The sequence below is a fragment of the Melospiza georgiana genome, chromosome 1, assembly GCF_028018845.1.
Source record: "Melospiza georgiana isolate bMelGeo1 chromosome 1, bMelGeo1.pri, whole genome shotgun sequence".
In the NCBI taxonomy this organism is placed as follows: Eukaryota; Metazoa; Chordata; class Aves; order Passeriformes; family Passerellidae; genus Melospiza; species Melospiza georgiana.
In genome coordinates this window covers 31,366,442-31,438,530 of record NC_080430.1, presented here as the reverse complement: position 1 = coordinate 31,438,530, position 72,089 = coordinate 31,366,442, and the positions used below count along the sequence as shown (strand labels likewise).

Below are 72,089 nucleotides of genomic sequence, written 5' to 3'. Positions count from 1 at the left end.
TTTGAATTCTGCTTTGAAATGTTTCAGCTTGTTTTAAAGAGTTTATAATTGGGTTTTGTATTGAGTGAAAATTTGCTTGCATCTGTGGAAATGTAAAACAATAATAGGCAACTTTTCACTGAATATAGTTGAAAAATGCTGTCATTTTCTTAATCCAATTTCCAAACAAACTAAGCCCAAAACTACTATATTAAAATGCTAGTTTGAAGTGTATTTTTAGCTACCCTACTCCCATGGAAATTAATGTAGAAGTCTTAAATACAAAGATATTATGCTTTCTACCTTATATAGTTCAACATTCTAATAGATTCTGTTGGCCAGAATCAATTATTGCAGGAACAAAGGAAGGCTTGACAAGAGAAGGAAAATATTAATTGCTTGGCACACATGCAGGAGGTCAGCATTTATCTCTGGGTTGGTCCCTAAACATCATGCCACAAACAGTCTGTTTAAAATTTAGAATATCTTTGTTTGTCTTCTTTTCTCTTTCATATCCTCTCCCATCACTCAGCACTGCAATACATTTACTTGATCTTTGCCTCTCTTGAAAAAACATTTTTATCCCACTTCTCACTTAACTTAAATCTTTTCCTAGATTTAAATTTGAAATTTGCAAAGTCCTCCTCAATGTGGCTGAATGAGGCATTTATGGGAAAAAATTAAATTCAGAAAGAAAAAGTGCTTTCAAAATTTTCAAGGTCCAATGCCAGCTTGTGTTGCTTCAGAAGTGTTTTCTGAATGGCTCTACAGGGATTCTCCAGGAATTATGGAATAACTTTTGATCTATGACATCAACTTTATAACTTATATTCTTTTCTTATTTCTACTTCTGCTTTCCTGTAGTTTTTGGGGTTTTTTTGCCACCTTTTTGAAATCCTAGCCATATCTTTCAGTAACTAGTGGCATTACAATTATAACATCTGATGAATATTAAAACCCATCCTGCACATTACATATTGTCCTAGGTCTGTGAAGCAAAAGGTCTTGGGGGAAATAATACAGGTATTGGTAAAACATTTTCCATCCTTTTATGTATATAGAGAACAAAATTGCACTGGAGTTCATTAATGAACCATTAATGTAAATGCTTATGCAATGTAACAGAAGAAGAACTTGCTTCTCATCGAACAGGAAGACTAACATCCTAGATAGGACAGACAAATATTCAACTATCTACCACCCATATGTAGATATGGGCAGTAGATATTTGTGCATTTATGCATTTTTGAAAAAAAAGAGTTGTACATTTTTGAAGAAAGCAACAGTACATGCAACTATATGTTATACACTTTTGAAGAAAACAAAAGTATGGAATTGCTCTTTATCTGCAAGCTGAAGGCCTGGGTTACTCACAAATCCTTGCTTAGCAGAAGGCCCTCTCTAGAGGCTCTCATCTATCTGCAAGCTGGCTGCCTCCAACATCCTGCTAGTCTCAGGTGAAAGCATTTACAGGAACTGTACACTTTGCTGTACAGATCCAGGCAGATCTCTCGCGATGGAGGTATTAGATGACCAGAGAAATAATGCATGTCTCCATGGCATTGTAAACTGATTAGCAGAAGTTTTTGGCAGTTGTCTAACCACAGAGCAAGCCATATTGACAAACGTGACAGTAAGAGGATATTAGTTCTAGAGTATAATTTAATGCAAAAGTTCAGTAATTTTCCAGAAAATTTGCAAAAATCAGGAGCTGTATGGGATAGTTGTTTTGATTAATTAGAAGAGAGATACATTTATTTAAAAGTTACTTTTTTTGTCTAAGGAAGAATGAAATTTGGGCAGAGCTGAGAGCTACTTTTCTTTAATGTTGCAATGCACTGAGAAAGCAAATATTTTCAATATTAGACTGAAAAAATATTTCCCACAAGTCAAAAATAAACAATGAGAGGATAAGGTAGTTAGACAATGAGGAAGGTGCAGTGAGGGAATGAAGCTTCCTGCAATCTACATGCCTGATTCTACTGTAGGGCTAAAAGATGCAATATAAGATGCCATATAAGATTTTAAACACAAAATGTAATTAATTATTCTGCCTAAAATTCTGCTTTTCCACTAGCAGACTTCCACTTGCTCCTCTCTCCAGTTATTCATTCTGATGACACAGGACAGCAGATATAATAACATTTCATATATACTGTGCATAAGAAGCACATATTTACTGGGAATTAAGAGAAGTTGATCTCAAGATTTCCGTCCAAAACTCGAGACATTATGATGACACTCATTCTTGTTTCTTTTCAGGATTTTGTTTCCCTAGTAAAGACTGTAGTCTGGCTTTTTATTCTGCTTTAAGAGTGGACAAGAGATTAGGACTCAAATTTTGTCTTAAAATGATTCACTGCCTTCTTTAGAAGAAGCCAAAACAGTCAGGCTCTTTGGAACTGCTGTTCTTATTGATTCCATTATCACTTCCTGGCCATGCTGTAGGCTGAGCAAAGGAGCTATGCAGCTGTGGTTTTCACCCACTTGTTGGTTAACTGTGATTTTTGTACTGTGATGAACAAGTCCCCAAGTAAATTTAAGCGTTGTTCTAGCTCTCCTAGGAATGTTCTTCTGCACAAAACTATTGCAGTATGTTGTACAAAAGTTTTGTCCTTTCTTATGCCATCTGGGGAATTCTCAAATGCTGACTAAACTGGCAGCTGCCTGCGTACAGCAGATGTAAAATCTTTCAATAAGAGTCCAAGAGAAAAGTGGAATTTACTGGGACCAAGAATATCATGGCTTTTTTTTGTTTACTCTTATGAATATTGGACCATTGTACTGGATGGTTCAGGTCACGGTTTCAGAAAACAAACCAAAATTCCTAGGTTATATTCAAGCCATGTTTGTACTTCAGATATTCAGTGTTTTTCTATCCCTTGGGTCAGATTATTTGACTAGTTTCAGAGAAAATAGCCAATTTGGGTTGGCCCTGTTGGTATGAAGATTAGCCCAAAGAAGTTGCTTGTTTTCTTTCCTGTGGCTGAGCAAAACTGTCTATATTCTATTTATACCTGATCAAGATGAGAAGCAGAAAGAAGCTCTAATTCACTATGTTCGAGTCTTAAGAAATTGTACTAAATTAGAGCAGTCCTGAGGTAGCCCTAGGCTATGTTTTAAGCAGCAAACTAAAATACCTGGAGTATATAAAGTTCACTTTCAGTGACAATTAATGTCTTCTGCACCAACTGGATGTAGGTTGAGCAGAGGATCTGGCTCAGTGTACTGCAAATTACTGGAGACAGCCATGGAATGAATTCTGCTTGGCAGCCACAGCACTTCAACCCTTTACCTTTTCTGTCTTTAATGCCTGACTATAATATTGAATTCCTGCAAAGCCAGTGGGTTGAATTTCCTCACTCTGATAGATCTGATTTTACAGCCAAATGCTTTGCCTTCATCTTGTTACTTTGAAAAATGAAAAACTCGATTGCTTTCCATTTGTGGTCAGTAATTAACTTCTAGATAGCCCACCACACTACATTCATCTGCAGAGGAATTGGCATCTGGGTCAAGTGTTAATAAGACATAAAATCATCATATGAAAATCCTGTTAGTAACCATGTCCCTAACCAGTTTGTCCCTTTGATCCTTTCCAATTTTTAAATACACTAGATAAACATTTAATACCATTTTTACCATCTTTTAACTCACTCTTTTTTTTCTCTTCACGCCTCTTCTTATGTTTTCTATCTATAACATCTGTTTTCATGTATCCTGTCTTTTTAGATTGTCTTTTGTAGCTTGAGTGTAATGGCAAACAGGATACTGGAAAGAGGAAGACTCCCAAATCCTGAAACTTTCATGGCTGTGCACTGCATTTAGGAAAGAGGGACGCTTGCAGTTTAGGCTAACTGAAGCTTTATAAATGTTATGTGACTCTTTTACAACTGTAGCCTTAAATTTCCATTTCGAAATATTCATTGCAATGGATTACTCTGCTCCATGTGAAATTCTCTAGAGTAGCCCTTCATCTTTTCAAGTTGTACTTGAATTATTCTACTTTGAAATTAACAATACTTTTATTTCCCCATGGTAACAGTTTCTAGATATTCAATAACCTTAACATGAAATTATTATAGGAAAATTACATAAACTTATACCCTTGATGACTTAAAATCATTGGGATTATCAGAATGAGGAGGAAGGCCCTATAAGTAAACAGGAAAGATTAGTTGATACAGAGAAGGGTTTTTTTATATAATTTAATCTTATCCAGAGATTTCTTTAACAGTTGATATATTTAAAAGACTAAGCCATTCATAATCAGATTTTTCATTTCTTTTCTTCAAGTGATATACCTTATATATAATATATTAAATTAATATATATAATTTATAAAAATGATAATAAGGCCAGTAAAACCAGACTGCTAAAATATTTGTCTGTATAGTTTATAAAATATTTGTTCTGTATAGTTCCTGCCTTGCCTGTCTCATGACTTTCTAAACCAGAGGAGGAAGGAGCCTTGATCTTCCTGCCATGTGCACAAGAGAACAATCATTGAACACCAGCTAAAACTTCTGAAATCAGAAAATCTGGCTTCTTAAATGTGAATAGTCTGAGGGACTTTAGGAAATTTTTCATCTGTTTCATTTTTCAAGTTTACATTTGTGTCACTTCTTTGCAAGTGTTATGTTAAATTAATCCAGTTTCAGAAGAATTTACCAGAACAGCGACTTCTAAGAGAGAATTACAAAATATTTTAAAAATTAAAGTTTTTGTTTTGCAACTGTAAATATTCATGCCTGACTAAAATTAATGTACACATCCAGGAATAGGGCAGAATCACACTAAGTGATCTATGTGCTGAATCATCTCAGATTCAACCCTTTCATGGTGAATATTTGTATAATTCTATAAAATACTGACTGAAGTCTGTTTCAACTAATGAATTAATCATTTCTAATGCAGTTTGAGAAGCCCATGCTTGAATTTGTCAGTTTTATTACTAAGGTTTTCTTCCTGAATGGCAGAACTTTCCTCAGAGGGAAAAATCCCAAAAAATAAACCACACAACAGGACAGATCAGCACCTTTAGTGTTGATAAACAATAATCTGCAGTAGGAAATATTTCCTTACTCATATTCTCATGAATGCATATTGAAAGCTATCCTAAAATCGCAGCGCAATGCAAATCAGGAAGAGACTTCAGGAAGCCTCTTAACCAAACTCCTGCTCAGAGCTGGTCCAGCTCAGAGATCAGACCATGCTGTTTCAGGTCTCTGCCCAGCCTGATACTGAAAACTTCCAGAGATATCAGCAGTACAAACTTTCTAGGCACTTTGTTCCACTGCTCAACCCTTTGCATGATCAGTCTTTTTTTGCCTGTGTCATATCCAGTCTGAAGAGCTCTCTGAAGCCTCCCATCCTGCGCCCTTTGCCTCCCAGCCTCCCACCATTCACAAGTGTACACACAGCTGTTAAGAACCTGATTTCTCCATAACTTCCCCCCAGGCCCAGCTGGGAGCTTCCAGGTACTGTCTTTTCTCCAACTTGGATGAGGCCAGTTCTGTCAGTCTCTCCTCACAAGGCAAAATCCTGCAGCCTGCAAATATCTTGGTGGCCCTCCACTGATTTCATTCCAATTTATCAGAATCATTCTTGTCGTGAGGATCCCAACACTTAATGCAATATCTACATCAAATGATTTGTGGTCTAAGTGAAAAAGAATATTTACTTCCCTCCATCCACTGATTCTACTGCTGTTTGTACACTTTTAGATATTTCTGACCTCCTTTGCTGCCAAGGGAGCACTCCTGTCTCATGTTCACAGACTGCCAATACCCCCAAAATTACTCTGCAGCCTGGAAGTCCCCAGCCACTGCTCTTCCTTCATCCACAAATCCAGCCATACCTACTCATAGCTGTATATTTAACTTCTGTTCTCTGACATGCCTTAATAAAGACCAGGGCAGAAGTAAGCTTATACACTTAAATTGGAAATAAATGGCCTAAAATGTTGCTGGGAATCATGATAAAGAAAACCACAGGTCCCTATGTGATGTAAATTGATACTTATGGCAGCCATGCATGGGTTCAAAACCTTTAGCATTCCACTGTTAGCTATAAACATTAATGAGATACTGGTTGCATCTTCATTTCTTTCTCCACTAATCTGTTTTAATCAGATATATGCAGGTTTAACATGCCTGGACACTTGGTTCTTAAGCTCTCAGTGAGTTAGACCTTGTGTTATATTAATTTCTGCTGTAATTGAATTCAGGTAAATATCAGAAAGTGGTATGACTTCATAGACAATATTGCAGTTATATTAACTTTGAATTTGATGTTTTCCCCTCACTTCATTTTAATGTTAGATATAATTATTTGTCAACATTTTTATGTGTGCTACATAGAAAATACTTACTATGCACAAACATATGTATGTGCACATATATAGGAGGAACACCTGTCAAGAGTCAAGCTATATTCTACAACTCCATCTGGAGCTTTGCATTATCTCAGATGAAGCTATTTCATATGCAAGATTGCATAAAAATATGTCATGGTTTTGCATTGTGACCTTTTGGACAGACGACACCAGAAATGTTTTTTGAAGTGTGCTCTGCTATTTTTCAGGATTGGTGCATTCAGATATGACTTTATTAGACATTATTTTGTTCTGATACTTAATCTCCTGTCCAGACTTCTGCATTTCTCTGTACATGATGCTACCTGAAATTCTCCTGCTAGATACTACAACCTCCTGCTTTTCTCCCACCTGCTTAAAATTAGAAGCCCTCTATTTTATTTTTCTCCTCCAAAATGTAAAATCCCATAGTTTGTAGCTTTGTTGACAGATTTACTGAGCTGAAGGATGACCTTGGTGATTGAAGTAATGCTGCAAGTTTTCCATTTTAACAATATTTTTGTAGTTTAGGAAAGTATAGAACAGTTCATACAGTATATCCAGTATCCTAGTCCCAGGATTCTATTGATTCTTTTGTGGTACAAAATGAAATAAAAATGAAAGGAGGATGTTGATTGCTCTAGGCTGAAGATTTTTTTTTATTCTTTGTGTGGAGAGAATTCTTTAGGATTTTTTCTTCTTTTATATAGTCTTCCTTATCTTTGGGAGATTATTTGATTAACAAATACGTTTTCCCCACTTTTTGAACTTGATTAGGACTTCGCAAGACAGGAACTTTAAAAACTGATGCTGGTGTGTTGCATAAAAAGGTCAGCATGGCCTTGTACACACCATGTGCAGAATCTTTCTACACAGGACACATTTGATTCTCTCTTCATGAGATCCAAAATATGTTGGTTTAATCACTCAAAATCCATCCTTTTGAAAGTCTGTTGTGATGGTTAAAGTTGCCCAGGTGCATTGGATTTTCAGGATACAAAGAAAGTTCAGATATGTTCTTAAGGATTTTATTTTAGCAGAAATCTAAACCTAATGTTTAGAAGCTGGTGTGACAATTAGAGCTATTTCTTCTGTAGAGTCAATGATTAATTTGCAGTGTTACTTGGGTCCATAATGCAGTTTTGAGCATCATTTATTATGACCTCACTGAGACTTGTGGCAGATCTCACAGCTGATTCTCATCGTGTTTTGCCTAAGCTGCACTGCTGCTTTACATAGTGCATCTCAGAAAATGAAAAATAAACTGATGATTCATAAAGGAAGAAGGAGCTAGTAGGAAAGTTATAACAAATATGTCTATTTTTGGAGCATTCAAGAGAGTTACCTGCTTCAGAACTAGAATTTGTTAAAGGAAAACATTTTGTTAGCTTGCTGTGAGCCGTCAGAGAGAACTGATTGTTTATCAGGCCAGACTACAATCACTGATCCCTCTGGATTATCTGCAGTACTATTTAGAAAGACTTCTTCTTCAGGCAAGAAGACTTCCCAATGTAATTTACAGTCCAATCTGGATATCCAGACAGATCTTTGATCTCCTGAGTAATGCAGAGAAAAGACTCCCTTATTCAGTCTAACTTTTTTGCAGAGACAACTTTTCTTGGGAGTACTGTTGGAGTCTGCCAAAAAATTTTTATGTCTTGTCCAGCTGGATTACTAAAATGCTCACCATTGATCAAACAGTCCTCCCACCAAGGCCAGCCTACCAGAACTACAGTGAGCCTGTAAAGCAGAGGTCCTGTAAAACCACATATCCTGTTAGCCATCTGAGTGCTCTCAGCTATAACAGCAGGTACTGTAGGCAGCTATCAGTGTTTATGATTTTCACTCTAAAAGCATCCAAAACACGTCCTACTGTGTGTCCACACCCCCATAAAGTCAGGCCTGAAGGACTTCTTTCCCATTTAGGCATTGCTTTAGCACTATCGGAATTTCCACTGAGTCCTTGACTCAAAGCATTTACTTATGCTATAAAAGCAGAAGATTTGTCTGTGCTCAAGATGTATAAATAGCTTATCTTGGGTTGATGTATTGTATTTAGAATTCCACTTGATTAATTTTTTTTAATAATTGTTTTATTTTCTGAAAACATTGTCAAAGCTCTATTGCTTGTGCTTTGCAATGCATGATGGACTGGAAGGGTGGCAGTAAGCCTCCATCAACATTTTAATGTGGAGAAAACATTTACCCCAACAACCACATAGGACTAATACTGTGAATGTTTTACCTCTTGCATTTAAGTAAACAGAAGAAAAGCCTACAAAATTATGTGGCTAGGCAAATAAAATTATTTATTTTGTTTGTTCACGCGGATTTCATTAATTTTTAATGTGCATTTTGTAGAAAATACTCCATTAACTCTACCAAACTAGAAACCTACTGTCCAAGAACACAAATAAATGTGATTAGTTAAGTGGACATGTATTTAAATTAAAAATTGATTATGAGCAAATACAGTTTCTTTCTGTTCTTTCAGTTCTCTTGCCTGGTAGAAAAATGAATTGCACCATTGATGGTTCACTAACCTGGGGAAAAAAGCAGGCAATGGGAGCTTGTTGTTTAGCAATTTCACTAAAATTGAGCACAGAGACAAATGATTTGTGAGGCCAAGCAAATATCCAGAGACTAACAGAGGATGAGCTTTACTGAAGAGCAGAGAATGAAATTTTTGTATTTCAGCACAATATCAAGCAATCATTCTATTATTTGGCAAGATCAAGACTGAGCATGTTGCACCCTGTCTGAATCAGTAACAAATATTCCACAACTTCTTCCTGTTGCACATCCAGCACATACTGGATGCTCTGAGGTGAACACCTTGCCTGAAGACACTGAGAAAAACTACTGGAGTACTCAGTGTGCTTAAATTTCTTTTAACCTGATATAGCATCTAATTTGTCTGGATTTATTTAAGGTTTTCTAGAAATAACATTGCAAAATACCGGTGTAGGATGTTCCATTGCACACATAGAAAATATCATTATCATTACCACCATCATCATCATCAGGTGCCTGAAGCCCATGAGACAGATTTAATTATGGAAAGGAATAGCTACTTATTAACAGAAAAAAAAAATAAACCCAAACAATTAAACCCTTTCAATACTTCTCCCTTTTTTACAAAGCTAAGGCAAAGTCCTTACTGTCCCCAAACCTTCTTCTTTTTGTCATGTTCTTTGTAACTTTACCACTCTTTTCAAAAGAGATTTTTATAGTAGCTGCTTCTTCCCTCTTTCTTTAGATTTCTAACCTACTAGTTCAACTGTATGAGATCTTGGTGACGTGGAATGTTCTCTGAAATGTAGGGCCTTTTTTAAAAAAGTTATTTCTTTGTATTTCAAAGTAACTGCACAGCAATGTCCCCAGCTGGACAATCCCTGATCTAGACTCAGTCCTAAAAAGCAAACTTTAAAAAAAATTAAAAACTGAGTATTCTTAAACAAATTGTGCAGATCATGACTTTTACAAAGTTGCCATTATTATTTTTAGAGCACCTCTCCTTGAAGATGCCATGAGAAGACGATCCTCAGAATAAACAAAGTGCAATTACAGAGTGAAATAACTAAAAGGCAAGGATAAAAAGAGGCGAAGGGCACATCAGAGAGAAAGGAAAGCTTTTCTAATTATATATGGAAAGGAACAAAGATTTAGACAAAGTTATTCTGGATCATTGAACAGACTTGCTGCAGCATTTTTGTTTATACTGATTTTTTTTCTGAGCATAAAAAGAGACTACTATACTGCAAAATCCTGGGCATGTGTGGTGTTGAAATAAAAAAATGAGCAGGATCTCACAACTTGTCATTGGAGGAATTCAACTGTTATTGTACAGAGAAGAGAAAGGGCTGGCCAAATTCTGGCATGGATTGAAACATGAATATCTTACCATGATGTTGATAGTTGCCTTCTTGCATTTTACTATGTCACCTTCTTCCAAACATTAATATCTGTACACTTAGAAGAAAACAACCCCCATAGGCAACTTTGAATTTAAATTAAAATTATATAAATGGAACTGAAAACAGAAGAAGAAACATTTGAAAATTGTTATTAGGGAAATAATACTTATTTGTCTGTCAGTAAGTCTCACCCATATAGATGCATCTTGAAGTGGTTACATTTTCTCTCAGAGTTTAAGGAACCCAAATAGATGTTCATACCTTGCATGATGTCTGTCATTAAATCTGGAACTATGTAGAACTAACAAACTATCTAATCTTCCCCTGGTTCCGTCATGAATTACTGTGAAATCTACTTTCTTGCACTTAGAAAGGAGTTGAAATATACAAGGAGCACAAAAAATAGCCAGGAAAAAAATAATCCTTAGAAAAAAGAGCATTACATGGTGGGTTGGCCCTGAGTAGCAGCCAAACACACAGAGCCACTCACTCACTCACTGCCCACCTTCCAGCAAAACTGGGGAGAAAACAGGAAGAACAGGAGAAAGATTGTGATTTAAAAAGCCCAAACACTCAGCAGTTACGATCATAAGCAAAGCAGACTTGGCTTGGGGAATTTAACTTAATTTTTAATATGTAATTACCATTTCACATATTGGGAAACAAAAATGATAAGCATTTAAGTGCCAAGGGCTGCCATGAGCGCATTGTTCTGGTGCAGGCTAGTCCATGGCTTCAGTTGCATTGGAGGTGTCCCTGCTCCAGCACAAAGCACCTCCTGCTCCTCTGGCCTTTCTGTAATTTCTGAAATATGATTTCACTGTGTCACTGCAAACTTCTCTGATTGGTTCAGAGGCAACATCAAATCCACTGTTGAACTGAGCTGTGTCCTGCCAAGGAGCCGTTTAGGTATCTGGAACTGGCTGTGTCTGCACCAGGGCAGTCCCTGATTTCCTCCCCCAGAGCTCAGTCACTAGGATCCCCACACAAACATGTGATTTAGCAATATGATTGCAGAGCATCAGGTTCTGTGAAGCCATGCTTTTGGATACCAATTCATTTGCTTGTAAAAAGGGCATGGCATCTCTTATGAGACCAATGTTCTTCTCAAGAACAGAGTTGGACCACAGGGTACAGACTGCCAGAACATGAGTACCAGCTCATTTGGCCTTGAACAAAGCCTCATGCAGGCAACTGCTCTTCAGCAGCAGTCCTGCAGTCCATGAGGACCTGAACACAAGCAGCAGTTGAGCGTTAATGGAAGTGGAGACACAATGTACTCTGCAGAGCTCAAGAGCTGGCCCGGCTGCCAGACAGCCCTGGCTGGCCTGGCTGGCACCAGCGGTGAGCTGGCCTTTGCTCCCCTTTGTTCCCCTCTACTATTAAGACAACCTACAGCGGTGTTCAGTCTGCCATTGACCTGAAGGTTATGAAGGTCAATGCAAAGCTGTTGGTAGAGACTGAAGTCTGTTACTGACAGGAAAAACTGGCACAGCCAGTGTCATTAGGGTAAGTAGATGCATAGTTACACAAATGAATGGTATTGTTGTATCAGTTATGCTATCAGATTGCTCTGTGCCAAACCGTGAGCAGGTATCCATTCACGCTCTGCAGACACGAAGCACATTCCATTGGCCAAAATGAGTTGCAGCGCAGAAGTAGATGCGGGACCCATTTTTCCAAGAAGCTGAGAGATCAAAAATTATTGGCAGCTGCAATAACTAACAGTGTTAGCTCTTTAGGACCACAATCAAATGTTCACTCAAGCCTTGAGGATCCTCTGAGTTGGTGCAGTTAGGGCAGAACAGACTGTGCAATGAGTGCTGCATAGGGAGCTGGATCGGCCCTCTGTTTCTTACTCCTGGGCTCCAAAGGATCAGGAGGAGCAATGGTACTCAGTCTTTTGGTATGGGTTCAGGTCAGTATGTGCCATTGACAGGCATGTTTGGTTTTTTTTTTGTCCTACAGGTTAGTGGAAAAAAGGCTAAGAGGAAATGCCTTAGAAAATCAGCTGCAAAGTAGCTAATTTTAGAGTAATTAGTTTCACAAAAGTGATGAGAAGCAAACTTCTTTTTTAAAGATTCTTCCTTACAAAGGATTATTAAAGCCAAGAATTTAAAAACTGAATTATATCAAAATACATACTTTAGGCAGTTGTTACTGAAACTATGTATAGGAACTTTATTATCTTTCTGTGAAGCTTTAGCTGAAGTTATCCTCTACCTAAATCTTTGTTCTCAAAATAAATAAAAAGTCTCCTGTATTTTGAAGAATCAATATAAAACGTTTTTAAAAGAAAGTGGCATGTTGATAAATGCATGTGATTTGAATTCTTTAAATATTTAACTGATGTTCCTCTTAATTAGTAGTTTTCCATAGAATGAAAATGTTTAGACAAAGACTAACCAGAAAGACCATGGAATAAAAATTACCGGCATTGATCTAAATAATTTATTACAAGGAGGGAAAACCTAGCTTAAGATTTAGAAGATTGAATATACCTTTACTGTGACAATGAAAAAAATAAGAATGTCAATACTATGGCTCAGAAAGCAGAATTTGGTCCCCAGCTCCACTGCCTGTTAGCTTTTTTTGTCCATGACACACATTCTTGAGGTGAGATGACTTTATTCCAATTCTGGGACATTTTAGAATCACTTCTTACTTTCTATAAGCACGAACTTGGCAGGTGCAAAACAGAAAAGTATGAGCTCAAAGACCTATTCTCTGCTACTAGGCATGAGACTTTACAAAGACACCAGACTTAGGAATGTCAGATGCCTGTCTAAATAATTGACAACTACAATGAAGTGAGGGCAAAAGTCATTCTCAACCAGACTATATTTAAAACTGCCAACCTGAGAAGGATGCATAGTCTAGGGAAAGTGTCTGAGATTCATCTTAAAACCCTGCTGTGTGTTTCCAAGTTCAGTCATCCATCGGCTGTGGAACAACTTTAAATGAGAGATTTACTCAGCCAGTTACTGCACAAAACTGGCTATTTGGAAAGTTACATTGTACTGATGAAAACACAGTATATAAATCCTATATCACATTATGGCAAAGCTGATTTACAAACCATCTGCAGCCACACTAAGCTTCTAGCCAGACTTGGGCATTGAAAGGAATTGGTGTCATTTTGATTTGAGGTTATGATTTGCTCAGAAATCAATCAAGAACGAGATTAGCTGACGATGTAATGGTAAATTATAGTCAATACATAGACAGATGGAACAAGACCACAAGATCCAAAGGGTCTGGGGGATGTGGGCCAAACCACTAAACAGGCACCAAGTTCAGGGGTGAAATTCTTCCCATTGTGAGTATGCCCTGCTCCTGCCAAAGTTGGTGGGAGCAGCATGTCTACACTGCAAGGCAGTGTGTTTGACAGTGATGTATTTCTACAAATAAACCTTTCTTGCGTTATTTTATAATATTGTTTGGTACTGTGGTTTTTGTATTGTTTTGGTGTTTGTTGTTGTTTGTTTGTTTCTAGGGTATTTTTTAATAAGCCTGCAAAACTGCAGAATGTTGAGAAAAGAAATATTGAATGAAATCCTGGTTTCACTGAAGTCGTTGGGAAAATTCCTATTGACTTCCCCAGGGTCAGCTTCACTCTTCAGTACTGTCCCTTGTATATTTTTGCTTGGTGACACCCAAATAAAATGTGCTTTGCTTACAAATCAAAACATTTTTTTATAAGCTGCTAGCACTTTCAGGGCAGCATGGTAGATGAAATACAAGCTGTGCTCTTCTCTGCATCTCCTATTATTACCTGTCATAAAGAATCCACAATTAGGGTTTAGCTAGCAATTTTGCTGCTGATACACAAAGCAGATAAAAATCCAGATTGTTCTTCCAAATCTGTTTTAGCTCTATGTCACTGATACAAATAGCTTGTAGTGGTGAAACAGTAAGCAAATATTTACTTTCATCTATGTTGCCAGATAAGATGCCCAATGAAAGAGGAGGGATGGATTCCCACACAGCAGAAAATTAATATATTCCACAATGTTGCTGTCATTGAATTTTTAAAATCTTCCATTTGGGTTTACTGCAGCAGCTATTCCAGTGTACCTGATCTTGGCAGACATTTTAGAATTACTTCAGGGACAGCAGGATCAAATCTTTGAGAGCTGACACCAGTTCCTGCAGACACACACAGGAAGAAACACATAAATTATTTTTTCAAACAAATGTGACTTTAAAGAACACAAATGGAAGAACAGTAGTCAAGATCACAGCATTGGTATTTCGAAAATACCATAGTAATCTCTTGAAAATTTTTTACCAGCCTTGGAGATAGAAATGGAAGATGAGAGAGAATGAGTAGGAATGAGTAGGGAACAAGATGTGATGTTCTGAGTATGAAGAAGGACTATTTTCTCTTTTGCAGATTGACCAGTGGAGCAGGAAATATCTTGTACCTGGCTTGGGATTGTAAGTAAGACAATATCTTTTTGTGTGGAAAACTAATTTTTCAAGTTGTATGAAGAATAGGCAAACTAGTTGGCCTAAACTTAATCTCTCTAGCTGTGGAATAAAACCAGTATGATAAATTGTAGAAGGTGTAAAAAACCCCTTCTTCTTTGAAAGATGCTTCTTTTCTGGGAAGAAATTCTTCTAATTTGATTTCTGTCCTGTTGGAATAAAGTAAAGTTAAAATATTTTCTTCTGTCACAGCAACATCAAGTTGTTATCATTAGAGAGAGAGTAATTTCACATTGATCCACAAAAAACTGGAAAACAAAAGGACTAATAGGAAATAATGCAAATATATAAATTATTTTAATTTTAAAAATTACCAAAATAAAATGCTTTTAATTTTGTTTCTATTTTTTCAAAGGAATAGTTCTCTTAAAATTATTTGACCCTATTTATAGACATTGCTTTTTCTCCTCTTGTTTCTTTTTGCATTACTGTTCAAATAATTTCAAATTGTGATTTATGCTTGCATGGCATAAAAGGGTTGAAGCCAGCGACATCTATTAAAATAGCCTGTGTCATAGATCATGCTATATTTCCCTCATCTGGAGGCATTTTCCTGTGATCTCTTTGAGATAATTTAATTTGAAAAATGTTGTTCTGGAGTTAGAGTACAATGAATTATAGTAATTTGTTTTGGAAACTCAAAAACAAGAAATAACCAGTGCTTTTTTTAATATACTAATTGTTTTGTTTATTTAAATTAAGAAAACTGTATGCCTATGGACCTGTTACTAATTCTCAGGACTATACAGCATTTTCTCTGCCCAGCAGCAAAGATTAATAAAATACAATTTGTAATTAGTTTCTTTTCACACACTTTTGTAAATGGAGAGCAAAGAAATCTAAACCAGAAGGCACTAATGTATTTCCAAATAAGGAAAACCTAATTTAGTGTTTCTCCAGTTAGTTGAAGACCTTTATCATCTTGAAACAAGAAGGAAGTCAGGGACATGGCCCGTTCTCAAGGGCCCAGGTGAGTACCACGAAGCATCTCACAAGGAAACAAAGCCTGAACAGTTGAGGAGCTTCCTTTTAATGAGGATCCTCTCCTGCTGGCAGGCTCTGGGCTGGAGCATCACCATGTCTGTCCAGAACCTCACAATGTTGTGCCCTAGGCGGGTGAGACAGCCAAGCCCTACTGATTCAGAGCTGGAGTGACAACATTGCTGCTTTCTTCTTCCTGACAACAAACGGCGCTGGAGTGAGGCACAGCGCTGACACGAAACAAGAGCCAGCCCCTGAGAAAGGGCCTGCTCTAAATCAATTCAGACAAAGAGAAAAGCACAAGGATTTTTTTTTTCTGTCTTACAAATGGGAAATGTTATTTTCAGGGAATGGCAGATTCTTATTTAATAGACTCAAAACTTAATGGGAAGCAAATATTCTGATTATACTATATACTTAAATCTCCTTATGCTCTGGAAACATAGGTACTATACATGAGCATGTGGTGTAGAAATTACTTACCTCATCACTTCCCCTCATTTTTACATCTGCTAATGACCCACTAGCTTCAGCTAGTCCTGATTCATAGTGACATAAGGGAATAGGAAGCATATATGGATGAGACTTTTTTCATATTTAACTTTAAATATGACTCTGATTGTTGCTCGGTATATTACTAGCCTTGCAGATTTTAATCTGGTGAATTATTTCTGGTTTGGGGATTTCTTTCCAAATTGTGATGCCCTGGGTTTAGTTGGGTTTTTTTGTTTGTTTTTAAATTAACATTAAATAGATTGCGCAACATAGAAATAATTTACCTGTGTTGGTATGCTAAGGAAGATTTCAGTAAAGTGTTTGCTTAGATTGTTAACAAGTCATATCATTTGGTTTATATATTTACATTACTTGAATGCTTAACCAGGGCAATCATATTCTTCTCTGTGAAAATTTTCCCTCTAAATCAGTAACCAGAAAGAGGAACATTCAATAATTTGAGGCAATGATAAAACAAGTATAATATTAAAAAGGACATTGCCTGTAAAAACCTGAATATTTCCCTATATCCTCCAACTTCCCTGTCTTGGTTAGTAATCTGTATCTATAGTGTGTGGAACCTTAAATAAATTATGAATGACAGGACAATCTTCCAGGGGTGAAAATTTTCCCCAAGGCATTATAGCTCTGAGAAATAGCTGACAAAGATGAAGTTGTATCTGGTGTGGTAGGAATTGGTAAATTTAGAAACCTTAATTACTCTGGTGTTAAATATGGGTGAGGATGTTTTTATTAATGTCTATTCCTGCAGGGTAGATTTTTGGGTGATAACTCACTGGTTCAGCTTCACCAGATTTAAAATAGAATAATGCATTCCATGATTAATTTGAAGGCTATTTAAGTCTGTAAATGACAGAAATTTATCTTTTTAATATATGTTGAGTTGCATTTGACCACAATAGCTAGGAACCAAATAAAGCATGCTTATTTCAACAATATTTTATCTTTTCCTCCAATTCCTAAATACCATGTAGCAGGCAGAAACCTATGCTGTTATTTCTAGAGTGCTATAGGAAAGAGATGAGGTAGCATGGCTGGAGGAAACACATCTCTTTATTATATTGAAGTGGCTTCTCTTTCTTTCTTCAAAATATTATTTTCATAAAAGCATCTATTTCTGAACTGTCACCATTTTTATGCAGGCATCTTACAGGCATAATAAAATTTACATTATTTTTTAACTTTAATCTCAAAAATAACTTCAAGATATTTTTATTAATTGTACATACGTTTAACATTTCACTTTCAGAAGGAAAATATTGTTTAAGAGGCATTTCATTTAGATCAAGATAATTTTTGAGAAAAATATACAGTTCAAACATGTAAAAAATTATTCTTGATATGCTTGGGAGAAAAGTCTCATATTGAATGTACTAAAAGGGAAACATCCTCAAATGGTTGGTAGATCATAAAAATGGGTTCCACTTATTTTTTATGGTAGTTAAACCAGTCAAAATAATGTAAAGCATGATCAGTGACATCTATGAGTATGGTTTAAACTGAGAAAATCTGGAACAAAGCTGAGCGAAATCATGCTTTCACAAGAGGAAATCTGTTCAGTCCCAATGCAACAAGAAATACAAAAATCAAATGGGAGTGGTCTCCTAGAGATGGCTGAGATGACCTCAGACCTTCTGAAGGTCTGGTGGGCTCTCTCTCTCTCTCTCAGGAGCACAGTCCCAGCCCTGAATGGAAATGTTAATCCCATGAAAATAACCTGCTCCCTTCCAGCAGAGACATGAGACAATTGGTGAAGGTCTTTTAAATACACATTTTTTAGGTTATCATTGTCTTATTTTAAGGTGTTTTGATTTTTTCCACACACACACACAAACCAACCCTCAAAAATTATTGCGCAGTAATCAGCAATTTTTAAAGTAGAATAAAGTAATCATCATATATAATAGACAATGCCAAAAAATGTATTGGAAACACATATTGGGGAATGAGCTTTGAATAAGATACCAAAACAGCTCTGTGCTCACTTTTCCAAGCTAGAAAGCACCAAGCAGAAGTGAAAATACTACTGTAATATGACAGTTAGAAATTATTACAAAATCGCTATTAGCTAGAACTCATTGTTCTGCTGGTTGGGAAGGTATGAGATCTTTTTGATTGCTCAACTACAGTAATTGCTGCCAGATGGATGCAATTTTAAGATCATTATTTGTAATCCTTCCTGTGCCCTGAGTACTTTATCTTGAAACAATTGCAATTAATATGTTCCTCAGCAGTTTTTTGCTGAGATAAATTCTTTTCTTGCTCACCCAGGTTAAAACAGTACTAAATTAATCATTGAACAATTTAGCTAAGGAACACAGCTTTGTTGGTGGGCTGTTGTTTTTCACATTTAATTAGAAGGAGTCTGAGAGCTGATTAGCTGATACTGTATTCAGTATGATGGTGCAGATCATTAAGAGTCAGATGCAAACCAAAGCACAGTGTCTTGCCTCACCATGTGCAGAGTACTTACCTGAGTAAGCAGACCTCTCCTGGTGTGAAGTATGTCAGTTCTTAGGTGAAAGGAGATTTTGTCTAAGAGACCTGGTATTGTCAGGTATGTGTCTGATCTGACCAAAACATCTGGGAACCAAATGCACCAAGGGCAACCAACATCCCAGAAATATGTCTCTAAGGATGTTTGCTTAAGATATGCTTGCTTTTCAGAGCTGTAAGGCCAGAATTCTAACTTATAATACCTCATCTGTAGCATATATTCTTACAAAGCCCAGATGTGAACTTTACCATGTCTTTCACTTGAGCCAGGGTAACTATGGCTTCTTCCTGCTGTTAGCACTGGTCATTTCTGCACAAGCCCCTAATTCCCTGACACTGATGTGACTGGACAACTTCCCCAGCCAGACTGGGTCTGCTGCTGCTAAACTATCAGCAACCTACAGATAGTACTGGAGAAAAATAATCTGATCTTTATAGACTGACGTAACAGGACTTTAGTCTAGCAATATACCCTGTGTTTTTTCAGGTAAAAAATTGTTTGTAAATGTTGACCAGCAAATACCCATAACACACTGATACCTGATTCAACTTGCATTTCATTCAGCTGTAATTTTTTTATTAACTAGACAAGGAATTGGGTCAGACTACAGATCTTCCATCATTTGTTACAGTAACTAACAATTTGCTGGGTATAGTCCAAGAAAAAACATGAATTCCAGGCATGTTGTTGACAAATCACTCTTTCAACTCTGTGCCCTCTGAGCTTACTATTTTGGACTCTTTCTTCACTTTCCTCATAAAGTGTGGTTTTAATAAAAATTATCATTACAGTTTGGCAGAGAAAATGGGATGATAGAGGCATACGCATTTCAAGGAAACTCTTTTTGTTAACCATTAATTCCTACTTTTGCCTAACTTTGAAAGAATGTGAATAATTAAATTTTAGTCCCTAAATACTTTATTTTTTATTTTAGACTGCTAATGATTTTTTTTGTACTCTACCTAGGACTTAAGAATTTTAACAATTGTTTTTCAAAGAACAATGCCACAAAAGAAAACCTCATTTCAAATCTTCTCAAGTAACAGCTCAGATGCCCCGTGGTCAAGGACTATTTTCAACATAATATATCTCATCACTAGAAAAAAATTACTCTGTGGGAAATAAACTCTGATCTAATTAAAAGAGCTGGTGAAGGAAAAAAATAACCACTCTCCTTATTCAAAAGAAAAACCATCCTGTGAGGCTTCAGATTAGGGCTCTTAACAGGGTTCCCACCAGGTGTTATCTCTTTCATGACTCATCCAAAAAGTATGAGCAGGCAACAGCTGGAGTTTGGACACTGCCTTTTTCTACAGGGTATTGGATGCCAAAAATGGGAGCAGATACTGGTCCTGAGGTTCTTGAGTGCTAGTTTCTGAGTTGGCACCATTCCTGGTCACTGTAGCAGCACAAACTCCTTTCATGCATGGGTTATGTAGTCTGTCAGGACACTTAACATGTGCAGGTCTGTTCTAGACACCTAGGCTGTGCTCACACTAAGGCAAATGTAAGCTTTGGGAATCTACATCATGGAAGCTGTAATGACAATGATTCACAAAGCATATCCAGTGCACATTTGGCTGTACATGTGTTAGATTCACCCTCATTCAAAAAAGTGTTACTCTTAAGGTGAAATCTGAACTCATTTGACAGCTGTACTGTACAAAGGCTCATATTCCTAAGACACCTTCTAACCTTACTGCTTCAAAGTGCTGCAGGATTCTAAAATTCAGTGGGAAATATACAACATACTGAGGTTTTAGTTAGACACCCATTTAACAGCCTTTTAGGTTTAAGAATGCTTTATTACAGTCTTCATTGTCAGAAAATATTTTGACTCCATTTAGATCAGAGGAGTTTAATCAAATCTTGATTTAATGGACTTCTCTGGAATACAAAACTTACTCCAAAAAGGGAAGGGCAGAGACTGAAACATGGCAGGATGTCAGACAGGCTGTGTAAGACATGCAATTCAAAGCACATGTTAATTTACTGTCCTGAATAGACTGTTTTACACATTTTGTTTATATAGCAAGACAATAATGTTATCTCACTTTTTTTTAGTTTTGAACATCACAAATTTGCAGAATAGTCTGAGTTGGTGGAGATGCACAAGTCCAACGGAGATGCACAAGTCCAACTCTTAAGTGAATGGCCCATACAGGGATTTAACCTGCAACCTTGGTGTTATTAGCACCATGCAGTAACCAAACAAAAAGAAGGAAACCAAGTCAGGATTCTTCTTGGTCATTGCACCAAATAAATTATTTGGATTAAAGATTTATGTTCCTTTTTTTTTATTTCGGATCAGTATTCCCAAACAGCAGAGTAAATTGGAGGAGACTCTTGCCAGCACTGACAACAAGAATGTCACTTGAAAACACTCAGTTTGTTGCAGAGGACAAGATGAAAATGGGATGTGCTCAGAAGATGTCAGTGAGATTCTCGTGGCACAGCTAGGGAACTGTATCTGGAACTTCTGTATGCTCACACCTGCTGTGTGAAAAGTGCAGTTTCTTCATGGCTGTAGGCAAGTTTCAGAATGGTCTGAACAAAATGCTCACAGTCTTGGTAGATTTAATAATTATTGAGCACAGTACAAGAAAGCAGCCCATGGCAATGGTTTTTCTCTTTGCTGAGCTGCTATACGCTGATCGGCTCCAAGTGATCACGCTCATCCTCTCTAACACCTCTCCATGGCTCCACAACTTCAGGAGTGGAGCTATGTGATGTACTATAGAGCTGTAGAATAACTTTCTGAAACTATACAAAGTGAAAATGAAACTACGTGCCAAGTACTTTTAGATTAAGTCATCAGATTCTTTTGTGTGTGTTACAAGCCAATGCCTTAATGCTTGATCGAAGAAAAACAGTCGTGACCTAACAAGCTGAACAGTCACTAGAGTGACACAGATCCCAGCTTTACTGGGCCTGAACTACTCATTCAGCAGAAATTGCCTGTGTATTGAACTTTGAACAGACAAAATCAACGACACTCCCTTATTCTTCTCCTGTACAAGTTTTACATGGGGTTTTCTTCCCATTTTAGAACACCAGCACATACTAATTTAGAGTATGAGCAGACTAAGGAATAAAATTTACTGAGTTGATTCTGCACAAAAAAAAAAAAAAAAAAAAAGGAATGCTCTAAGGGCTGTTTCACACACATTTCTATATATAGGATGCAATTGATACAGCTGATTTTAGAATAAAATCAATGGGCAACCCTTCGTAGAACCCAAGGCAGTGTGTCACCCCAAACACTTAAAAGATGTTTGTCAGAGTACTGGTTTTCCTTGGTTTTTCTTCAGTCAAACTGAATTGAAGGGATTCAGGTGACAAAGAAGTGTAAAGAAATGGAATCTGCAAAGTAAGTTGAAAGCATAAAGTACTTGTGAAGAGAAGAGGATTTGCAAGCTGCCCCTGAAGCTGAATTTTTCTACCTCCCAGAGAACATCCTGGTAGAAGTCATTTAGTCTGTGGCAAATATTCAAAGATAGCACAACCGATAAGGCTTGGTACTGACTAGAAAATAAATCCATAAGGTAAAAGAGTAATCCAGCTTCCAAGATCACTCAAAGTTATGTCTATTTGTCCAAAATTGCTATCTTATACCTGCCTATTAATAACACCAAAACTTAGGGAGTATTTCCCCTCTAGGACTGCACCAACTTGTTTCTCATCCTCTAAGCAGCCACAGGATGGTGTACAGTTTCAATTTTATTCACATTTTCCTAGGCCAAATTGGATTCAATGGCCTATGTTCTGATTTAATGCCATAGTACCAGTTCTTATTCATAATAAAAATCTTTACAGTATTGTTTTAGAGACTCATGGAATTAGGAAATCAATAAACTGAACCACTTGAACAGAGTGTACTCAGCTATGAATACATGCTCAGAAGTGTTACACAAAGCTGGTAATTTCCAACAGAGAGGCTATAACCTTGTTGGGGTCTCTTGGTCATGAGAGACATGTAAAAGGGACTAAGTATAAATGAATCTTTTTGCTCTGATTTCTACTTCTTCATTGCCAGTACTATGTCATCCAATCACCCTTCATACTGCTGTATGACTAGATTTTTTTTTGTCATGAACCCTTTTTAAAGTCTCCAATGACAAAAAAAAAAAAAAGAGAGGAAAAAAAAAGTTTTCTTTCAAAGTCAAGAAGAATAAGATTGATGTCTTTTGTTCATGAATCCAACAGTTTAAATTAAAAGATCCAAAGCCCTCATGACTCCAATTAATTTTACTTTGGAGATGGGATTTTAGTATTTGACTTTCTGCTGTTATAATGAAAACTTGCCTGCATATTGAATGATTTTTCCCTTTTCTCCCCCCTTTTTTTTCCCTTTCATCATAGTATTTCTGTTATTGTAGTCACAAATACAGGAAACATTTCAAAAGCAACAAGCTGAGACAGCAAGCAGATAACTTAATATTGCAAGGATGTAAGCATATGCTGAAATGTATGCATGAAGAGTCCCATGTGTAAAGTTAATTGCCTAGATTAGCACATAATGATGATGCAGCACCATAGTACACAAGTTACATGGACAAAGACTGTACTTTTCATTTTAAAAAGGTAGTGATTAAAACTTTATGCTTCCTTCCTGTCTTTATTTAAAAGGGTGCTCCTCCTGAGCAGTCATTAACTCTGGCTATGGTCTTGCTCAACTCTTCACCTCTCTGTAGCCTGCTGATTAGAAAGCAGGCACCCAGGGCACTTCCTCTCCTGCTGTTGGACTCCAGTTTTATGTCTCTGTTTTATTAACTGTTGCATGAAGTGATCTCCATCTAGGGCACACTTTTCACAAGGTCCCTTTCCCTCCATCTTTCTGACAGCTTATTATGACTGAAGTGGAAATGTTACATAAAACAAGCTGTTTATGGAAATCTTATTTCTGTCACATGAGCTCTATTCTGATGTGACAGGCTCTCTATCTGGCTGCAGGCATTAAATATATTAATTATGTCTGTCATTATGCAATTCCCCTCTTATCACCACTGGATTTTAAAGACCTAGTAAAATGTACTCTGAGAAGTAAAATCATTGCACCTTAGCACACTTCAGCGTTTATAACAATCTGACATAATAAGGATACTGTCATTGCAGAAACACCTTCCTACACCCATGTGGGTACTTGAAAATCTGTGCTTTCTCCATCCTCCTACATAAATATAGTAGCTTAGGAACTTTTATGCTGTGCCTTGATTTTAAATGATAAGAGATGTCAGGTAACATTTAAAACATGAGAGATGAAAAGGGGCAATTCAGCTTTAACTATAACAGAGCTTTCCTTTAGATGTAGCCAACTGTTCTGCTTCTGTGAAGTGGGAAAAGTGTGAGAAAATATGAAACAGATTAAGTATTAAACTAGAAAGCATTAAGATCCTGTCTCAGGACCTCTTACTCTTGTTCTTGGATACCTAAAAAGCATAAACACCGTATGGTGACAGACTTGGATGCCAATCTATCTCCACTAACCGCAATTAAGTATTGAAGATTTCTACAAATGAGAACTAAACTCTGACCTGCAATGGTGGATCCAACCTTCCCAAATGTATATAATATCTATTCTCAAAACACAAGATAGGTTGTGAAGTCCAAAGGAAAATATTCAATCAGGACCTTGCTAATCCTATGCTCTTGCTAACAAATTGCACCATGAAATACTGGACAAATCTAGACTGCCATTCTGGATTCTGACATCTGAGTGTTGGATTTACATGCAGGTTAAGAATTGCAGATTTTTTGATAAAAGTAAAGATTCCATATAATTTTTTTGTTGGAGTAGAAAACAGCATGTATATAGAGGAAATAATTAAATCCTGCAGGATGCCAATATTTTTTGAATCCTGGTACAAACTTGGGAGATATAATTGTCTATTATTTTGCCCTCTTCTTAAGGTAAATATCCAAATGTTGGTGATCCATATTTAGGAAAGCCAAGGTGCTAGATTGAGTGTCTGTGTGTTACCATGTTGTGCAGCACATCTGGATTGTAAAACTGTAGTCAGAGTGGCAAAATATCCTCAGTATCTAAGCACAGTAATAAAGACTGGTACCAAGCAATCCAGCAAGGCTCAAGTTAGCAGCCCTGAATCTCTTGTTCTATTTTCCTTTATTGCTTATTTGCTTTGGGACTGACACAGTTCTGGCCATTGTGAGTGACAGGAATGGCTACAGAAATCGCCTATTTTGGCAGTAGGGTTCTGCAGAAGACCAGAGTCTTGCAGTGGTGAGACACAGCATACCCTTTAACTGATACAAGAGGAAGACGAGCTTCCTCCTGAATTTTGACAGCAGCACCTGGGAGCGGGGAGGCCTGCGGACCCCCACTCCGAGCAGGGTCAGCTCTCAAGCGTCCGCCTGCGGCTGGCATCGGCTCCCGCGTCCCGCCGCCAGCCCGAGCGCCGCGGGACGGCGGAGGTGTGCGAGCGAGCGAGCGAGCGAGCGAGAGCCGTGCCGGGCGGGGGAGGACCGGCAAGGTGCCGAGCCCTTGGCCCGGGGCGGGGCTGCCGTGCGCCTTGCCCGTGCATTGGGTCTGCATTCATACATAAGTATAGCCGGGCTGGGCTCGCCACACTCCTCTACCCCCCGCCCCCCAGCCCTGGAAGGGAAGGGGGAGAGAAACAAGAAGGGAGGGAGAAAAATCCCGGTGAGGTCATTCCAATGAGAGCGCAGGAGGAGAGCGGACAAGGTCGACTTTCCCGGCGGAGGCGCAGCCCTTAGGAGCGCGGAGCCGCGCACCCACCGCCGGCCCGGCACCTTGGAGAGCTCCGCCGCGCCGGGGCCGCGCTCGGGGCCGCGCCCGGGGCCGCGCTCGGGGCCGCGCTCGGGGCCGCGCTCGGGGCCGCGCCCGGGGCCGCGCTCGGGGCCGCGCTCGGGGCCGCGCTCGGGGCCGCGCTCGGGGCCGGCGCGGCGCTGCCTGCGCGGGGCCCGGCGGCGCCGGGGCCGCCCCGCCGAGCCTCGGTAGCGCCCCCGGCCGCGGATGCGCCGCTCCGCCCCGGCTGCCTGCGAAGGAAGAAAAGTTTGGGGGCGACTTAGGGCCGCGGGAGCGCCCGAGGAGCAGGAGGAGGATGCGCGGTTTCCCCGGCTGATCGGGAAGGAAGGATGACCGAGGGAGGATGTGCACCAGCAGCCAGATCATCGGGAGCCTCCTGGTGCTCTCCGTGCTGGAGATAGGGTTAGGGGTGTCCAGCGTGGCCGTGGGGGCGGTCAGTTTCAGCCTGGTCCTCACAGAGCATAAACCGCAGCTGGGAGACTCTTCTCCGGTATGGAGCGGGGTGTGTGTACGTTAGCCATTTCACTCTCTCTTTAACTCTTTATGGTGATGATCAGACCGTGCGAAGGCATCCCCTTTTCCCTTCCCTTCCCTTCCTTTCCCTCCCGCGAGTGCATGCTGCGCCGGCCGCGCCGGGTCCATTTCCGATGTGCTTGGGGTACGCTCTGCGGGGCGAGGGGCAGGCGCGGCGGGGACAGATGTGCGTGTGTGCTGGGCGGCGGGAGACCTCTTCTTTCTCGCTCCTTTGCGTTTTTCAGTCTTGCTGTGAGCAATTGAACTTTCTCTGAACCCCTCCTCACACCTGGGGAAGCCCGATGCTTGGCGTGAAACCCGGGCCGTAGCTTACGGTCTTTAAATTGACGGCGCGTTTTGCTTTTTCAAAAGAACAGCCCTGTCCATGATGAAGAGACTGTCAAAAGGTGCTTTAAATTAATGTCAAGGGTATGTCAGCTGAGTCCTGAGTTTTTGGAGGAAAAATAGAAAGAAGCGTTGGGAAAGAAAAGGAGAAGGATGTTCTCATGTACTGGATGCCCTGAGCTTCTTGTAAAATGAACAAAAAAAATGAAAACCCAGTAATGGGTTAATAGAAGCAGCATGTTCTTATCAACAGATCATTTCTCACTTCTCAAAAATAATTCTTATTTTTCCAGTTTGAGATATGCATGTTTCTAGGAAGAATTTTCCTCCAAATGGTTATTTATATTTATGAAAGAATAGGAAATGTTGAATATTCAGTCTAAACATGAGTGGGCATTTTTGAAGTCCAAAGCTGGTTTTGGCCAGCTTGTATTGTACAGCAGTATTTCTAAAAGGATTGTTTGCTTAGCTTCAGATAACATGATAAATGTAAAACACTCTTGATTATTCACCAGCATTACCTCCTCTAATTTATAGATTAATTCAGACAAAGTGCTTCATGTAATATTCTCCCTGTCAATAATTATTAATTATTGACAGCAGTGATAAATATTTTTGGCAGTATATAAGCACACATATAATTCTGCACTGCAGAACAGGTAGGTGAGAAATGAAAATGAAGACTAGCTCAGACAGGTAATGACATTACCAGGCCAACAGGTAATGATATTATCAAAATCACTTCAAAAAGGGAGGTTTCTGATCATTGTAAATGAAGAAAAAATTACTTAAAACCACATGTCTATCTGAAGATTTAATGGCAAAGATCAATTTCCTGGGTTTCACTGAGGTCAAAGAGCTTTGATCAGTCAGTGAGATCAGTATTTTATGCAGTGGTTGCATTTTGTGACAATGCTATCACAGCTGATATCATTTCATGACGATGCACATTTCCTGCATAACTGCCTCATTCATGTTTATGCTGTTACCCCAGAGTTTGTACTAGGCATAGAGTAAGAATCTGTTATGTTAGATGTTGGCTTTCAAGGACATTATAATCATAGTAAGAGACAGATACAGTGTAAAAGGGTGTAAGCGAGTATGGAGAAAAAACAAACCAAAACTGAGTGGTATAACAGGTGGTTGTCTTAACACACCAGCAGTCTGGCTGATTTAGAGCTGTTCATAGGTAGAGTTTTAGAGAGCAATAAGACAGAGAACAGTGAAAAGGTTTTGCAGATATTTATAGGAAATTATTCCCATATGTGAGTGCAGAAGCAGGTGAGGTAACCCAAAGGGACTTGTTAGCAAATGTAACAAGTGCGCAAAGGATGCCCACAACCAGAGCCTGCAGAGGCAGACATCGGGTTCTGGGAACTGAGCAAAAACTGCAGGTTGAATAGGCAGAGAGAGGCCTCAAAGAAAAAGCAGAGTGGAAGAAGGAACCTCATGCTTCATGTAGCAGAGGAAATTACAAAATCAAAGTGATGTGTAGAGTTGGGTGACATGTTTCTAGAGGCTGACTTACTTTTCATTGAGCTAAAGATCTGTGGTGTAAATTGTCATCATTATACCACTCTTGTTGTACTACTCTAGCAGTTCAAACTGTGAGGTTGCATTCTTCTGACTAGGGGACTAGCAGGTGAGGCAGGCAGGCCAAGAAAGGGGCCAGAGATTTGCTGTTCTCCAGGGATACTTAGGGCCATGGGTAACTACTTTCAAATTTAAACAAGTGGACAAAGGTTTGTTTGGACAATCCTGAGGATTGTCCTGATGCAGAAGTGGCATAAGCCTCCTTTCTGCTCACTGTGGCTTACACTGGGCTCGTGTTGCTGGTATTAAAGGATATGTCTTGCATAAAATATGTTATTTTTTTTCCAATTCACACCCTTGAATCAGGGTTTTCCTTTGAGAAGTGAACATTAAGGAACAGAAAAGGACATTAAAGAAAAACTAATTCTTTGACATGTTAGATACAAAACACTTAAGTTGAACAGTGTCATTCCTCCTGTTGCAATTTACTTGGAAATGCACAGAAAACCTTTGACCCTGTTCTATCCTTTTATGTGAGTGGAACTCAGCAGAGACCCAAGTTCATAAGGAAGTAGATGAAGATAGCATCACCATGGAAACCTTAACCTGAATTTCTAAAATTTGGGCATCTTAAAAATCATGCACATTCTATCTTCTATACTTGTTTCCCTATGATGGTTTGCACTTGACAAATGTTAGCTTTTCTATTAAAAGAGTTGTTCTTATTGTTCACTGCTTCCATTCAGACAGATTATTTACTAACATACCTAATTTTAACCGTATGAATTCCATCCATAGCATTATGGACACAAGTGAAGTTAAGCATGGGCTGAAATACCCTGATCATTGCATGCCCTGCGTTATGTATAAGCAAGCCAGGGAAAGTAGAGTGTACCAGAATGAAGAAATTGAAAGCCTAGGCAATATCTGTATCCAAAAATACATAAAAATGGTAAAAAGAAGTTTCAAATCTGTTGTTCTCATTGGAGCTGAATTGGATTGAGATAGTACAAGTTGTTTAAAAAGTAGCCATAAGAAAACAACTGAAGGTGTGACTGTCTTCTCAAATTATCTGGAGCATGTGAAGACAACTAACCAGTTTACATCATCACCAATCTGTTCTTTTTAAAATAGGCCATGGCTGTTAAATTGAAAAAAATGCTAAAAACTAAAACAAGCCCACAATAAAAACAGTCCCGAATATCCTGAAGTGCACATGTTGGTGATCTCGAAATTTTCTTTCTGTTTGTTGTTTGTATTGGGATAAACTATTCTACAGGCTGTAACCAGTGTCTCCCAGATTTCTTTGTTTCCCAGAAACTGAGGGATATTTCTGAAATCCACCATTTCCAATTCAGTTATATGACGTACTATAGAATAATTCAACCAATGAGAATGCTGAACCACTAACAATAACATAGCAAGAATGACAGCATCCATAGCAAAGGCTTTTGCACAAACAACAAAAGTCAGAAGATAATAAACCAAAAGGTATTCACAGCTATTTTTTTTAATGGTCACATGCTTCTCCATCTATATTTAGAACACAGTGGTTTCATCACTCTCACTATCAGTAGTGAATAGATATTCACGTACACACACATACATTTGTGTAATTTATCCTCATTTATTCTGCAGTGGTGAATAAATCCTTGCTGTAAATGAGTCTCCCTCACAGAGAGAGAGAGAATGAGAGACAAAAGCCACATCTTTAGACAAATATGCCATCTATCTTCATATGCAAGAGAAATACTCGATGATTCACTTATGGCTATGCCCCTCAAGAGTAATAATTTCTTCCCTTATAAAGGCAAATATCTGAATGTACTTGAGAGATATGCACTTTCTGTATGTTGGTCTGTTTGCCTGTCTGTAGATAGAGGCAGAATTACTGTTTCCATGATTTGTGATTTTATCACAGGGGAAGTCTGCCTGCCCATTAAAAATCTGCATTTGGCTACAGAAATTTGTTCCAAGTTGGCACTTGAAATATTTGATTTAAATTACTTTAATTTTTTTGATCAAGATTTGAAGGAAAAGGAAAAGTGTCAGTCCGTATGGACTTTCCCAGAGCAACAAAACCTTTTTAGACTGTTAAATCAATGTTGGTGGCCTGAAATTTTAAACCACTAGATTTTACATATAGATTTTACTGTTGCCAAGTTTCCTTTGGAAAGAACAGTCAAATTTTTTTTTTTTTCAAAAACAGCACTAAAAAAAATCACATTATTGTTTAGCATGCAGACAAAATGCAGATGTGATCCTACTTTATTTTAACATATGCATTGCATTTTCATCAAACTGACCATATTTCTGTCTGGCTCCCACTCGTGATGAAATTAATCACAGGACTTTCAGTGAGCTCAGTAGAAGCTGGAAAGAGTTCTGTACCTATAGATAGGGAAGGGCATATCAAGGGTGGAAGCTTCTTGCCTTGCATGGAGCCAGGACAATTCACTGAATTCAGCTGAGGTCTTCCAGTAGGGTTTTTTGTGATTTGCAGACTCCAGAGGCACATACAAACCTGGAAGAAGTTCCATGCAACTCCTGAGTTGTATTTAGTGGATCTGTTGTATATAGACTGACTTAAGCATATGCTTAAATGTTTTACTACCATAAGACTGTAGTTCACCTGCAGGGAAGAATCTGTCATTTATTACTTTTTTGAGATGTAAGCAGTCACACTGTAAACCAAATGCTTGATACAGAACAAAAAACCAAAAAGTATTATTTGTATTTGTTATTCTGATAGGCTCTAAACAAACAAAAAGTAAACATTATTATTTTGTGCTGATAATTTAAGGGTTTTTAGAGATGGATGGAGGTTTTTTGAATCACCAATGTCAGATTCAGAAACACACTTCTTAATTTCCTTGATTGTTTCTAAAAGCCATTCCCCATTTTTAAAGCATGTCTGTAGGTCTATAATCAGATGAGTGGAAACACTAATCACAGGGACTGGGATAGAATTTAAACTGCTTGAATATGTCTTGAATCAGTGGGAAGGGCAGCAGCACCTGATCTGATAAGACCCAACAGCACACTGCCAGACAAGGTATTGGCTCAGATTGGACATGATTTAACACTGTGCCTCAGTTATAACTAAGCCTCCCCTCTCAGCATGACAGATTTGGTGAGACACAAGGTTGGGTTTTGGCAATGCTGCTGCTTCTAGTTCTGAGTCTGGATGCCTTTCAGACAGCTAGACACTGCTGTCCCCACCATCACTTGCATGGGACAACAACCTCATTAGAAGTTTCCATCCTTCTTTTGCAAAAGATTATTGGCATACCTGATACCTAGGCATACCTGGTAATAGGTATACCTGGTACCTAGGCTTGATCTTCTTGCCTGCTGTAATTTTTATTTAGTTTGATGTCTTTGTTTTCATTAGTAGATTCTGTGCCCTTTATGTCTGTGCTGAGAACATTTAATCCTTGTTCTGAAATACTGCTTTGAATAAGAGTTACAGTTAGAGATATCTGCTTAGTTCATCCATTAGGGATTTCAGCTTTTTTCTCGTTTGGATGGAGTTGAAACAACATTATTAAATAGAATCTTTCTTTCTTTACATTACTAATTTCAAATTCCTGGTTATTGTCCTGAAAGTCACATGCTTATGCATCTTTAGTGTAAAAACACAGAATTTTCTAGTTTACTACCTGACAACGGTAGATAAGAGTGAAGTTGTTAATTCTGTCTCGATGGTTTAGTCTTCCAAGTAGAGTGTCATTTGACTAGGTATGATACACTTGCTTTTTCACTATGCTACATTCCATTTTGGAATAATTTCCCTTCATCTGTTTCATCAGATGCATATGGACGACCTACAGAGGACTTCCCATACAGTCTATACAGTTTAGCTGTCTTTTTTGTCATCAACAATGACTAGGGATCAAGCTGTCCTTACATTCAACAGGTTTTCTCTACTATTTTGTTCAGCCTGTGTCCAGGAAATTTTTCTATGAGCAGTTTTCATTTTTTTCAAGGGAATTACACTCACCATTGCTTTTGCCTTTTCAAAACATAAGACAGAAAGGTTTCTTAGCTTCAAGATATAAAATAAAAATAGTTCCTTTTCTTCTGCCTGATGGAACAAACCAAATCTTTGGCTTCCTGCAGATTAACTAAAACTGAATCTTTTTCAGACTACCAGGGACAAAGTACCCGTTTTCCAGAAGGAAGTGAAAGAAGCCAAGCCTTTTGTTCCAGAAAATATGAAATAGGGATAGATCCAAACCACAGAACTTGAATATAAATTGAGATTTTAGCCTTCTTACCAAAATTTATGAGGTTTTGGATCTGAGGTTTTGTTTCAAGGCAATATTCAATATAAAGTAAATTAAAGCAGTCTCAAAATAAACATTCTTCTTTTCTGGGAGGTCTTCAGGGTTCTTTTCCAAAGTTGAACAGACAAAAAGAGAAATTTTCCAATATGCATATGGGACATCAGCAGGTACAGCTGCAGCGTGAATGACAAAAACGCCACAGAGAGACAGACACTACTGCATCACCTTGCAATGACACTGGTGATATCAGAGCCACTCTGACTTTGGTGGGTCCATGGTAAATCATCACTGAAAGTGGGATTGAGGCACTCAGTCTCTAAGTACCTTTTGTGCTTTGTAGTATCTTTGGATTTTTACCATTCGCCCAAGAGGAATTATGCCCTTGTCTATTACTGGATGATACATTTGCATAAACTCATAGAATCACAGAATCATACAATAAGGATTGGAAGGGACCTTAAAGATCATCTAGTCCAAACTGTCCCTGCCACGGGCAGGAATACCTCCTACTAGACCAGGTTGCTTAAGGCCTTGTATAACCTGGCCTTGAACATTGCCAGGGTTTGGTCTACCACAGCCTCTCTGGGCAACCTGTTCCAGTGCCTCATCACCCTCACAGTAATGAATCTCTTCCTAATATCTAGCCTAAATTTTTCCTCTTCCAGTTATCTCTTTACTCCTTGTCCTGTAACTACAGTTCCTGATGCAGAGTCCCTCTCCAGCTTCCCAGATATTGGAAGGTTGCTATGAGGTCTCCATGCAAACCCAGTGATACTTGTGGGTCCCTTCCAGCTCAGAATAATATGTGAATCTCTGAACCTTCTCTTCTTTCAGGCTGAACAGCCCAAACTTTCTCCACCTAACTCCTTAGGGGAGGTGCTCCTGTCCTCTTACCAACTTCCTGGCCCTTCTCTGGACTTACACCAGCAGTTTCAACACAAGGCTCCTCTGCTAGTCTTGATGGAAAACATACTTCATGTACATGTGTGTATAGGAGGCATGAATAAGTCTGCAACCAAAAGTAACCCTGTAGTCAATAGGGTCTGTGTGAAATTGGTGATCTGTGCAGGTTTTTAAGCAAGCCTTTCAGTCTTTTAGCATTTTACTCTTTTTAAATTATGAATAATAATTTAAATGGAAGTCCAACAATGAGACATCTATTTTAAAAAGTTCCAGCTGAAGTTCCCTCTCGGGCTTCCAGGGAATTTTGTAGGGCTTATTAGCTTAGCTTATCTTTAATGAAATGCTTTAGCCTTATTCTCTGCATAAGTTGTGAACACTTCAACAACAGAGTATTCTTTACAAGAAGCTTATCTTCAGTGATTTATTCCTTTTACACTCCTGATTTACTGTATTTTTAGTATAAGTCTGTTTGCCTAACTTACCTCAGGTAAGTTTTGTTACATGGTTAGAAAATACATAGTTAGAAAATATAACTACATTTAAAAGTCCATGAGATTGGCTGGTAAAAATTTATTAAGGATGATCAATGATCAAGTAGAAAGGAGCAAGTCCTCACCATGACAGTATTAGTTAGCCAAGGGTAAACTGTAGTCCAGAGTAGCTCAACAGTTACAAACCAAGTTTTACTGTTACAAAAAATTGACATGAAGTCTTTCAAAATAGCCAAGAACAGATAGAGAGAGTGTCAAGACAACAGAGCCCCTGATGGCTGCATTCCAGTTGGCAGTATTATGAAATAGAAGATTCTAAGTAAAAGACACTTTCAATCTGATTTTTACTTCATCCTTTTTCTGGTACAAAGGGCCAGTGTAGTTTCTCCCATCCACTTTTCACTACTGCTGATCACAACACTGACACATCAAAAATTTTGTAGGAAATTCCTACAGCAGCACAAAAAAAAAGAACCCCCCCCCCAAAAAAAAACCAACAACCACAAAAACCACCAAAATTTAAAAAAAAATTAAGTCGCTATGCTCTCAAAAAGCAGAGAATAGAGTCAATCACATAATATCTCACTGAAATCCTAACTGTTCTAGATGTCTCCACATTGGAAAGCTTGGCCAAAGAAATTCTGCATGAGCAGTGTTCCTGAGCCATGGGTGTTACTCATACTGTCTTCATAGAGCAGGTTTCCACTGTTTCCAGTGAATCAGCCTTAGAAGAGAGTCATGAACTTGGCTCAGAAAGTTCAAAGTTCTGCATGAGGTATAATAGCCTGACCTTGTGGCACAAAGCCTGACCTTGTGGCACAAAGCCATCCGTTGGTTTTAATTGCAAAATGCATGCTGGCATAAGTAAATATCCATACTAGGTTTTGGGCAACCCTTTTCTCCATGAATGTAATACACTGTCATCTTAAAAAAAACCCCAACCTAAATAACATTAATCCTTTGCTACTGCCCGAATACTTTTCTTCCAAGGTTTTTTAAAATATTCAGGCACTTGAGTGCATTCGGTTTCACAACTTGTTTATCTCATAGCCATACGGATTATAAAACGGGCTCCCCAGGATCTTCAGCATGACCTCAACATTAAACAGAAGAATTTGGAGGAAGCATGAATATGCAATTCATCTGAGTTAGAATACAAAGAACTCTTTTAGATCTTTAACTGTGGAACATGTTATTCCTTGCCTATATCTACAAACACTGTAGATGCAGAGAGAGAAAATACATACAGAGTATACATGACATAATACAATAATATCATAAAATTGTAGAATTTCTCAACTTGTAACGGACCCAAAAAGATCAGCAACTCCATGCTCCTTGCAGGACTACCTAATACTAAATCATAAGACTAATAGCAGCATCCAGAGTGCTCCTTGACCTCTGACAGTCTTGGTGCCATGATCCCTTTCCTGAGGAGCCTGTTCCATTGGCTGACCACCCTCGCAGTGAAGAACCTTCCTCTGATGAAACTTCACTCCCTTTCCTTGGGATCACTGAGCATCCAACAGAGATCAGCACTTCTCCCTCCGCTGCCTGCCTTGAGAAAGGTCTAGACTGTGCAGAGGTAACCCCTCAGCCTTCTCTTCTTCAATCTGATCAAACCAAGTGACCTCAGCTGCTCCTCGTAAGTCTTGCCCTTAAGGCCTTTCACCATCTTGGTCATCCTTCTCTGGACACACTTTAAAAGTCTGATGCTTTTCTCATACTGATGCATCCATCTCAGCACAGAATTCTCAAGAAGGAGCTGCACCAGAGCAGAATAGAGCAGGACAATCACTTCCCTCCACCAGCTGGTGATGCTGTTCTTGATGTACCCCAGGGCATGGTTGGCCTTTTTTGCTGCCAGGGCACTGCTGACTCACATTCCATTTGTCATCAAGCCAGACACCCAGATCTCTTTTCCTGTGCCTGCTTTCCAATCTCTTGACCCCCAGTATTTATGTATAACCAGGATTACACTGTCCTAGGTGGAGAATCCAGCACTTGGCTCTTGTTAAATTTCACATGATTGGTAATCACCCAGATCTCAGGTCTATTCATATCTCTCTGTAAGGCTTCTCTACACTTAACAGTCCATGGTGTCTCTTAGTCTAGTATCATTAGAAAACTCAATGTACATTTAGCTACTGCATCCAGATCTTTACTGCAGGTAGTCAAGTGCTTTAAATGGAATAGTCATCCCTTGTTTTGAAAAGCTGGTACATTAGGGCTCATAGATTAACTTCATTGACTCCAAGTGGAGCAGAATTAAAGCATTCCTGAAAAAATGGGTGACCTTCTCTTTCATGCTCTTTCACTTTTAAAGGTAAATTATCAAACACAGAGGTTTTAAAACTAGTTAACAAGTTAAAACTATCTATGATGATATCTTCCAACACTAATTATTTTTTCTATATGCAAAAATTTCCTTTCAATCCTATTCAATCACTACAGAGAGAAAATGTATTATTAATCCACTTTATCAAATCTGACTGAATAGAACTTAATTACAAAGATGTCTTCAACAAATTTCATTTGAGCTTTCTGCATTTTGAGAAATACAAAACATGATGTGTGGAAATCTGAAGCGTGCCTTCAGCTGAAGGCAATCTGCAATGGCAGGACTGGGAGTAAAACCCCAAAATTTCACAGAAAGCCTGAACGAACGCTTACAAAGCAGATGTGATGAGCTGAAATCTTCTTTGCCTGTGGGAATGTGCAGAAGGGACACTGCCCTTTGGTGATTTCCTTTGTTTTATTGTTATTCCAGGAAGTGGGTTCTAGCAGCAATTACCAGTTGTGCCTTCTGGTATGTCCTGAGCCATTCAGCACCCTGGTCCACGTGACCCAGCCCTCCGTATAATCTGATTGGTATTACATTCACATCCCATGCTTAGTATAAAAGTAAATAATATACATAATTTATCCACATTCATTATGAGGAGCTATCTAACTCAGAGTAAAAAGATACCTCAAGGCTTATACTTAGCTATGCACATAAACTACTTTAGTTAGAGGGAGATTAACTATGAGTTAAAGCAACTCCTCAACTGAAATAGTGAAGTGGCAAAATTTTAGAGTGTAAATAAGAAGTACCTGCAATATATTACACAGACCCTGAATGATTTACAGAACCTCTTAGGGGTTTGGTTTTTTGGGTTTTTGGTTTGTTTGTTTTTTTAATTTCTTATGTAACAGGCAGGTCTTTTCTGTGATTTAATTCTAAATCAGGGTCAAGCAGAGCCTTTTGCTAGAATTACCATCTCAATGCAAAAAATAGTGTAGAAGAATACAGCTTTAAAACTATAAAATTACTTCCCAATGGGGGAGTAGGGTTAGCTTTATTGAAAATAGGTAGCATAGATTTCTTAATAAAAGACTTTATGAGGTATCAAGGAAATCTTTTGACAGTATTACTAACACCTGGAGAAGGCCTTATGGCTTTCATACAACTGCTGTAGTTCCTACCCTGACTGCTTCCCTGGGGACTATTCATTGTTTTTATCATTAAACTTTTCTGTAGGAGGAAAAAGACATCAGAGGACATCACTGGTCTTTGACAGAGGTCACTATTAAGCATTATCATTAATTTTTATCAGCTGGTAGGCATTTTTCTGGTTTTGGTAATTAATTTTTGCCTAATGCTTGGTGCTGCAATTAGCAAATCAGTTTATGTGAGGGAATGACATTTTTAAAAAGTACAGATACCTTCATGCTCTCTCTTGCAAATTGGGCCATCAAGACTCTGAACCATCCTTCTGCATGCCCAGAGTAGTCACACCAACAGACGTACTGATATTTACACCTGCACCCACAGACATGACTGAATTATATTCTTGCCCAGAGTTCCACTGTCTTGAAGAGAACGATCCATATGTGATCCTTCAGTGGTTCAGATGGTAGGATCAGGGCATTAAGTCCCAACGCTATGCTTAGAAGTAGATGATTTGGATCACTGACTAGTACCTGGCTAAACTCTTCTGAGAGAAAAATAAAACAGTAAAAAGGCGTTTTTGTGCTCGCAACACTGGGGATTTTTTTCCAACTTGTTTACCTAAGCAGATTAAAATTTATATTTCTTTATTTTCTCGTGACTTATGGTCACTAGGACTTCTCATTCCAGTTTATTTCTGGTAAGAGTGTTTATGGTTGAGTTACAACCTCCTGAAACATAAGGTTTGTGACAAAAATGCTGACATTGCCTGAACTGTGGCCACCACCACAGCAACACAGTGGGATTTGAACTAGGTACCTTAAATGATGAAATAATTGTGTGGTTTCTTGTTTTTTTGCAGTTCCTGCTTTGCGGCGTATGCGGAATATTGTGCGCCAAAAAAAAATCTGGACTTGTTGTAAGTTTTTCCACTGCATCCATAACACATAAGTATTTGAAAGGCTTACTTATCTAATTTGAACTCTTTACTGGGGGCTTTCTGCATGCGAGGGTATTTGATAAGCAATTAGAAAAAATACAAGTTGGCAATCTAATAAAAGCAATCAGCACTTTGGAACTGTCACAAAAAACAAGGCAGTTTTGAAATGGCCTATGTAGGTCATGCTATTTAAGCCATACATTTAAGCCCTATTTATCTGTATCTGGATAAACTTTGATCAGAAATCACTTGACATAGATTTATGTCAAGTCAATAAATGCTTCTCAATAATGTCACTGGACTGTATCTTCTCTCCTTCAAAAAACAGCACTGGGTTGCCATCTCAATAAGGCTGCTGACCAAGTTTGTTTCTACATATCATAGCTGTTAAGGGTTTAGCAAGTTTGTTTAGCAATCTGAAACACATGTATGTAAGTTTTAAAGTGGTGGAAGATGTCTCTTCAGGTACAGTAATTTTCTGACTGCAGCAAAATGGTGTTGCTACTCAACAAGTCACAGAAGAACTCTGTGTTAAAGACATGATCTTATTTTAAGTGATAATGCCAGTCCTAATTTTCTGTCAGCTTTATTATTCTGCCACATACAGATGGAAGTCACATAAAACAAGCATAAGTGTGATGGGAATCAAAAGCTCTTTCCAATTTTTTTTAATATCAATCCTAAACTCTGTTAAAATGACAGTCCCTTTTCTTAAAACATGTGTACCATAGCTAGTTTCCAAAAGCCATCTGTTCTGGAGGTCTCATGTAATAGTCACGTGCCAGTGGACTAAAAAATACATCCTCAATGCCACATTCCTAAGGAAATTGTCATCCTAGTTGTGTACAGAACTAGTCTGTAAGGCTCCATAAATTTCTGCCACCACAGTAGATAAGTACATACACAAAGCCATATCGAGAAATGTTAAATGCCCATCTAGATCACCTTTTGACAGGTCAGCAGTATCAAGGGAAGTGAATAAGACAATCATTTAACACTGTCTCCGTAAGGTCTTTTGCTCCTCAAATGATTTTGAGGTTAATGCACATCCTGAATCAGTGCAACATCTTTGTGACTAAAAGCAATAGGAGGTCTTTAAAAATGTCTCATTGATTGCAGCCTGTTTGACAGATTTCTAAAATTCCCAGGAACATTTTAGTCAAGTTAAAATCAACCAAACTGAACCACCAACCATATAGTCACCAAACTGACCTTCTGTAAAGCAGCATCACAGATGTCTTTGTTGTTTCTTTTGGTTCTTTGACCAGCACATTCACCTTGAACACTTTCAAAGACCCCACAAAAGCTGCAGAAAGCCTTCAATCTGCTATCTGACTGAATAAATTATAACTGAGCAGGAGGCACAGTCAGAATGCACACAAAGCAAGAGAGATTCACTACAAATACATGAGGCATTCACTCCTGAGGCAGGGTGATAAACTGCACAATAGAAAATTACAACACCTTCTGTCATGTTACTGTTTTGCATGAACAGCTGGAAATCAGTTTTGTGTCCTAGCAGCCCTTCCATTGAATAGGTTTTAACTGTCCCTACTCATTTTACCTAACTTTTTTTTTACACACAACCTCAATCTTAACTCTTTTATACCAGAAGTTAATATATTCCCGTGGTGCAATGGGGGAGCTAAGAAAGTTAAAAACAAGGGGCTGTGCAGGGTTTTGCAGTCAATGATGCTATCAAAGAATTAAACTGTGGTTATCTCATATTTTATATGCATTAATCCATTTCTGAAAAGTATTAATGTGACATAACCTCTCTTGTCTCTCCTGACAGATGATACTTTTTTCTGCCTGTTGCATCTGTGGACTAATAGGAGGAATCTTAAATTTTCAATTTCTTCGTGCTCTGACAAAGAAGTCATCTGCTCTCTATTCTTTGCATCTTGCCTCCATGTCTCTTGCATGCATTGGAATTGGTGGTTGCACCCTTTCTTCATGGCTCACTTGTCGGCTAGCCAGCTATGAACAAAGGAGAATGTTCTCAGAAAGGGAACATTCATTGCATCACTCCCATGAAATGGCAGAAAAAGTGAGTTGTGTGTCCTCCTTTATTTGTTCTGTTTATCCTCAAATGCTACTGTATGCGTTAGCGTTTACAACTGGCAAGAGATGTGTTCAGTTTTCAGTTCTATATGAGAAAGAGATTCTGGAAAATGAAATGCTACCATTCTTTGTAAGCTTTATTATGTTGCATTATATGGAGCTATTTTTAGGTACTGTATATTTGCAGTACATCCATTTCAATGAAGTACATCCATTTTCAACATAATTCCATTGTATAGCTATTTAGGGGCTTAGCTGCTAAATATAGCACTTCCTAAATAATTGGAAGCCCTATTAATATGAATTATCATGTCTTGTACTGTAAAAAAAGCAGAGAAAGCTTTCTGTAACCACATCATTGCATTGCTTCCAGGATTTAATCAATCTCTTCCTCTCCCAAGTACTCAGCTTATAAATTAGGTTATTTAAACAGAAAAGCCACAGTTCACAAATGTAGGTGACTTAACCTAAGCATCTAAGGGCATATTTAGACACCTAAATAAAACTGGTCTCATTTGCAGCACTGAGCATTTACTTCCTTTTTGTATTAACAGGAATCCTAACAAGGTGTATAGGAATATAATTAGGTGCTGAAACTGAAGCTCCCAAAGCTGAGCACATAGGATCAAACCAAGCAATGGAGTGAAATTCTCGAAATCATCTCCTTGTCTTAACAGATCTGAATAATATTTGAGGAGTTAAGTGTCTGCTGAAAACCTGTGCTTTGCATTTGGACTTAGTATCTATCCAATGCCTTTCATTTGAGAAATGAGGAGAAAAAAAGAACAAAAGTCAAGTGGACTGCCCACCTAAACCTCCACTTGCAAGTCTGCATTACTGTTAAGTTCAAGAGTCTGTTGTCTACTGAAACATCTGAAGAGCAGAGCAAGGATTAGTCTGCTCAGACTGTAGAATTGTTTTCAGATTCTCTGAAAAAACATGATATAGCAGTTAAAAATGACTTGTCACTATTTGGTTTCTTAACTGAGATGAGACTTCAAGTAGAAATATAAATTGAATTAATCTTAGATGATACTTGAAATGTGTCTTAAAAACAGGGAGTTGGAAATGTTTTAAAAAGATGATGTTTTAAACATGTTTTAAAAAGTTAAACAGTAGAGGTTGCAACAGTAACATAAAACAGGGTGATCAAATCAGCAGACGAGATACATTTCTCCATCTCATTTTAAAATGAAGAAGAATTCTGAGGAGCTATTAGGCAAATATGATGGTCTTGCTGATGGAAGGCTAGATATTGACTTTCAGAGAGACTCTTGCCTCAACAAGGACAAAGATAGGAGAAAGGAAGAGAGGGAATGGAAGAAGAAACAGCTTAGAAAGGAAAAAACCTTTCAAAATAATAAAAGTCAAAACCTTATCAATTTGGGGTGAGGATGACATGGGTAACAGTAGTTGACTGCCTACCTTCCTGGCCTCTTGACCTACTGAGCTTTTTGGCACTTAGCAGCAAGGACTGCCAGGTGTCCACTTATCCAGGGTGAAGGGCCTCAATGTACGTGCAGAGCAACCCTACTGCACACACTCAGCAGATCTGGGATGCGCCCCACTGATGGCAACTTCCCTGCATGTCTGCTGTAGAGCAAGTGTGCATGTACACTTGGCCTGACTTGGGACTTCTCAGACCCACAGCCTGCCTGCTGCTGGCAGGGCTGAGTACACTAGCTCATGGCACAAAAACTTAAATTAAATTAGACCCTAATTTAGAAACCAGCTTAGAAGTGTTTTATATATATGACTATATTGTATATTTATACTGATATACTGATATACAGTAATGTAGACATGTACTGCATGTGCATTTGTTGGTGCTATATTTATTGTATAATTGTTATATTTATATTAGAGATTGAGGGGTATTGAAATAACCGACCTGCCCAGCTGCCCGGTGATTCCCCCGACACCAGAGTTACCTCCAAGGTACGCTGAACACTAGGGAGCGACCATGTTGTTATGTCACTTCAGGAAGGGCCACCTCTACGAGGAAGTCATAGCTTCAGCTAATCGGAGTTGGCTGATGCTGTGATGTTACTCTGAGGCAGGAATGGTGCTTCCAGGTAGTGACATAACTCTACGTGGTGAACGCTGCAGTCCGGAAGTAAGTTGAGTATTTAAAATATTCACCCTAGTTACAGGCATCCAAATACTCTTATTTGGATGTAGCCACCATTGATTCACTCTGCTTCTAATCTGTGTGCTCCTTCATTCCCTAAATTCAGCACCTTTTTTTTTAATTAACTTTTTTTTTTTTTTAGATAGAAATATTGGGGAAAATAAATGGGTGTTGATATTTTCCAAAACTATGGTGATATTCAAATAGCTGATGTCTGCAGACATTTAAAGTGATGATGCTTACAAAAGGAAACTCATGAGTAGCCTACTGACAGGTCATTGCTATCAAAATATACTGATAGTTAGTATTTGGTATTCTTGGTCTCTTTGGCCTTGGTATTTTTGGTCTCTTTCCCAGCTGACAGATACCTTCAGTGTAAATCCAACAAAGCCTTTGGGCACCTACAAATAAGAAATTACAGTGCCAGACAATCCCCAAACTGGGATTCATAGTCCAGTGTTAGGCATGCATGTTCCTCTTCAGTATATGAGGAGAATAAGGCACAATACCAAAACATCCAACACCATCATCTGCAAATGGAGATCTGGGTGGTAGAAATTACTGAAAATTAGTTTCACATCTGATTTTCTCTGAAGCTTATGCTTGTTCAGGAGTATTAATTGGCAAGGCTGCTTGTTTTGGTGACACTGTAGAGAAGAATAGAACATCCCTTCTTTCAAAAACTGTGAAGGGAACAATTAAGTCCTGTGATTTGCTTTAAAATGTAGCTGGTAAACTGAGAAAGGAGGCATTGGTGCTTTTTAACTTTATGTTACCATGAGTTCTGGTCTCTGCTTGCCAAATATTGTGGACTTAAAGAAGAGAGAGACTGAGTAAGACTAGTAATAAAGACCAGGTTGAATAATTTTCTTCTCTTTACCACGAATCTCAGCTACTATGCTACAGAGTTGGGTTCTTTCTTTCCGTCTTTTTCTCTCTCTCTGTCTAGCCCAATGAATGTTGCTTCACTTTTTTACAGAAGCTTCCACAGGAATGGGGACAAACAAATCCCTTTTATTCCATGTTTTCTCCAAGTGTACCTAGGAGGAAGAAGAGGTGAATTTAATCTTTCCATGCAGAGAAGAGCCTCTGGTCATCATGCAGCTATTTTAGAACTAGTCCAACACTGGCACCTTCACCTCATCTACTTGAATTTTAGAAATACTCCAAGCTGCATTTTTACCTGTATCCATTCCTCTTGCCATAGCTGAATGTTCTCTGTCTTTGGACATAAGCAGCAGATCACTTATTTCTGCACCCAGATTCAATCTGGTATGAAATAGGCCTGGGATTGCTCAGAATAAGGTAGTTCCAACCATAAACTCAATGTGGCTTTGCAGGCTTGGAGATCAGGGAACTGTTTAATTAATGTAGTCATCTCTGTGCTTAGACAGCTGCTAAGGGGGTATTGTTTGCATTTCAATTTGAGAATTAGAAAATCTATCTCTGAGCAAATCTTGGTTCAGGTGCTTTAGGATTCTGACTCATGAGTCGGTCAGCTTACTCTGGGATGACTCACCTGCCACTGGAGAAGCAATCCCTGAACTGCTAAAAATTGTAGACTGGCATAATGAAGGAAAACTAAAATCAGACCCATCCCAAGGGAAAACAAGTACTTAAAACCCTTAGATCCTATTTGGATCTAGATCTACTTCCCAAATGTCTATTTCAGCAGGCATTGACTGGCATCTGTTTGTAGCATGTCAGCGCAGACAGAGGTTTGAATGGAAACAGACTTAACTACCATTTCATTCTTTTGTAGGTCAGCACACAAGCTTGAGTTGATGCAATTTCAAAGGACAACATCACAAACTAGTACAGATGCCATCAATGCTCTGTATGTGGCCTGAGTGTAATGTCCAACTCAATCACTATCAATGAATCTATCGGCTTTCAAATGTACCTAATTTATGAAGGAAAAAATATGTTTTATTTGTAAGGAGGTTTATCAAGATAAATAAAAATGTAAAGTGTTTTTGAGTGTTTGAAATTCTGAGTTTGTTCAAATTTCATCACACCCTTAGATGACTGAATTTTGTACACCTTACAATAATTCTAATTTTAATTAATGTTTTCTATTCTTGTTCTAGGAAATGACAGACAACCTAAGCAATGGTGGCCCACATCTGATTTATAATGGAAGTGTATATTAAGAAATTTTTAAAAGTTCCATGGAAGGAAGTGGTTTTAGAATTTTCTTCAGGAAAAAAACCAGACTCCAAGAAATTAAGAAAATGAAACAATCATAGCTTTTATGGCTCAAATGTCACAACTGCAGACCAGCACAGTTGCAATTCCCTTTTAGAACCATGTTCAAAATTTGTCTCCTAAACATTTTGCGGATATACAATATTTATTCACTTCCTGGCTACTCTCTTTCAGTTTTGTCCGAATAATCTTTCTGAATTGTGATAGTATTTGAAATAGACTTTGCAAGACTCTTATTCTCATGAAGACTCAAAAATCAGACAAAAACCTGAACTGCATTTAGCCCACTCAAAGGAGAAGGCAGAGGAAGAATGGCTCAGGGGAATCTTTTTCTCCTCTCCACTTAGCAGCATCTGGTTTAGTATGATGGCTTCAGATCATGGCATGGTACAGCAACACATTTGCACAGTCCCTCTCCTCACATTCTGAATGCATCCTGCCTCAGTTTTCCCAGCAGATCATATCAAAAGAGAGTGCAAACTCCTCTTCCAAAAAGCTCCCATCTCACATCCAGAGTGTAAATGAACAGTGTGCTAAAAACAACACCAATGTCTTTGTTTTGAAAGACAGAATGCTCTAAGAATGCCATAAATCAAAACCTCAATAATGCCTTGTTGTAAAGAAATTGTAAATATTTCCAATTTGTGAATGAAGTATATTTCGTAACTTGTTCATAAAAGATGACAAATAAAATGAAATCTAAACCAGAGAATTTAGAGAGATCTTTTGGGGTTTTTTTCTTGTTAGAAATATCTTGTGGAGCTGAACTGTCATGCTTGCAGTTTAGCACAATATATTGAAAAGTTTCTAAAAGCTCAGAAAGGAAAAAAATGAAGGTTGAACAAAGTCATGGTCAAGATCAGAAGTCATTGGCAATTCTCCACACCAACAATAACGTTTGGGGGTATGTTAAAGCAGCAGGTATGCAGCTTTAACTGACCCCAAACTTTATTGCAGAACCTAGTGGTTGGTACTGCCATGAAAAATGGAAGGTATTGTCTGTAGCAGAGCATTTACAGCATAATATTAATATTCATATTAATATAAAATCCCTCATATGTTACATAGTGAATCTATGACTTTGCAGTATTGCCCAGCACTGCAACACGAATTTCAGATGTGAGCATCACTGATGATTGGCAACATTTGGTGATTCATAACCATGTTCCCAGACAGGTATGAACAGAACTCTATTAATGTTCAAACTACACCATAGAAAGCCCTATAAATTACATCAAATTGTTTTGTGAATCCATATGGCATAAAATAATCTTTAAATTGACTGTCTTAGAATTGTTGAAGTCCATAAGGGATCTAATTACAACATGGGGAATATCTTCACTGCAATTTAAGGCTCTCCCTTAAACTCCAAGCTAATTAGTTGGATGGCTACACTTATGAGTTGAGAAACAGGCCACCTTATAAGGCTTCTCTTCACTTACTTACTGTTCCAAAGAGCTTTTGAATTTTCTCAGAGGCCCTGGTTGACTAGTATTCATTACATACCTTAAGCATTGCTAATGAGATTGTTCAGGTTCATTGAAGAATACAGACAGTGTCATAGCAAAATAACTAGATGTTAAGGTGTCTCTGCCCAAGGAGGTTCTCCCCTTTCCAGGCATTACCTGTCTTTACACTGCTTCCTTCACTATGTTATAAATTGTTTGTGCTCTTTATAGGTGCCATTGTCCCTTCAGTTTGATACTCCTCTTCCTTTGCAGCAGGAAGCATGAGATAAATCTGTGCCCAGTACAGGCCCTTTATGGGAGCATTTTTGCTGCAACTCTGGACACAACCTGCCAAGGCAGGACCATGGTAGAAACAGATGCAGAGATTCACATATGTTGAAAAATGCACATTGAACATACAGCCTGGGGAGGTGGTTTTCTAACTTTCCTTCCCTCGTTGTCTCAGAAAAAAAAAACCCAAGGGCCTTATAAAATCAAGACTAAATTAAAATTTTACTCAAAAATCCACCTTGGAACTGCCTGCCTGAGGTTCATCACAACTATAATATCATAGTTCACCAGAATCTCTTGTGACATCTCAGGACTAGGAATGGTAGCTTCAGATCCTGGAGCAGTTTGGAGTTGCAGTTCAGAATCTGCTCAGGAATGACATGAAACCACTGACCACAACACCACCCAGTTATTTATCACAAACAGTTAATTTCCTGGCACATTAGTGACAGTATGGGATAGTGCAGGGAAATAAGTAATTCTTCTCTATCCAACACAGTAGTGCAGTACAACAGCCACTTCCTCCTACTTTGGAAAGGAAAGGAGGATACATCCTCTAAGCTCACAGTGTTTGAAGCCCTGCTGTGAATTATGAAATAACACCACATCATGTCTGCTTACAGAGGTGCTGGAAGGAGAAAGAAGAGATCTGGGCCCCAAATTTAATTGATAGAGGTTTTTTCCTTCTTTTGGTGCCAAGCTTGTAAAATGTAGAAAAACTGGCTGGTCCCTACATAAATAAAAGCCTTGGAAATGCAAATCTGGAAATAAAAAGACTTGGGAACAAATGTGACAGAGTGCACCTCCTTGAGACATAAAAAGAGGATCAGAATTCAGAGTAAATTACCACAATATGTGTATGTGGTAGGGGAATTCTGGGAAAAGTTTCACTGTGTTTAATGGTTTTGTTCCATAATTGCATACAGAATTCAACTGTAATGGAAACATTCTCTGTGTGTTTTTGTTACTGGCATAGATGAAAGGACACTCATTCCACTTATCCGACTGCATGAAAAACAAAACTTTCACTTTACAGAATGCAACCAGCCAGTGTAACTACACCAATAGCTTGAAGGCTGGGCACCCAAGTCTTTTTCAATCTAAATAGGATGAAACATGTATTGCTGTTGACACAGTTGTCTGATTCATGCTGCTGTAAAATCAGATGCTGGCTTAGATTCTCTCTGAGATATTCAGCTGTTATTTACTAGGTCAAGCAACACTCTTCCTGAAGGAACTTATTTACTGAACTTTGTGCAGAGGACTTAGCTGGTAAGTTCTTAATGCATGTTATAATACCTTAGGCTATATTTTATGCTATACTTAGCATTTCATTGAACCTCAGCTGATGAGAAACACACATGTTTTGAATTTACAACAATCAGCAGTGCTTATTGCAAACTGTGCAGAACAGTGGGTATAATATGTTTTAAATCTGTCTTGCACAATCTTCAAAATATACTTGTTGTATTAGAACTTCTGAATTTCCCTTCAGATGGTCTGGAGAGGTATGAAGGACAGTGAAGCGGGCCACATTCAATAGGAAATTGATATACATTAAATATACATAATCACAAATAGTCATGCTTATAGCAAAAAAATTCCCTGACAGTGTGATTTTAAAGATGCAGTGAAATGAGAGTCTCATGGTTTAAGCCATTTTTAATCCTTTCAGATCCCAGTCCCTGGCAGGTTAAGGAGTTAAAAGGAATATTTTATAATTAAATCCTTAAAAATATCTAAAAGCAGATTGATATTAGTCTACCATACCATTGTAGATACTTCTGCATAATCTTCCTGCCTAAAATGGTTCTATCTAGCTTTCCTTTTCTTTATCAAAGTGACATCTTTAGCTTCACCATAAACCTCCAAAATCAACAATCAGTATGTACAACCAAAGCTGTTTTACATGCATCTGGAGGCAGATTTTGAGGAATATTTTTAGAACCTGTACAAGGGCTAACCAGACAGACTTGGAGTTGCCAGGGGGCGGGAGAAAAAAAAAGGGAAGAAAATAGCAGAATATTTTTGGTAAAAGATAATTTGATTGGAGTAAAGATGCTAAACCCATCGTAGTTTAGTATCACCAGCCTAAGGAGCTCTAAATGACTTTGGGAAGCTTGCTCAGAAAGGCTTTTTTATTCCTAATTATAAAATTATGAGAATGCGACATGTGTTTTGAAGGGAAAAAAAGGAACTGGGTGAGATTAATCAGTAGCTGGGATTTCAGCAGAAGGTGTGTGCCCGGAGAGACTTGCTTGGCTATGAAATTGTTGTTCTGCTACAGGAAGAAGCAGCTTTGACTTGGAGCAGAAAGTCCAGAGGGCTGCACCAGGGTCTCTCTTGCCACCTCTCATCAAAACAGTCCAAGAAACACTGAAGACACATCACATACACTCACCCATTTCTGCCAGAGAACCAACAATATGCTGTGCAGGGCACCCTCACTATTGCTCTGTGGTCCCCTCAAATGAGCTCCCAGCATATAAAGAAGTGGAAGGTCTGTTGGTTTTCCCCCTTACATTGCATCTGATTTGCTTCAAGGTATCTTTTATGTTCTTTAACCACAACTCACAGCAGGCTGCTATAGCGACTTCCACATCATTCTAGTTTTGCTTCATAACCTGTAGAAGTTTTGTTTTGTTTTGGTTTCCTAGAGATCTCTCTGAAATGCATTTAAAATCCTGACATAAACTGCAAAATATGTCTTTCTAAAAATACATGCAATTATGGCATTTTGAACAGGTTGATCACTTACATTAATTACAAATTACTTCATCTGCATATTGAAAATAGCTGTTTACATGAACTGGCATAATGTGCAATGGCAACATGCTAGGAAGACAGGGATGAAGGGGCACCATAAAGAGAACTGAAAAGCTGTACATAATTTTGCTGATATGAACCAGGTATAGGAGTCAACATAACTTCTTTTTGCACCCTGAGGAAATCATACATACATTTAAAAATATCTAAGAAGCATGAGGATTTCCTACCCTCTTTCCTGAGTCCCATGACTAGTAGCTAGTGTGAGACAAATCAAATTAAGTTACCAGGACCACAAACTTGTTCAGCTCCTCTCCCACATCATTATGTGAACCCTATTTTCTCTCCCTCCCACTTCATGCTGGTTCAAGCTAGGAGACTGTGTATTGTATCTACCCTTATCTCTTCCCTTCTGTTAAACTGCTGCCGAATCCTTTGAAGTGTTTAACATTTAATCAGTTCTTACCTTTCTTGCCCAGAGAAAGGAAACAACCACCATTGCCTTCATTTTACAGTGAGATCGCAAACAAAGCAAATCTAAATTCATGATTTACCATGAAGTCCAAACATGCAGACTGACACTATTAAATTCCTGCGGTTTGCTACATTACTGATATCATTGCTGTCTTCCACCCTAAATCCACGAATACACTCTAGGAATGTTGACAGCTAGTATTTTTGAGAAATATTTATTAACTGTGTAGCACCCTGGAAAAGTATGTGTCAGAGCTGCTTTTTTAACTATTACATGTGAAGACCAGTAGCTTAATATTTATACTTACACTATGGTGGCAGTGTAAGTATAAATATCAGAGATCTTGAAATGGTCCAAGGGTTCTGGATCTAAAAGGCATGGGATTCTGCATGATTATACCTATGCAATAAATTGTTTTGTTTATATTTTATGCTTGCAAAAAATATGTATAAAACTATGGAGAAAGCTGTTGAGTTTGTAAATTTAGATATACCTGAAGAAATACCTGAATGGATTTTATGATTAACTTTTCCTTCTGTGTAGGACAAGACAGGATACTTAATCTGACAATCCTTTTATAAATCATATAACATCTTTGAAACCAACATACACTTTTCCATCAAAACATGTAATCTATCACTTCCCTTATTCCAATGATCACAAACTTTCCTACTTTAAAGTAATTTGTTTCTATGCAGATTTCCCAGGCACTGGCTCTCACTATGCTATTGTATGCTCAATTAAAGAGCCTGGGACAAACTGGAATTAAGTAGATTTTTAACCTTCTCTTGAGTTAGCTTCTTAAAATCCCTCACTGTGGGGCAGATTTCAAGACCATAAACATGTACATATACATATACATATACATATACATATACATATACATATACATATACATATACATACATACATAACTTCTCTTCTAAACCCTTTAAAATTCTCCCATGTAAACTTAATCTTTCTGTCCTGTGTATAGGAATTATGTCAGTATCTTTAATTTCTTATCCCATTCATCCCTGCCTTACCAAAGATACATTGGTGTCAGTGTTCTCATCTCTCCTTGAGTGCTTTGAACTAGTCTTGATCCTACAAGGACAATAAAGTGGAATAAAATTCCATACAGTCTTAGCTGTTTCTCCCCAGTTTCTTGTCAGACGGCCTATTTTCGCTGTAGGAGTAATGAAGAAAACAAGGAATTACTTTGTATTTTAGAATCTTCTCTGATTTCCATCAATACATAGATGTCTTGTGTGACTTCGTTGCAGGCTGGCAAGTTTAACACTGATACATATACACCTAGGATTTTAAAACGTGCTGTAAGGAATTCTGCAGAACCCAGATGCAGAGCAAGCTGAATTACTGAGGCACCCCTGACCTGAGCTCCTCAGCCATATGCTGGGAGGTGGGGCTGACAAACACGCAGACAGAAGCACCCACACGCAGGAACGCAGTGCTCCTGCACACTGTGGGTCACGTACAGGAACACATTGTGTGGCACAGGACCCCTTCACTGCCTCAAAGCCACACCTAGCTCGGCACACACAGACCTCTGCTCCCTCTAGGTTTCAAAACCAGCCATCAAACAAGGCTGAAGGACGACACAGGGATTGCCTTCCCATCTGTCAAAGGAAAGATGCTTCCCTTATGCTAAATGGTTTGCTCAAGAGGGAATGACCTTTCTCCCCCCTCTTGGGACACGTGAGCTTTTTCAGAGTCTGTGCTATGTGCTTGAGTCCCAGCAGTCTCTTGGCAAGTAATGGAGCCAGAATGAGCATCCAACAAAACAGCTTACACAAATATTAATTTGTTGCAATTTGTCTTTCAAGAAAATGTTGCAACAGTCTTAACTCTGTGGTAATTCTATGGCTGCAATTATGGGATTGTGTATGTACAAAGGAGCCAGTTGCATCTCTGTTGTAATACTGGAAAATTTGGGAAAAAAACCTCTGAGAAAAAGGGCTTAAGGGTTTAATGACATAGTGACACATCATGCCTTCAATGGTAGACAGAAAAAACCCAAAACACAACACTCAATAAAAAAAAACAAATCCAAAATCAAACCAAAACAAATACCACTAATGTAGTCTTGTTCAATATATCTTTACATTCTTCACTTTCATTGTAACAATTTCTTGTGTGTGTTCAATTTATTCTTTTATGTCATACACTTGTGACTGCCCAGTGCTCTATAGTATTATATTCAATATTTGGTTTGAAAATCGCACAAGCAGAAAAAAAATTGAAGAATATTTGAAAATAAATGCTTGTACTTTATGAAGAGAAGTCAGTATGTTCATGTGCCTGGGGGTTCAGCTTCTCAAATCCTAATTTAATGTCTCTTTCGAGGACTATATTTAAAGGTATGCCTAAGAAACTGCTTCCACTGAGAGTAATTGGACCAAGATTTATGTTTAAAGTTAACCCTGAACAACTGTCTCAAATAAGAGGTTTTTTTGTAATGGCAGACTAACACTCAGACAAATCCAATGATTAGCACCTATTTTTGTAGTGGTGTCAGTATGAGAATAATCAGGGCCTTAACCTGCATTGCCCTGAACACTGCAAAAAATAGTAAGTGGATGTGCAGGCACAAAAGTGATCAATCAGAATAAATGAATTTTATAGGTACAGATCTACTGAAGGACAAGAAAAGGAAAGGGACAAACACAGGGATTTTTGCTGCTTTGTCCCTACCTTTCCATTAGCACCCAATAGTGAAAAATGCCCATTTCCATCAGTCAGTGAAATCACAGCTGCCTCGCCTGCACATGAGATAGACTGCACCATCCTTTCCCCTCACAACACCTACATTTATAGTCTGCAATACCTGCAAGCCTTTAAGATTACTTCTTTTAATGGTTTCCTCAAATACACTCTCTTAACCCCCCGTAAAAGGTTAATGTTTGAACACTGAACGGTTTGTTTGGAAACATTTACTTTTGATTTCCAGTAAATGCACATTCTGGGGACTTCCATGATATATATTGGTTATATCAAGGAATGAAAATATTACAGATGCCCCCCAGTTTACTGGCAAAGAGAGGACATTCTGTCAAAACAACACATTTTTTTGGGAACTAAGAATTTAATTTAAAATCTCCTTCTTTGATGGCACTCAAAGCATTTACATTTGGCATTTACATTCCCAATGTTTATATTGATATCTTAAGAACACTTAAGTAGAACATTTATTTGCAAATAAAATTTCATAACTTGGCAGATTCAGGTTCTCTTTATAAATCTAAGAACTATAAATCCTTTTCCATATAAACATATGTATTAGTTCCTACCGAAAGTGTGTGACAACCAAAAAGTTTATTCTCAATCTATAAACCTGCATGAGACACCTCATCCAACATAATGAGTTTGCACAGGCATAATTAAAAATATACATGTCCAGTAAAGGTAAATAAATAAATAAAAAGTAAGAAATAGCAGTGACTTGCCAGGAAAATTATACTGTATGTTAGAAGAACCCATAGGTTCATTGAGATGCATTTGTGGTGGAAAATTACAGGAGAACTTATTTTCATTGTTCTGCTGAATTGAAAACTAGCAAAAAAAGCAAAGAAAACAAAGACACCCCAAACTGTCCTTGTTGCTGGGATGTACACAGCCCGGCAGTGAGGGGGCTGTCAGGGAGATCTGCTCGTTTTCTCCTGTCTGCAAGTATCCGTAGAGATGGTCCAAAGATTTGCAACACTAATGTGGGCATCATGCCTTCTGTTCTGAGACACAGAACAAAAACAGAATAAAAATAAAAACAAGATTGAAAAAAAAAAAGAAAAGAAAAACCCAGTGTATTTTTCCAAATGACAACCTCAAGTGCCACACTGACTGCCCCACTGATTGCACTGGGGGTCACCGCAGAAGTGACACTACTTACTGAGAAAGAGCTCAGTACTGGTTTAGCTGGATTACTTAAATTTTTGGACAGCTCATCAGCAAGAAATTAGGAACAGGCCTCAGCATGGGTTTAAGTGTGCTGGACCCTGTGGCCTGCATGGTTTGTAGCTGCCTCCAGCTGGCCAGCCTGGCTGCCACCAGCGTGCTGCCCTGGAGGGACACCACACCCGGCTCACCCAGCCAAGGAGAAGCTGGGAGCACTCCAAGGCACACAAGGCCCTCAAACCACTGCTCTGGAGCTCCACTTGAGCCTGGCTGTGGTGGTGAACTCCGGTTTGACAACAGGTCTGCATTTCAATCCTCCAATGGAGATGGTGAACATGAACTCAAACTGAGAGTAAGCTCAGTTCAGGACTGTGTAATGTTAAATCCTACTGGTGAGTCCAGCATTAAAAGGCATTAGATTCTGGTGTTTATCAGCTTTGGGGAGCTGCAAAAAAGGCCTTTCAAGCCTGATATCTTATGTGCCTTGCTGTCAGAGTGGAATCCAAAGTCTATTTAAATATTTGGCTAGTTGTGGAGAAAGGGCTGAGCTTTGGCTCTCCAGAGGAAGCATTTATCCTAATCCAGAGCTCAGAATTTTACCACAAATCAGTAACCTGTTCAAGAACTGAGCACTTAAAAACTCAGACTGCCTCAAGAGGACTTAACATCCTACCATCTAAACCACACCTGCACAGCAAAAGCATATTTTGCCCATCCTGAGAGCATCCAAGCTCCCATTCTGATTTCTCAGCAGCATCCACTGTGTCACTCAAGGTGACACTGGGAGGCCCTCTTCTGTCGGAATGAAGCAAGAATGATTTACTGCACAGAGGAGCATGGAAAGAAGCTCTGCTCTGGGAACTGCTGACTAGCACAGCCAGCTGCAGGCCTTGAATTTTGCTGTTGGCTTGTTGAAGTTTCTCTCAGGTTTGGCTGTTGGGGCTTCCTTCCTCCATCACCACCTAAGCAGAGAAATTTCTCATGCTCTTAAGTGATTTGTGTAAATGAAAAAATAATCTGATATGAGAGCAGGATTTTGTCCATACCTCATTTATTTTTTTTCCTACTTTCACCAGTGTAGGGAACATTAAAATTGTTTCTCACAGAAGAGTCCCTAACACCCATGTTTTGTTTTGCTTTGGGGTTGTTGGGTGATTGGTTGTTTTGGGGTTTTGTTTTGTCATTGGTTGGTTTTGGTTTGGGGGTAGGAGGTGGGGTTTTTTTGGGAGCGGGACAGGGGAGGTGGTGGTTTTTGGTTGGTTGGTTGGTTGGTTGGTATCAGTTTTTTTACTATTACCATGACTTCTGAAATCTTGGGATTTTTACATGGAGGGGGGTGGATGTGATGGTACGCAGTTGAACCCGATAAATGAGAATGTGACAAACTAAACCAAACCATGAACTCAGCAGGAAGTTGAACGAGAACAGAAAATTTTCTCTTCCAATTAGGACAACTTGACAATTGCCAAAATTTATGCTACCTTATCTTTATCCTTGACATTCAATGACCATTCAGGCATCAAGTGATACCTAGCAATGACACATTCAGCAGTGAGGGACACTCTAACAGTTTTCAAGATAAGGCACAGCACATTGGAGATTATGTAATCTACTGAAGGTGCATTTGCTTGAGCACCTAGAGCTTCTCTGCTCAAATGCAAAAATTGACAGTCAAGCTCTTCAGTATCCACTCAAAGTAATGACTCCTACCCATTATTTTCCCAAAGGTAGATAGTGCTGCTATTGATAGTCAGAGGCTCAGCTCCTCTAAGAAAATCAATTATATTACAGACTTTCTAAAGTAGTATACACTACCTGAGAAGGGCAGCAGAAAAATTATAAATCCAGAATTGTTTTACACTGATGTAATTTTTTTAATTCTCATTCTTAAGCAGAGATTTAGAAATGATTTCTTCAGCATTTCAGCAGATTTTCATGTACAAAACACTGATTAAAATAATTAAAAGCTTATCTTTGAGTTATCGTATTCTTGGAAAAGGAATATCAGTGGTTTCTGAAAATAAACAGGATAAACAGAAAATGCTGTAATGATTACTCAGCCTCTTTGGCTTGCAATGTGAAAACAGAATCCCTATCAGATTTGAGATTTTTTATTTTTTTTTCATCCTCATAGGATGGAAATACAAGAACAATTGTTTTGATATTATCCAAGCAAGTTCATATTTGATCCAAAACAAAAGCATACACTTAGGAGAGTAAAACTAAGCACATTTTTAACTTCAAAAAGAATTATCTCTCATTTCTCTTACATTTGGGGCAAAGGCTTCAACTTTTCCAGTCTATCAATACAAAAGCATGTTTAGCTGCAGAAGAAAATACAGACAAAAATCCCCAAGATTAATGTGTTACCCTGAACACAGTTGATAATAATCTACCTGCTAAACTCTGTAGATAAAATAAAAAATCCCCATAACTGAATTATTTATCCTTGTTTTTAATACTTCTCAAGTGTCAATCCTCCTGAAATTCACTTGTAAAACTCAGATTGCAGTACAGGGGCTTGAAAACAACCTACGAGGTACAATCAGCTATCTTTCTTTCAAACAGATGGTTACTTTGGACCTCTTGAATGGCAAACTCCTCAGATCTGGGACCTCTTTTCCAGGCCAGAACGATTAACAATTTTCCATTAAAAAAAAAAAAAAATATATATATATATAGGAATAGGACTGTGCAAGAATGGATTAAAGTATAAATGCCTCAATGTTCTTCATTTCATTTATAAATGTCTTCACAATTATTTTTGTAACAGGGCTCAGGATATGAAGAGCACTGAAAAGACAGAGCAGGCTACTATTAGTAGAACCAGAAGATTATTTTGTTTTTTGCAGTATCTGGAAGAAGTATAGGTGTCATAAAACAGGATGACAAAAAGACGTTTTCTACTCTTAAAACAAATAGCATCTGACTTTTCTGGAGGCAATCCCCTGTGGATCCTTAATTCCCATCTTTCCTGACATTTTAAAAACACCAGAGTAAAAGGTAGCTGGAAGTTTCTCAGAATATAAACTGCAAAATAGCACAGTCAGATTGACAAGAGACACCTCATTTACCCCATTTACAACCTGTGCATCCATCTCATTTGTTAGCATCATTCATCCGAAGCATTCACAGTGCTGCAGAAGAGCCTTACTGTGCTTGCAGTGGCACAGGCTGCTTTCCTCCCTTGTTTCTGTGGCAACATCACCTCTTGTTTCTATGAGAAAGGTCACGTTACCATATTATTTAATCCACTATCTGAGCACACTTCACTCACTAGCTGGAAACACACAGGAGGGTTTCAGCATTGGACCAACAAACAGCCAGATCTCCACAGGTCATGATGTCTCTGCTATTGAAACTATGCCTTCAAGCACCAGTGGAGCTGGAGATGAGCACCACAGTCAGCAGCAGGCATCTACAGCAGGTTCCTTATTTCTGCAGATATAAGGCCAGGGAGCTAATTGAACACATGTCTTTCAGTAATATATTTCTTTCAGTAAGTATATATTATACATTTTTAATATATAGTATGTATATTATATTATAATATTTCAGTAGTTTCTTTTTATAATATGCTATAGATAAGATATTTTATCTCCACAAGAGTGATTGCCAGCCATATCAGCCATTTCCCAGCAGGCAATAACCCACTTAGAGAAACGACAGCCAAAGGCAGATCTAGTCAATGCCCAACTGTTTGAAGATGTCCATCCCAAGAATTGTTTGGATGGAAGAGACCTGAAACATTGTCTAGTGCCAGCTCCTCCTGCTGTGGGGAGGGATTCCTTCCATTGGCTCAAAGTCCTATACAATCTGGCCTTGAACACTTCCAGGGAAGGGATATTCACAACTTTTGTGGGCATCATGTTTTAGTGCCTCATCACCCTAACATGAAGAACTTCTCTCTCATATCTAATCTAAGCTCACCTCTTTTTAGTATGAAGCCATTCCTCCTTTGCCCCACCACTCCATGCCCTTGTAAAAAGTCCCTCTTCAGCTCTCTTGTAGGTCTCCTTTAGGTACTGGAAGGTGCTGTAAGGTTTCCCTGGAGTCTTCTACAGCCTGAACAACCCCAACTCTCTGTCTGTCCTCACAGAGAGGTGCTCCAGCCCTCTGATCATCTTTGTGACGCTCCTTTGGACTCACTCCAACCGCTCCCTCTCCTTACATCATGAATGTCACTACAAATCAAGACAAATTAGTAGCTGACAGAAATTAACATAATTGCTGTCTTATCGCATTTCTTTCCCTTAATGTTTTTTTAAGTCATTTCCTAGCTATTAGGGATTGACCTACTAATTGCTGACAAAACAAAGCAGAGTCTGCATAGTGTAACACAGATTAAATTTTCAGCCAGGCATGCAGCTCCTCTCCTTCTCTTGGATGACGGCACTTATCCGTACCAAGGCTATTGTGTGCCATCTGGTGGACTTTCAGCTTTTGGTACAATTAACTTAAGTACAAATAAAGAGAGTCCTGATAACACTCTCAGGGGAATCTACCTTCTTTGACCATTGATAGTTTCATCTTATCATCCTGTATTTGCTCAAATTAATGTGTGCCTGACAGTAACAACTTAATTCCTCTCACACTTACTGTCAAATGAGCCTGTACTACTGTAAATGTTGTTAACTTTAGCTAACTATTTGCATTGATAGATTTTATACATAATTGAATGGTCATCCTTTTTAAAATAACTTACACAAATCAGAATTCCTAACAGAATTCCATATAGAGGACCACAAGCTGACAATCCTCAATGGCATTTAGGTGTTTAGTTCTCAATGACCAAAAATGCTCAGATTAGTATCTGTTTGTCATGAGGGTCAAAGATATTGAAGCAAACCTATTACCACACAACTTTAAAAACAAAACTGAGAGTTTGAGTACTCATTCTTTCTTCTAAGTATGACAGCAAGAACTTTAACTAAAAATACTGTAGGGTTAAAAACGAAAAAGGAGAAGCCAGCTAAAACATTTGAAAAAAAAATCCAGAGCACAATTTTTGTACCATATCTAACCTATGCAGCTGAGGCATTTCTTCATTTATCCTTTTTATAGAATGCAAGCTGTGGGATAAGGAACCTGCCGTGGAATAAATTTCAAAATGCAGAAATTCCTTCAGACACACAATCCTAAAGGGGAGTGTATTTCCTACTCCAGCACACTGCCATCAGCATTCTTCCACTCTGCAAGACTTCCAGGATTTTAAAGCTGGGTGAGGGCCCCTCTCTGAATGAATGAGTGCACATGCCACAGGAGGGCATTAATAAGCAATTGGATGAACTTTCTACTCAACATACATTGCCAATTCAGAAACCTGCATGCAAGATGGCAGTGACTGTATGGATAGAAAAGACCAGCTGAGAGGTGCAGAAGTTGTGGTTGTCAAGGAATCTCCTTTTTGGAATCTGGCCATCCTTTCACAGAGGAAACAAGACAAACCCAGATAAAACAGGAAGAAAAAGAACAGCAGTGACTGCAAAGGCAGATTTTGGGTTTGGTCCCCATTGTTACTTGCAACCTGACCTCTAGAGACAAACAGTCTCAGCACAGTCTTATCAGCCACTGCGGTACTTGGCAAACGTACCAGCAGCTGTGCTGGTTTAGACATTGATTTCAGCTGCCTTTTGGACTCAGGCTCACTGCAGTGCTGCTGAAAGGTCAGCTGAGACAGACACTTTAAGCTGAAAGCTTACATCAAGGAGTGAAAAGTTATACAACCAGGGAAGAGAAAGAAGCCAAGAAATGAATGTGGGGATATTAGGATTTAAGTCCAATGGTCCAGATGGTTTTAAGAACTGGCTGGAGGAGGTGGTATTTGGATTGAGATTCCTTCTTTCATCAGAGTATCTTTTACAGGGAGGTAGTGAGTCCAAGTCATGCCATGGGTCGGAAGTCTCCACAAGACTGCAAGACAACGTTGCTTTTTGGTACAGACAGACCCTGCTGCATCAGCAAGCTGCAGCACCTGGCAGGTGTGGACTTGCAGAGAAAAACAGCTGAGGCTAGGTATTTACAGTTAAAGGATTTCAAACAGGCTATTTTGAATTATCTCTGGCCTACCACACAGACTTAATGACCACTAGGATTTAAAGTTCATTCTCCTGATTGCTTTAGCCTGAAAGGAAATATGGAAGTCCCAAGAGCACTGTGCAATGAAAACCAGGCACAGAAGAAGGGCTAAATGGAGATTTAATTAGAAAGTATAGACTCAGTCTTGTAGGGAATCCTCTAGTGACAGAAGTTTTGATGGGGATAACCTTGGATAGCTGCAGGCTCTGAGAGATAGAGCCCTTCTGACACCATCTTGGCCAACCTGACTACAGGGTGAAAGACAAAGGTCCACATTTTTCTTCATACTGCTTTTCCATCTTATTATTAGTTTTCATTTTAAGAGCAAAGGTAGGTTTTTATTATCCTGGATAAAATTGAGTAGAGCCCTTAGTGTATTATATGTTCTCACTGCAAACTAAATCCACTCATAAATAAGAGTTATAAAAAATATATTTCTTTTAGGAATAGAAGTGCATGCAGTTATTGTTTAAGGTCTTTCACCAAGATTGAAAGCACATTGCAAGGTTTAAATATGATCCAAATAGTTGAAATAAAAAATACAATATTTTTTCCAGAAAGCTGAGACCATATAATATGAAATTAATTTCAACAGACATTAAATACCTTGGAGGACTAAAGCCACATAGGAATACAGATTACAGTAGTTCAAGACATTTTCTCTTTCAATTTTGGAGTTTGGTATGACATCTGAAAGCCATTTATATGTCAGGTCTTTCACACTAATCCAACTTTACTTGCAGTAAAGTACTGCAAATTATACCATTTGTTTTACTTGTGAAAGCTAACAATGTCCTGTCTTCACAGTGTGTTCAGTCAAAGAAAACTTTCTGGTGATGTAGTATTTGAGTAGTTTCAAAGGCTTTTGCATCACTAAGTGTTTTATAGGGAGTTCAAGGATTTCTGGTATCTGTCGTAAGACTTGTTTCCACAAAACAGTGTTTCTGAGCCCTCCACAGTATAAAAGGAATTTTAACACCTGAAACGAAACCGATACCTACTTTTTTTCTTTCTTTTGTAACTCCCCATATGGATTCAATCAGTTTGAAACTGTACATTTACTATATCAAGTTAAGTTGATATAAATTAGATTTAAATCAATGAGAGAACACCTTCTCAACGTTTTGCATGAGTTCAGTTGAGTCAGTTTAAAGTAAAATCATACTGTGCCACTTTGTGTGGATATAAAGTCTGAATTACTTTTCTGGACCATGTCTTCACTAACCAGCCACAAATTCCATCAATCCCAACTGGACAAGGTTTTAGTACTGCAGTTCTAATTTAGTACTGCAGAAACCATAAGGTTTCTGGACAAGGTTCTAGTACTGCAGTTCACTTTGTAAGTAATTGCTGTGTAGAGCGCACCAGCAACCCTATTGAGGACTTGTACTTTATTTTGTTCTCCTCAGTCTGCAGCTATTAAATGCACCTAAACATTTCTCACCATATGCACAAACTGGATCTAGGGTCTAGCAACAGATAACAAATTCTGTATTCTTAAAACTGCTGTATGTGAAGAACGCCACTATTCGTCACTGTGTCTTTTGCCTGGATCACCAAATGCCCAATTTAAATTCACAAGGCCAATTCACAAGTTTCCAACGCGGAAACTCTCCTGTCTGCTTCCAGCCAGCGAATGAAGTGTATTCAGATAGTGGATTAAATGACAGGATAACGTGAAATAAATAATATTTTATATAATTTATATATAATAATATTAAGAATAAGAAATATTCTTATTCTTAATATGATAACTTTCTCATGGAAACGAATTCACAGGTGCCAGGTTTCCCGCCCCAAGGAGCAGATGCTCGGCGCGGGTCCCGGGGCTCCCGCCGGCGGCTCCGGGGGCCGCGCTCCCAGCGCGCCTCTCCCGTAAGAGCCGGACTCGACGCTCCTTCCAACTCAGAACAGTCCGTAATTCCGACAAGTTTCCAACAGGTTGGAAAGAGTTAAACCATGACACGGTCCGAAGGCGAGCACACCCCCCGGAACTCCGTCACGGCGGCAGCCGGGCTCCCGCGGCGGAGGGCCGGGCCTGACGCCATCGCGGCGCGCCGCGGGCCCGTGCGTGCATGGCCGTGCCGCGGGAGCCGCCCGCCGCCCCGGCGCTGCCGCCGCCCGCCCCCGCCGGCCCCGCCGCCGCCGGCGCGCCCTCGTTCGGCGCGGCCCGCGCGCTGGTGGCGCGGCGCCACTCGTGCCTGGTGGCGGCGGCGCACCGGCGGCACGTGGCGCTGCCCCCGCGCTTCCTGGGCCGCAAGCGCTCCGGCATCCGCGCGCAGCTGGACGCGGAGCTCCTGCGCTACTCGGAGAGGTGACCGCGGGCACCCGGCGGGGCCGGGAACGGCCCGGCCCGGCACGGCTGCTAACGGGGCCCCTCCTCTTGTCCTTCCAGCCTGCAGGGCGTGCCCGTGGCGTACGACAACATCAAAGTGGTGGGGGAGCTCGGCGACATCTACGATGATCAGGGGTTCATCCACCTGGACGTGGAGGCGGACTTCATCATCTTCAGCCCCAAGAAGGGGAAGAAGCTGGTGGTATGCGAGCGCATTGGCGTCTCACGGGATGAGCTTTTTTCATTAATTGGTCAAAGCTTGGCTTATCATCAGGTGGTCTGGGGCTTAGGTGGAGACATTTTGGTTTGTTAGCTTATTCGTTTATGGGTAGTTCATAGCAAATTGAAGTAGTCTGTACTGGTACTTTTTACTGTAATTTGTCCGTTGTGTCTGCCTCTAGGTTTGTTGAATTTACGTATAAATATCTATTGCTAAACCATTGTATCATAGGGATTGCTCATTTAATACTGTATCATGGCTGCGTATATCATACTGGTGTTCCATTCTGAAGAGCGCATAGTTCTCAACCAGGTACATTTGTTACAGTGACAGGAATGTTCAGGAACGCAGATGTTTAGGAGCAGTACATCAAGTTGAAGCCTGCCTTTCAGTAAAGGCGTTGTATGGATCACAGAAAAGCTTTGAGCTTGTCAAAACCCTTGCTCAGCACTTGTGGGTGAAGCACGTTGAGAGCTGGCTTACATTCATTGTTGTGCCATACCTTTTGCAGCCCAGGTGGTGTCTTTATAATTGTGTTTCAGGGTGAATGTGCCATCTTCCTAGGAGGAGAATTGAAAATTTTTCAGTGTCTGTCATTAATTCTATCGGTAAAACAAAGGTAGATATGGATTCATATGCAGATGTGTCAAAAATCCACTGAATTGAGTATTCAGAAGCTTTTTCTGTGTCTTCCCTGTCTTCAGCTGCTGTGCCAGCTTGAAGAGCATTTTAGGCAAGTAAATCAGACTTAAAATGGCTTCAAAGTGAAGTCGATCACTGAAGTGTAAGGAAAGAGTCACCTACTCAGGTATTCACTGTAGCTAAATCCCATATTTTGACTTGTTCTCCTGCAATTCAGTTCTATTTTCAGAGGAATTGTATAAAGAGTTTACAGGACTAATTTTGATTTTAGTGAAGGAGCATTAAGTTATTGCTAGGTAAACTGACTTCCTAACTTGTACATAAACTCTTACTGCAACTTTTCCATATGGGAAACTAAATATTTAAAGGGTTTGCATTGAAAGGGCTGATTTTTGCTATAGACTTGCATGACATTCTTTTTCTTTTTTAGGGTGTAATTAATAAAGTGGCCCCTAGTCACATTGGCTGCCTGATACATGGGTGCTTCAATGCATCTATCCCCAAGCCTGAACAAATGTCCCCTGTACAGTGGCAAGAGCTGGGGTTAAAAATAGGGGATGAACTGAAATTTCAAGTGTTGCACTTGGATTCTGATACAGCTGGGGTGTTCTTCATTCGAGGAGGACTCACTAAAAGCAGGTATGGTGCCTTAACAGAGAATATTTTTAACTGATTTAATATGTTTTTTGCAAGCTGAGTGATTTTAATTACATCTTAGTCTTTCAGCTTTCTTATTTTTACACAAATCCCTATATAACTGTATCTATAACTATATATATAAATATATAAATTAAAAAAAAAATATATATATATATATGTGTTGGCTTAAACTAAACTTTCTGCTGTTTAGAACTCCCATGGAAATTTTCCCTGGAAAAAATAAAACTAGGTGTTTCTTGAGCTTTAAAAATCTGAGTATGTTGACCTATTAATTGTGGATTGCATATATAATAATTGCTCAAAATAGCACACCCAGGTGTTCAAGAGTAGCTTTGTGCATAGGCTTTTCAAGTGCAAACAGTCCAGGGGTCCTGAACACAGTGTTTACATTGACATTTGAACACAAACACATGCATATGTATTGTCTATTGACAAATACATGACTTAAATACTTGCTAAAACATGAGAATTTCAAAGATGAGAAAATGTGTCAACTTCCTCCTTAGGGCTCTGTAAGTTTATGGGGCACCTTGCAAGAAATCTTGTCTTCAGAAGAGTTCATTCATGTTTTTCTTTTAAAGCAGTCATTTACTGAGCAATGTTTTTCTTTCAGTGTGGTTTTGGTTTTGATTAAATGTATAATATGACTCCTACTGGCAAATTCATGGCATTTTTTGTTTGTTTCTTCTTTTGATCTGGAAGGATGCTCTGGATAATTTCAGTGGAATTGCAGTGAAAGTTAGCAGTTTTGTCTTCAGTGCCTCTGGGGACATAAAAACCTCCATGGTTTTTAACTGCATTCTTTCCATATTTGTCTTAGACATTTTTCCAGTGCTCTTGGTTGCAAGGTAGCTGTTGGAGGGGGAAAATCTGTTGGGTTTTTGTGGAGTTTTTTGGGTTTTTTAAAACTTTTTGGGCATCACTTTTGTTTTAATTAGAGTAGAGTAATTGCTTGGTAAAATCAGCAGTGTGCCTCATATATGACTGAATAGGCCACTAGCTGGGTGTTTTTGTGAATGACTTAAAAAAAACCCAAAAAATCTTTACTACACAGTGTGTAGTTATGAATTAGGGGATGAATGAGCACTAGAAAAAAGGAATTACCAAATGGTCTGTATGGCACTTTAGAGAAGAAATTTAGGCTAAGATTTGAAAAAGAATATTTATTATGTGGTAAGAAGGAAGCTAGTAAGGTAATAGAAATTACCCTGAGAGTATTAAACTCTGATTCTCTGTAACACGGAGTATCATGTTCTCCACTTGTTGTTTTTAACAAATGTTTATCTTCTATCTGCTTGGTGTTTTAGCAAATTTTGACATTTCACTGTGTGAGGTGCCCTGACATGTCTCTAATCCAGTTTATGTTGTATATTTGTTTACAGCATGCGGCCCAAAAAATCTGCTGCAGTCCCTGAAAGTACAAATGGGGATGAAATTCAAAATCTTGAGCACCAGGAAAATGGCCTGAATAACTGTGGAGAAGATAATGTCACTGAAGAGCCTTTAAATGAGATGGGTAACCTGGAGAGGGAAAATGAAGAGCCTTTAAATGAGATGGGTAACCTGGAGAGGGAAAATGAAGAGCCAGGTGCTGATGCTGTGAATGGATTATGTGATGACAAAAAGAAGAAGAAGAAAAAGAAAAAAGATAAGGACAAGGACAAACAAGGAGAACAGGAACTTGTATTGCCTACCAGTGACTCCAGTGGTTACCAAAGTGACCATAAAAAGTCAAACAAAAAGAAAAGAAAGCATTGTGATGAAGTTGAAGAAAGTGAATTATCTCAGCTGTCAGAAAAACCCAAAGCAAAAAAGAAAAGGACTAAGGTCTGAAGTGTCTTCCCTGCATTACATTTCAGATGTTTTTGATAAGTTTCAATAAAACCCTGTTTTGAAAATATGTATCTCTTTTTCTTTACAGTCTGCTCTGCTAGGTCAGATGGTGTTTGTGTGATTATGTGCACCAGCAGTTTGAAAGGCAAGATTTTTTAAAGTCGTGATAGAAGCCATATCTTCCTGGCTTTTTTACTGGAAAACAAGGCACAGAAGAACTGTGGAATGTAATTACAGGAGCACATGGATCACCTCTCTGTCTGCTTTCCTGTTCCACATTAGCATTAGCCAGTTGGTAGTTACAGTGTGTGCTACTATAACTCCATCTTTGCCAATCAGTGTCTTGATTTTACATGAGTAGATTAGGATTATCTTTGGGTTTCTGGGAAATTCATGTGAATTCCCAGGAGGCTTAAAAGAGAAATTTTTGAGTTTAAGTTTTCAGCTTTTGGTTGCAGCTCTTTTCAGTTGTGAGGAGCTCTGGGGAGAACTGTAGCGTGTGTAGTGTTCCACCAAGGTAGGAGGCAGTAATGGCTTTGGTATTGATTTACCTGTTACAAGAAGAAATAAGCAGCTCCTTGAAAGCCTTGTAAGTAAACAGCATGAATGTGGAAACTTGCTGTTTTATCTCTTTTCCTAGGTGATAAAACATTTTGCTGTAGTGATTATTCTGATGCTATTAGCTCGCTTTAATAGAAGTGTTTACACCTTCTAATAACATCCATTCACATTGAACATGTTCTGAATTTCGAGTCTGACAATACTTAGGGCTCACTTTGTGTATTAATATAATTTATACTTCTTTAAAGCTCCAGATGTGCCAAGACAAAGTTACCAACTTACAAGCTCGATGGTGTGACAGTACACAGTAGGCATTTTAAAGTTATGGCACTATAAAGAGCCAAGTTAAGACTTTTTGAAGACTTACAAGAAAGTGCACTTCCGTAGCTAATGCCTCCAGTAGCAGAAACTGCAGGATGTCCTCTTGTGTTTGCTCTTCAGTGTACTCCATCTTGAGATGAAGCCAGTTTCTGAGCAGTCCTGAGGTGAGCACGAGTTGCCCCTGTTGTGTTTCTATGTGTCATGATCCTGACACTTGATTTCCACACAATTTCATAGGCACTGGCTCTTCTATCTATTTCTCCTGTGCTGTGATAAAACCTGAGAAGTCAGATGATGTTTGTAATGTATTACACCATGCTGCAGGATCAGCTGAGGGCAGTATTCTGGTGTGTTCATGGTTGTAGAGAATGGCACAGAAGTCCCATGCTGCTGTACTTAAGGTACACAGGCAGGCTGAAAGTTGAAACATAATTTTGTCAGAAATTATGTCCTAGTTGCCCCTATATATGTATGTATATATATATATATATATATATATATATATAATATACGTATGTTTAGGTAGTGAATGGATGGGTAAGAAGGACATAGGAGGATGGCAAGCACAGATAGTTCTTGATGGTGCCAACATGAAGAGAAGGATGGAGGCAGTTACTGTTGCAGATGAACCAAAGATTGATTCACATGACTTGATCTCTTGCTCCTTAATACTCACTGTACCTCACTTTCCTTTCTTCAAGGGAAGGGAAGCACATCTGCAGAGTGAAGCCTCATCAGTTGATAGAAGCAGTTTGTAGCACCAAAAGTCTGTTTTGCTCTGTTCTGCCTTTTCATCAGCATGCGAAGGAAGACATTCAGGGGGAAGTAGTGAAGTTGCAAGTAATGAATTAAGTAACAGACAATATAAATGCTTTCAGCACTTTGCTCTTTTTCCACTTCTGCTCCTTTACTGTTCTCTTAGAAATTGCTTACTGTAGTTCAGCAAATTGTGCAAACTGTTTTGTTGATGATTAGTCTTTTCTGAAAGTCTACAATAGTCTCAGTTTTGGGCCTTACTTAGAGGCAGGTTTATTTTTGGCACAAAAGTTTGGCTGGCACCCACTTGTATCATTTTTTGGGTTTTTTTCTTGGGTTACAACAAAAGAGAGCAGTTAAAAATAAATGCAGGAGCTGGCAATTAATGATTGCTGAACAAGTTGTTTCTCCAGCGATACAAATACCATAACATGTTAAATTCCTACTAAGTTTTGTGTCTTTGGAAGGGGAAAGGGAAGAAAAGATTTCAAAAAAGAGGGAAGAAAAAAGTGGTTTACACAGTTGGAGGCAATATTGGCAGCCTCAGAGCTGCACTGTTGATGTTGCTGTAAATACTGTTTTGACATTTGCTAAATATGGCAAGAAAACTTGGATTTTCAAAAGTGAATTTTCACTCTGATCATGATTTAAATCACTTGTCTTTGGGTTTTTTTCCCCATAAAAAAGCAAGATTTTCTGATGCTTGTAATTAACAAAGGAACTGAACTTGACACTTTCCAATAAAGTTTCTCTGAAGTTTGATCTCTATAAACCTTTAAGTTTCTGTTTTGCCTTTCCTGCTTCATTTGGATAACTACAGATGAAGAGTTATATTGAATTTTAAGTTGAGACAAGATTTTGGAGTATATAGAACAATCATTTATAAAGCTTCCTGAGAGACGAGGTTCATTTATAAAGCTTCCTCAGAGAACAGCGCTTCTGTTCCTTTTTTCAGGGTGCATTCTAGTACAACTCATTTCACATAGCAAAAAGAAGGTTAGAAAGTAAAATTATATTTTATCCTATAACTGTATTTATAGTTACACCAAGGTAAATGTGATCTAGAGAAAAAAAAATGCTGGATTTTTTTCTTTTGTTGTTGTTTTAATAAGCTTGTAACAAAGCCAATATTTACTTATGGCTATGCTTGATATTCTTTTGTCCTTATTACAGAGCATGAAGTTCCAACTTAATCAGCTGTAAGTTTCTAAAGTAGAAACTGCTACTTTGTAGTATAAATATTTTGATTCTGCAAATGTTTCTCAGTGTATTGTATGCCTTTGGCAGAAGAGCAAGCAGTCTTACAAGAAGATATTTTTAGCTGTCTCTAAAGCAATTGTTTTGTATTCTCTGAAGTTTGCAATAATCTGCAGTGCTAACTTTTGCTCTCTGTCTTTTCCTTGCTTCTCTAAGAAAAAAATTCTTTGCTTTTGACTTGGCACTTTGCTACTCCTTTAAATACTTAGCCCAAACAGCCCAGTGGATGAGGTCTAGGGAAAGGTTTTTAAAGGTCTTCAGCAAGCTAGCTGCCCTGTGGAAAACCATGAGCCGTGATCAAATCTGCCTCTGAGTAAACAGTTTGCCTTTGGAAGCATCCCAACCTTAGCCAGCCCTCAGACAGTACAGACCTTTGCTGTGAAAAGGTTATGTGATCTGATGCTCTCAGATGATTATTACTGTTGGCTATGGAAGGACTGAAATAGTTTCATTCTAATCAAAATGTTGATTCTATTCTGCTATTTAGCTTTTAGTAATTTTGTATATTTAATAAAGTCTGAGAGACTTCAGTATCCAGTAGGCTTTGTTTATAAGGATCTTCTTTGTTTTAAGTATCTTCTGGATTCATGTGAGCAAAAAATAAGACTGAAAATCAAGCTTTGCACTTCTTCAGTCCTGTCAGTAGATAAGTTTTTACAGACATAGCTCAAGACTTTTTTACTTTTCATGACTTCACACATAATTAAGATAAAGATGGGTTGAAATCAGTTGTAAATATTGTCCCAAACCACTCAACTGACCTGATGTTAAGCAAGTGAAAGCAATTGCAGCCTGGCCATGACTTCAAGTTCCCCTGAAGCCAACTGTCCTATGCAAAGAAGGAATAAGCTTTAATTTTCCCATTTTAAGAACCCCTGCTCCATAAGAGTGATCTTATGGAGATGATCTCCTCTCATTTCCTAAATACTGTGATACATCTATAGAGTATCACTGCTGCTAGAAGGTTTCTGTTACAACCAGAAACAGATGAACTTGGAAAAGAACTTATTTGATAAATCTATCTATAAAAACAGATTAAATTAACTTTCTGTACAGAAGGTGAGTAAAAAAAGCAATTTTTAGTGTGTAGCAAAGAAACCTTACAAACAGAGGAAAGAATTTTGCTACAAGATTAATTATCAATACCTTCCTCCTTTATGGATTATTTTAGTGATTTTCATGTGGTTAGAAGGTTAAGCTGTGACCTTTCGTCTCTACATTTGTATGATACTTAGTAAGAATACAGTTAAAAAGACAGGGATAACTATTGCCCTGCAAAGCTGTCTTGGTTATTATTACCCATTATCCTGTTTCCTTTATATTTTCCCTCACTGGTGCCTTTGGTGTGTAGAAACTTCTCTAAGAATATTCTTAAACACTGTGAATGTGATGTCCCATTCGAAAGCAGGGTTTCACTGTGCTGCACAAATTGAGTGAGGAGAAGTGTATTTCAGAGGCTCTGGTAAGAGCCAATCTGTCAGTACTGTGTTGCTTAGATGCTCACATTACTCCTGTGTAGTTTGGACACTGTGAAGGTTGGACACTGAAGAAGCAGATCTTTATCAAATGCTTTGACTTGAGTTTCAGGTAAGGTCATTTTCAGAAATAAATTTCAGTTCTACTTGCAAAGGCATCCTGAGTGGGCATGAGCTCACTGTGGTACCTCCATGCCCAGCACACGCAGCTCCTGATGGAGACTTAAAGAGCAGCAGTCAGTGGAATTGCAAGTATGGTCCCAGATTTCATTGAAAGCATTTTGTCGAAATTAGTATGGAATAACTCCCAGTCATCAGGGAGCTGGCTACAGCCAGAGTAATTTGTTTTCAAAGAGCAAGCTACAGCTCCCTGTGGTAAGTCACAGCTTGTGCTTTTATTTCCTTATAATAGATGTGTTAGCACATGGATAACTTTATAATTCTGTATGGATCAGTCAAATCAACATTTACAGGCTGGACTGAAAGAGAAGGCAAATTTATCCTGCATCAGTAAACATGAATATTAATATCAGAAAAGTGAGACTTTTTGGAGCACTATAAAATTTTTGGATCAGCTCCTTTTTTGTTATAGATAACAAACCAGTGACATCTGACCCTCTTTCAGGATAATGCCATTTTCTAATATATATGTTTGAAGGTTCATTTTTTCTCCAGAGATTTGGTCATCTCTACATGGGCTCACAGATGACCAGTTTTTATGAAGCACTTTCCTAGAAGGATAGCCATTTGTCTCTCAGCTGAAAAAAAGCCACAAACCACCCCCCCCCCCCAAAAATCCCAAACCAAAAAGTGCACAGTTGGTGTAGGTATTCCTAATTTCATTATGGAGCCTCTCAGTGTTAGCTTGTGGGTTTGGGAAGCTGGGCTTGCCTTCACCTCTGGTGTATCTACATTCTCCCCAGAGAAGCAGTTCAGGACCTCTGCCTTTCAAAGAAATTTCATGAATTGTGACTAAAAATAAGTCTGCACTGATGATGTATGGGGTGTGCTGATAGTACTTTTGTTATGATTTTCTTGACATTAAACTGAATTGAGCAGAAGTGACCTGCTTTATGTCTGAATTAATTATTACTCAATCCCATATTTTTCTAGTTTTCTCTGAGAGGATAATTCCTGTTTCATAGATAAAATTTGAAAATTTGTCTTTTGATAAATTTTGAATTGAAAATCTTTTCCTTATAACTAGACATTAAATAAACTTGAGCTCTTGGTTTACTGGGCCAAAGGATTGATATTATGGACAGTTCTATGGTTTCTGAGGTAGAGAAAAATATGCATGTGTTATAGGTTTAAGTGCATTTGCACATCCTTTTTTTCTACCCATGTAGTATTTCTGAAGTACTTACCAAAATATGCAGATGCTCACAGATTAGTTTTGGAGCCATCTGTGTTGTGGTTAGTTCTATCTCACTTCAATGGCTGTTTTGCAAAACCATTGTCATAAATGATCCCCAAATAGAAACCAGCATCACCATATCCATTAATGTTTTATATTTATCCTGTAAATCTCTGGTTGTGCCATATTATAATGAGGAATGTGAAGACAAGCTGTTGTAAATAACTTTATATCTTCCTATTAATTGAATATAGCAACTGTCTTTTCCCAGGTAAAAATTGTTACTGCAATTACTTATGGTTAGACTTGTTTTGTTTTTTCTCTGGAGCACACTTTGGAAAATGGTCTAAAAATTCAAGATTGATATATGGAAAATTGACTCGAAAAGAAGGATTTTAAACAAAAAAAAAAAAAGAGAGAGAGAAAGGTGGGGATTTTTTCATAAAGAGTGCAAAGGAAAATAATTCAGTTTAAGGAGATTTTTGAAATCTCAACAGTTTTCCTGAGAATTAAAGGAAATTTGAAGTTTTTCTTTAAGGGCCTTTCTCATCTCTCCACTAAATATTTTCAGTCCAATAAAAATGCTTCTCTAATTTTTTGAGTATTACATATAATATTTAAATGTGTAAGTAGTCATTTCAAATAGAGGACTATTTCATTCTAGGTACCTGAACTGCATTGTTAGGGAGTGAGCCAAAAGGGTTTTTTCCTCCCAAATTCACAGTCTGGTGAAATTGACTGAATTTAGTGGGTGTCTTTTTGTTTGTTTGTTTTCGGTTTTATTTTTTCCAAATGTGTCAGAATATGATTCCACAAAACTGCTCTGTTCCACTATGATTTTACACTTTATATTGCAAATCAATGTAAGACTTCAAAAAGTCTGACTTGAGGAAGGATTCTGCCTGTTCTCATGCAATGCCACATGGTGGAGTATTGCTTTTTCTTTTGGGCTTTTTTTCCACACTTATCATCTGAAGAGCTCAAAACTTCCATGAACTGGTGTTTGATGAGAAGTATTCCAGCTAACTGAAATAAGAGTAGAAGAGAAATAAAATTTGTACCTGCTCTCTATGTCAGCATCAAAACCTTGGTGTCTACCCTAGCTGTTGTGGCCATGTTGCTTCAGTTTAATAGTCTAATTTTCATCTATTTCAAAGTGCTGTTAATACTGGTATTCATCTGGTTTTTCATTGTTCATATTTCATATCCTTTCTGTAGTTTGTTTGTGTAGGAAAAGAGATTTACATGGCCCTGCTGTGAATAAAAGCTCATGCAAATGCTGTGATGTGTGGGTACATTTGTTTGTTCTTCTTTAGTAAATTTTTAGTTAATGGCCAGTTTTCAGATTCC

The 72,089-nt window shown here is 38.5% G+C and overlaps 2 protein-coding genes across 7 annotated transcripts; both read left to right on the top strand.

Annotated features, from left to right (window-relative positions):
• The first annotated feature begins 14,667 nt into the window (after window positions 1-14,667).
• Window positions 14,668-45,085, top strand: TMEM196 (transmembrane protein 196). Of its 6 annotated transcripts, none has more exons than XM_058019724.1 (5): window positions 14,668-14,691; window positions 37,893-37,949; window positions 39,766-40,020; window positions 41,899-41,972; window positions 44,256-45,085. In XM_058019724.1, the coding sequence occupies exons 3-5, from the start codon at window positions 39,766-39,768 to the stop codon at window positions 44,260-44,262; spliced, it is 336 nt and encodes a 111-aa protein (XP_057875707.1). In that variant the 5' UTR covers window positions 14,668-14,691; window positions 37,893-37,949; the 3' UTR covers window positions 44,263-45,085. The 6 variants fall into 6 exon arrangements, with proteins under 6 accessions (XP_057875707.1, XP_057875689.1, XP_057875670.1 ...); XM_058019706.1 differs by lacking the exon at window positions 14,668-14,691 and adding an exon at window positions 25,694-26,013; XM_058019687.1 differs by lacking the exon at window positions 14,668-14,691 and adding an exon at window positions 25,694-26,025.
• Window positions 45,086-61,397: 16,312 nt separating this feature from the next.
• Window positions 61,398-65,077, top strand: POLR1F (RNA polymerase I subunit F). Its single transcript, XM_058027881.1, has 4 exons — window positions 61,398-61,636; window positions 61,718-61,859; window positions 62,950-63,158; window positions 64,562-65,077. Exons 1-4 carry the CDS (start codon window positions 61,398-61,400, stop codon window positions 65,010-65,012), a joined length of 1,041 nt encoding a protein of 346 aa, XP_057883864.1. The 3' UTR covers window positions 65,013-65,077.
• Window positions 65,078-72,089: the final 7,012 nt, after the last annotated feature.

Excerpts from the sequence above, each read along its gene's own strand:
- TMEM196 (XM_058019677.1), top strand. The coding sequence starts at position 25,867 with ATGTGCACCAGCAGCCAGATCATCGGGAGCCTCCTGGTGCTCTCCGTG. Across the intron at positions 26,032-37,892 it reads CGGTATGGAGCGGGGTGTGT|TTCCTGCTTTGCGGCGTATG; the intron begins GTACGTTAGCCA and ends GTTTTTTTGCAG. Across the intron at positions 40,021-41,898 it reads CCCATGAAATGGCAGAAAAA|AGATTGAGGGGTATTGAAAT; the intron begins GTGAGTTGTGTG and ends TATTTATATTAG.
- POLR1F (XM_058027881.1), top strand. The coding sequence starts at position 61,398 with ATGGCCGTGCCGCGGGAGCCGCCCGCCGCCCCGGCGCTGCCGCCGCCC. Across the intron at positions 61,637-61,717 it reads CTCCTGCGCTACTCGGAGAG|CCTGCAGGGCGTGCCCGTGG; the intron begins GTGACCGCGGGC and ends TTGTCCTTCCAG. Across the intron at positions 61,860-62,949 it reads AGAAGGGGAAGAAGCTGGTG|GGTGTAATTAATAAAGTGGC; the intron begins GTATGCGAGCGC and ends TTTCTTTTTTAG.